Source organism: Sphaerodactylus townsendi, linkage group LG14 (assembly GCF_021028975.2).
Source record: "Sphaerodactylus townsendi isolate TG3544 linkage group LG14, MPM_Stown_v2.3, whole genome shotgun sequence".
NCBI lineage: Eukaryota > Metazoa > Chordata > Lepidosauria > Squamata > Sphaerodactylidae > Sphaerodactylus > Sphaerodactylus townsendi.
Genome location: NC_059438.1, coordinates 12,206,307 through 12,278,395, shown reverse-complemented (window position 1 = coordinate 12,278,395; position 72,089 = coordinate 12,206,307). Strand labels below are relative to the sequence as shown.

General features: G+C 45.1%; 1 protein-coding gene across 1 annotated transcript; it reads left to right on the top strand.

Moving 5' to 3' along the window:
* Positions 1-44,133: 44,133 nt before the first annotated feature.
* MMP2 (matrix metallopeptidase 2) lies at positions 44,134-71,729 on the top strand. Its single transcript, XM_048515886.1, has 13 exons — positions 44,134-44,543; positions 46,852-47,078; positions 51,455-51,603; positions 53,958-54,086; positions 55,051-55,224; positions 56,134-56,307; positions 57,438-57,611; positions 59,248-59,403; positions 60,209-60,338; positions 64,343-64,479; positions 68,210-68,369; positions 69,518-69,627; positions 71,280-71,729. Exons 1-13 carry the CDS (start codon positions 44,346-44,348, stop codon positions 71,381-71,383), a joined length of 2,022 nt encoding a protein of 673 aa, XP_048371843.1. The 5' UTR covers positions 44,134-44,345; the 3' UTR covers positions 71,384-71,729.
* The last annotated feature ends 360 nt before the right edge of the window (positions 71,730-72,089 follow it).

The window sequence follows — 72,089 nt, the reverse complement described above, 5'->3', positions numbered from 1 at the left end:
AAGCAGCAGACTGGAAAACAAAGAACGAGGCCTCTGTCCTCCCCCCCGCCCACGCCCGGCTCAAGGTGTTCATTTTCTAATAAATGGCAGACACGAAGAATCATTTATTGGTGTTTTGCCCCCCAGTCCAAGGCTCGGGGCGACCTGCGTGGCGCGAGGCGATGCTGTTGGCCGGATGCCAACATTAACTGTACTCTACCCTCATCCCATGCAGAGCGCATCCATCTCGAGCTCCGTCTCTGACACCCCATTTATTCTGAGATTCATTTGTTATATCCCCAGTCACTAAAATGAATAGAAACTTCCCTGCATGATGAATTGTGGTCCTAATTGGGAGTAAAGACAAGATCTACACTCAAGCCGGTCTCTTCCCCCGCCCCGCATCCTGTTCTATTACAATGGGGGGGCCCCAGACAGCTTCGTGTCCTTCCGAAGAGCTTGGATGCTCTAGGTCAACCGGTCATGACAAAATTGGCACCTTCCCATGCGCCAAAAGTTGTTTTTTTGTATTCCCTTAAGCATTGACCCGCATCAGACACCTACACAAATAATCAAGAAATTCAGCCCAGCCTTATCACTTGCACTGTGAACATAGCAAAGTGTCCCCCTCCCTGAGAAATATTGCTCACGTACTGCAAACGCTCTCAAACTGCTATGAATCCTTGTCCCGAATAGGAATCTCCCATCCGATTTGTCTAGAATTTTTTAATGTAGGCTTTAAAATAGTAGCAACTTCAGCTTGATAATATTTTAGGCCCCTTTCGCACACGCAAAATAATGCGTTTTCAAACCACTTTCACAACTGTTTGCAAGTGGATTTTGCCATTCCGCACAGCTTCAAAGAGCACTGAAAGCAGTTTGAAAGTGCATTATTCTGCATGCGCGGAATGAGCCTTAGTAACTTCACCCATTGCTTAGAGGCCGATTCTCTCTGGCTGATTCCGCATGGGCCAAAAACAGTGGTGTGAAAACGGTGTGAAAACGGCATGGGCCAAAACAGTGGTGTGAAAACGGTACCTTTTACACCACTTTAAACCCTTTTACACCCTTTTCACACCATTTTCACACCGCTGTTTTTTGGCCCATGCGGAATCAGCCTCTGATTCACAGTGGGATATTGCTGAAGAAAGTCAAGTGTGACCTACAAGACCGTTCAAATGCTCTTTTGCCTGGCAGGGAAGGAACACAGCACTTCTGGGCCACCAGTACCACCACCGTCACCCAGACACATTCGCTCACATGGTCACGTGAAGATGTCTTCTACTGAACCAGATGCTTGCCCCCAGAAATAAGTCTTTCACATCACCTGCTAATTTCAATCAATCAATCAATCAATATTTTATTTCGGTCAAAGACCAGAAAATATCAGATATAAAATATAAAATCCAGATAGTACATTTCCAGACCAGATACAAAATAAAATTGAGGTAACCAGTTTCCAAAGACTGTTTGTCCAAATCATAATATAAGTTCAAGTTAAAAACTGGAATAAAATTTGAATAAAAGATAAAATCATTGATCCAAAAATTCCTATTTTTATTGCCCTACTTGTCCACGTCTTTTAACCACATAAGCACTGAATTTTGGTGTTCATTTCAACTAGAGATCCCAAAGGCTAATTCCGCACATGCAGAATAATGCACTTTCAAACTGCTTTCAGTGCTCTTTGAAGCTGTGCAGAATGACAAAATCCACTTGCAAACAGTTGTGAAAGCGGTTTGAAAACACATTATTTTGCATGTGCGGAAGGGGCCAAAGATGGAACTTGGGGCCGTCCCATGCTAAGCAGTTACTCTTCCACTGAGTCATCAACCCCTCCTGAGCTCAGTTCTCGTGTTTGGTGGTACCCAGTGTCTTGGGATACCCAGAAGTATAATGGTATAATTTTGAACCATCAGATCAGATACATGGGTGTATTTCCCCCCACCCCCACCCCAAAAAATCTGAATGGTTTACCCAAGAATGAACATCCAGTGGCTACAAACACAGAACATGCATCTATATCTGAATTGATCCCTAGATGCTATTTCTCTTTTTTCCTTTTACTTAGGGCTCCAAGTGACATCGAAAAGTGTCATAAACCTTGGCATGACAGCTAAGAGCTTTTTAAAACATGAAAACTGAAGGAGAGACCTCCAAGGACACATCATATTTTATAGCTTCGTTTATGGGGATAAAGACTCTTGTCATTAACATGATCATAAAATGGCACCCCCCCCTCTCCTTTTGGAAAGTTCTGCTTATTTTATTATTGTTGTTATTAGTTCCCTCTCAAATCGTTTGGCTCCCGGACAGTTTTCGGTAATGGTGCTATAAATAATCAGAACTCAGATGAGAGAAACTGCAAAGGGAAATACCCCCAGCAGGACCAAACCAGCTCTTCCCCCAAACCACTGGATTGCTGCTAATAATCGAGAGCCAGAAATCTGTTTATGAACCCAAGGATTGAGAAGTGTTTTCTCCAGCTTCAGTTTTTGCCAGCTCTTCAGCATCGTCCTTCATGCACATAATAGTCTGTTCCTTTCCTTCTTTCCAGCTGCTGTAATCTAAAGATCTTGAGCAGTAAATTAGGTGCTTTTATTTATTTATGTTTTAAGAAAAATGTGGCAAAGAGGTGCTTGGCCACTGCAAGTGTGATCCTTGGATCTCTATCCACCAAAAAGTAGGTGACTATGTTATCTTTTAAATGGTGCAACGTAACGATATAACAATGAAATAAACGCGTTGCAACCACCGCCTTTCAGTGCTCAGTTTAGTGTATTAAATCATAAAGTGCATGTGTGTATTCGACATACAATACAATTACAATATTATAGACTATATACTCTAATATTGAGAATCGTAGCCTTCCGCTACAACCGTAGCAATAAAGTATCCGTTCAATTACGTCGTGTCATCAGTTCTTTGTAGATTTGGTTTCACTTTCCCATGCCGATACAATAGTCTCTTGGTTCGGTCTCTGAAGATTCCAAAATTCAAGCAACTCCGTAAATACCAATAAACGGACTGCGCTATTCCTTAGCCTTTTTCGAGAGTTCTTCATCAGATTATTTATACATCATAGCAGCCATAATCGGGGTAAATATCTACTGGTGAAGTTTTCACATACATCAATTTCCCCATCTGGCTTTCTAGAGTATTGTGGATTCTTATGATATTGTAATTGTATTGTATGTCGAATACACACATGCACTTTATGATTTAATACACTAAACTGAGCACTGAAAGGTGGTGGTTGCAACGCGTTTATTTCATTGTTATATATGTTCTCTTTTAGCCAGGGGCAATCCATATAATCACAATAAAAATTATACTGAAGGCATTCCAAAATCCTATGGGATAAAGAATCAACCTTTTTTTCAGATCGTACTGACATTTTTATCCTGTACGTAGGCAGCCAGCGTGGTGTACTACAGGGATCCCCACCCTTTTTGAGCCAGTGGGTACCTTTGGAAGCCTAGCACAGTATGGTGGCCACAGCCACAAAGTGGATCCAATGAAACAACTTCCACAAAAGACAAAGCCAGCCACAAAATGGCCACCAAAGCTTACCTCAGTCACACAGAGAAGATTCTAGCGCTGTGGTGGCAGCTGCTGCGAAAACGACATTTGTAAAAATCTGCAGAGCCAATCAGGAGCCTCGCTGGGTGAAACCCCACAAGTGTCAGCAGGCACTGTGGAGCCCACAACCACTACTTTGGGAGCACCTGGAATAGTGGTTAGAGTGTCAAGAAACACCAGGTTTGAATCCCCTTCCCATAATGAAAGCTTACTCATTGACCTTGGGCCAGTGATACTCAGGGCTGCTATGAATATAAAATGGAGACAGGGAGGATATTGTAAGCCTCTTGGGGCTCCCATTGGGGAGAACAATGGGATATAGATGAAGTAATCAGTTAATTAATTATCCCATCTGTGGGCCTGAATGTTCACCAAAATTCTTCAGCGAGAAGGTCAGAAATCTGCTGTTCCTTGAAAAAAATAACTCGACCCACCCTAGGTACCAATCAATCATCTGTAATTCTACATCGATTTGGAAGAACTTAAAGAATGAGTAGAATGAACTGATCCAAAATGGATATACTCCATTTCGAGCAGAAAAGTAAAATCTCCCCCCCCACCCTCCACAAAAAAAAACGCTTTTCAAAGCAATCCCTCTGCTTCTACAAAGATGGATAATTTAATCTTCACCACTGGCCTGTCTCTGTCAAAGAGAACAATGAATAGTCTATTCACAATTGATGACTATATAGAAATTAATATTAGTAAAAGGTGTCCATTTAGTGTCTCACCTTCTGTGCTAAAGGTGACAGGTGTGATAGATGCCTCCCCAGACAATGGATTTATCTTTAAAATGGGGTAATTACACAGTGGACGCATGGGTGACATCATGACATTGTGGCTCTATATCAATATGAGAAAGAAATATTCCTCCTTGGAGCAGACTGCAATATGGTCACGTTCTTGATTGGAAGGGAAGCGGGAAGGAAACCCTGTAGCTATTGTAATGACCTACATTCCTTGTTGACATTATATGGGTCAGAGATCTTGAGCTTTGTCTTTGCAAGGCATCCAAGGTGGAGGTGGGGGGGGGGGGAAGTTGTCAACCAAAGCTGGACTACACCCTTCCAAGCCCACGGAAGCTTAGAAATGTTTACACAAGCACCGTAAACCTCCCTGAAGCAGAAGTATATCATTTATGGGGGGGGATTGTGGCTCAGTTGTAGAGCATCTTCTTGGTTATAGGGGGCCAGTGACCTGGGACAAAAGATAGAAACTCTGATCATAGAGTTCCTGGGAATTGATAGAGCTAAGGTTCCCTGTGGCATCTGTCTAGCCACTATCCCGTGTTTCCCCGAAAATAAGACAGTGTCTTATATTAATTTTTGCTCCCCAAGATGCGCTATGTCTTATTTTCAGGGGATGTCTTATTTTTCCACTCCACAGCTGCATGCTCTGGTGTTCTGTTCGACGGGCATACTTCCAAACAAAAACTTTGCTACGTCTTACTTTCGGGGGATGCTTTATATTTAGCAATTCAGCAAAACCTCTACTACGTCTTATTTTCAGGGGATGTCTTATTTTCGGGGAAACAGGGTAGGAAACAGGCTGGTGGTCTACTCTTTCTGTCTTCGTATGGTTCCCAAAGTCCATTCTGGAAATATGATTAGAGGAAACAGTAAGGCCGTTTCCGCACGGCCTTTTTATGGCGCCCTGGGGACGGGAAAAACGCCGTCCCCAGGGAGCCATTTGCACAGGCGGCGCTGCTGCAACGCAGCAGCGCCGACCTGACTGCGCTCCCCCTCCCCCTTTAAAGGGTTGTTTTTGCCACAACAGCGTGTTCCCGGCGGCGCGGTGCGAACTGCACCACCGGGAACACTCTGTTTCCCCTTCCCTCTCCCTCTTACCTCGTCCCTGTCGTCGTCCTGCTGGCCTCCTAAGTCCCTCCCTCGCTGTCCTCCGACCCCTGGAGGTCGGAGGGCAGCGTGGGCGGGGCTTAGGAGGCCAGCAGGACGACAACAGGGACGAGGGAAGTGGGAGAGGGAAGGGGGAAGAGGCGGCTCCGCACGGAGCCGCCTCTCTGCAGCGGCCTTTGCTGGGCCCGCTCGCACGCTTGCATGCGAACGGGCCTCCACCCCCACGCCGGCAGAATTCTTGCCGGCGTGGGGGCGCTTAGAGGCCATGCGGAAACGGCCTCATTCTCTCGAGCCATGATTTTAAAATTAAGGAAGATGGCCGACCAGCCTGATAAATGTGTGCATGGTTTTCCTACCTTTCCAAAGCTTTGCTGTAAGTCATCTAACAGATATTTCTACAAAGAGGTGTACAGAGGGGTAAATATAATGAATGCATACATTCATTGCAACTTCTCAAAAACATTTCGAATGGAATGGGAATCAAAATGCCAAAGGCTTTAGTATGTAGGAAGAATATTGGGAGACTTGATGCCACTCAATAGACTTTGAACTCATAAAGACAATTTGGCATTCCAGTGTCTGTCAAATGCTGTGAAATTGCAGCCGACTTACTGTCTCAGCAAGGGGTTTTCAAGGAAAGTGACAGAGGTGGTTTGCCATTGCCTTCTTCTGCAAAGCCTTCCTTCATGGTCTCCTATCCAAGTACTGATCCTATTTAGCTTCTGAGATCTGACAAGACTGGGCTAAACTATACCATTCCATATGCCTGATATTCCAATAGGAAATTAAAAATAATACACCTTAAGGGAAAATACACCTATCATTGGAGCTATCAGCAAGCTCATCTTGATTTAGTTCCATCTTCAGTCGTCTTAGAAGAAACACCTGCTAATTAGGTGCCCCCAGGTGTCCTGTTGGGAAAAAAAACTGTCAAAAAATCAGCCTCATCACAAAAGTCTTATAAAAAGCTGTTGGTTTTTTACAGACAGGCAATTCTTCGAAAGCAGAAATCCACCCCCTCCTCAAATTTCCTGTGAGACTTTGAATGCCAACAGGAAAGGGAACTGGATCACGTTGGGAAGGAAGGAAAGGTAGAAGGGAGATTGCAATCTTGCAAGCAAGATTAAAGATGTTATAATAATATTCCTTTGTTCCACATCTGCGAGCTGGAGAGATTACACAATCTTTTCTCGGTCTCCCCCAAGAGGATTTGAAAAGACTCGTGTAAACTCTTCAGATCGGACGAAAGGAGCACCAAGTCCTGGCCTGAGCCACCCGTGTGGACCTGTCTGGGCTCAGAAGAAGAGCGATTTGTCATTAGCTGCTTCGACCACTTTGTTTTCCTAAGAATCAAAACACACGAAGGATAACATTCTGTTGCTGTTCGTGTTTGACAGGCTCGAAACCGTGAAGAAAGCGTTTGATACCTTGTGTGCCTTAAAACAGTGGAACGGCAAATAGCAAAACTCAAAGCCGAGTGTGAATTTAGACTCTCTGCGAGGGGATACTTATGCGAAGCCAGCTTGCCTAAAAACCCATTTCATCCTCCTGGAACATTTGTCAACAGCGGAAAATGGAATGCACCATTCTTATGCATCACACAAGAGAGTGAAATCTGAAACACCCTAGAAAGCCTTGTGTTTGTATGCATGTGTAGCAAAAGTGGGAAAGCAAGCAACCCCCTACCACACAGCCCGGAAAACCCACCACAACCAACCCCCTATCATTCGTAAGACTACTGTTCAACACATCAATGCAAACGCTGCAGAACTCTATAGAAGTAAGAACTCCATGTGTTGACGCAGGAAAAAATGCTGAATGTGGTAGGAACTGGATACAAACAGCTTTCTTATTCAAGAAGTGTAATCAAGGATTCATTATGGTTTTCTAGAAGTTTGAGATGCATGCCTCCCAATTTTTCAGGCCGGACCAGCTCTCTTAAACACACAGGATTGAATCCTATGATTCCATTTCCATTTGCTCCTGAAAAAAGGAGTTTTGCTTCTTCTACAGCAGGGGTCTTCAAACTATGGCCCTCCAGATGTTCATGGACTACAATTCCCATCAGCCCCTGCCAGCATGGCCAAGTGGTAGGGCTCATGGGAGTTGTAGTTTATGAACATCTGGAGGGCCATAGTTTGAAGACCCCTGTTTTACAGCAAGATCCAATGGCTATTCACACACAGTCTGGGCAGCAGCACCTTAAATTTGAGTCCAGTACCAGCACCGTACCAACAAGATTTTCAGTGTATGTGTTTTTGAGGTAGTTAAGGGGCTCTGGGTCTCAAATCTGACTCTTCCACCTCCTAGTCATCATGGCTACCCTTCTGAAAACATCCTCCAGAAGGGTATAATGCTCTCAGCTTCCAAGTATGATTTGTGCTCTGCACCCAAGTTTGGCTCCTGGACAAAGCCCCCAGTGGCGGAATATTGTGCCACTATAGTGCGGCCACGCTGCCTCCAAAAGGGCTTCTCAGTGGCACGGGGAGGCAAAACAAACAAACAAACAAGTCTCCCTGCCCCCCAAAAGCCTTCCATTATGCTTTATGGCAGGGCTCTTCAAACTACGGCCCTCCAGATGTTCATAGACTACAATTCCCATGAGCCCTACCACTTGGCCATGCTGGCAGGGGCTGATGGGAATTGTAGTCTATGAACATCTGGAGGGCCGTAGTTTGAAGACCCCTGCTTTATGGCCTTATGCAACCTAAAAAGGGTGGCGTCCACCCAAGCCCTGGGCATCCATGTTCCAGCAGGTAGAGACTTGGTGGAAGCTGATTGATGTTGGCTCCATCCCAGGCCATGCCTACAGAATGCCCCCACTATGCCAGTGGAGATGGTAGGGATAGACACTGGCAGATTTGATGACACTGGCTACCCATTGGCAGATTTGCCCCTCTGTCGAGGTAAATGCCCCAGGGAGGGCAAATCTGCCAGTGCAACCCTGCACCCCTCCCCAGGCAGATTCACCTTCCCTTTTGGATTGGGCCACTAGTGCAATGGTGGCAAACCTATGCCACGGGTGCCAGAGGTGGCACTCAGAGCCCTCTCTGTGGGCACGTGCAAACAGAGTCCCCCCCCCCCCGCTCATTTAGGCTGCCCTGGCCCGTTGGGCTCGATTATTAGCATTAAACCTAAGACCTACTTTTGGGGAAGCAGTATAGGTAACCCTGTTAAGCGCTTTTAAACCCCACTGATTTTCATGCAAAGAACTAAAGCACGATCCTTTACCTGGGAGTAAGCTCGGTTGCTGGCAATGGGGCTTGCTTCTGAGTGAACCCTCCTAGGGTCGTGATTCACCTGTTGGAAGAGTTGCACGGTTGCTTCAAAGCAAAGCCACCAACGACCACCAAGCTTACTCCTGAGTAATGCACGCCTCAGAGCCAACTGTTTTTTTTCTAAACTAAAACCTCAGTATTCAGGTTAAATTGCCATGTTGGCACCTTGCGATAAATAAGTGGGTTTTTGGTTGCAATTTGGGCACTCGGTCTCGAGAAGGTTCGCCACCACTGCACTAGTGTAACGGAGCCATCAACAAAGTCACATGGATTACTGCAGCCAGTCAGATTAAACAGACGTGTAGTCAGAGGGATTTGGGAGCAAAGAAATAAAAATGACAACGAGATAAGTTCAGGACCCCAATATAAAACGAGTCAAGCTGTTCCCAAAAGCAGCACTAAATTGGGGGATGTCTGCTCTTAATACTTAAAGAAATCACATATTTTTTTCTGAAATGTAAACCTTTTCATCTTAATACTTAAAGAAATCAACGTATTTTTTAATGAAATGTGAACCTCTTCATCTGTGACGCCCCCTCTTCAAAAGAAAGTCACGTCATTGTCCCAGGGGGAAGAAGAGAGAAATCACTTTAACAGAAAGAGAGGGGGGAAAGTGGATGGTAGAGACAATGCATTGCAAACGAATTGGATCAAAATCACCTCATGAGGAGAAATCTTTTCTCCTTTTGTGACTGTGGTTGTCCAATGGCAAACAACACCCTTGTTACGGCTTCCTCAAATTGGATTGTCCTCACTTGGAGAAGCGCCACTCCATTGGATGCTGGCATCGATTAGCATTTCCGCTCACAGAAGGCTGACGCCAAGACACATATGCAGGCGAGTGTGAAGAGTTTCAGCAGCAGGAAAGTTATCATTTGATTTCCTTGCCGCCTTTGGTGGAAAAGATAATAAACCATTTGAGTCCATCAACATATGCTCCCAATAAGTGGGCCTTAATTAATGGCAGAGCTGCTGAGCAAAACCAAGGAGTGGGATTCTTCGGTGCCGAAACGAAGCGGGAGAAGCCGTCTCATGTTCAAAGTCCCTGGAAGGAAACTACCTAGACACGCTGAGTTGTGAACCTGGCCTGTCTTCTGGAGAGGCAAAAGAGAACACAGATTCTGTTTCAACTGATGTCAGGATGCATAAGGAGGGATACGGAGCACATTTGTAGAAGAGCAGCATGACATTTCCACCACATCGATGTTATGTTTTCATCGTCATGCTGGTAACTGATAGGAGGCTCAGGCAAGGAGGCAGCAACGGAAAACAGAATGCTGGGTAAAATGTTGAGGTGACAACCTGAATCAACAACTCAGCAAGAGAAAAAACAATTGGTTGAGGCAGACACGTCGACCGGGCTCCAGATCTGGAAAAGTGATCCATTTAGATTATTCTGTGAATCAAAACATATTTTTATGGATGTTGGTTACAGTCTTCGGTCCTTTCCCAACTGCATTGCCTAACAGTCTTTTCCCCAGGGACTGTAAGACTCAAGTGATCTAATGCCCATGTGGTCTAGGACTGTGGTGGCGAACCTTTGGCACTCCAGATGTTCTGGACTACAATTCCCATCAACCCCTGCCAGCATAGTCAATTGGGAATTGTAGTCCATAACATCTGGAGGGGCTGATGGGAATTGTAGTCCATAACATCTGGAGTGCCAAAGGTTTTCCACCACTGGTCTAGGAGGCTTCCTGGTTATCAACATCCACATGGAGCTTCACTGGAGGAGAGGCAGTGTAGTGTTGTGGTTAGAGTGTCGGACTAGGACCTGAGAAACACAGGTCCAAATCCTCCCTCTGCCAAAACCTTAAACCCATATATTTCTTCCTGATTTGTTTGTTCGGCAACAACAAACAAAGCTCCAGTATGGTGGACCTGGGTGTGAACATGGCAATCTGATAGCTGAAATGTACTATGATACACTGTACATGAGAAGGCCGATGCAATATTTTGTGGCCGTGATAGAGTTAAGTCATGCTATTAAGGCTTTTCCCAGCAGTGTCCACACGTCAAGTGTGGCTCTAAGAAGACACAGAAAATGCATGTGGCTGTTGTCATACCCCAGTGTACCTTAAAATTATTTTCTTTCCAACCCCCCCAACCCCCGGCCCTTGTTTGGCCCCAGTGAGGGACAGCAGTGATTCTGGGGTCCAGAATTGCTAAGACCACCCCAGACTGTCTGTAATGAAACATCTCACACACCAGACTTTCCATTTTCAGTGATGCTTCACAAACAAGAATATGGTTCATAAATCCCCCCTCCTAACTCACCACTGCTTTTCCGTATCCCCCCAGAGTCTATACTCACTTCTCCCAAGGTAATGAATGAACATGGAATGGGGTAAGCGCTCCCCTTTCCATGTCTATTTGTTTTGCTCTGAGTACAGAAATAACCCACCGCAGGAACCCCGGCCTAACTGGCAAGCTTGGAAACCATGATAATGCAAATTCCGTTCAAAAGGCAAACATCTGGTACGCTCATTATCCAGAGCTTACTCTTTCTAAAGGGTGGCAGAAACATATCTCCATATGCGGGGAAAAAAGGATATTGTGTGACACTCTGGTTTTGTGAGGATTTTTTTTAAGCAACAGCACAACTTCAATCATTATAGTAAGAGCATAAATGCTTAAGTGTACATCCATAGTGAGAAATTTTCTTCTTTTGTCAACTCCGGCAGAAATCTTTTGGTGGATAATGGGAAAACAGCCCACTGATATGACTTGGCTTTGTACTGGATATACTAAATTGAGGAGGAGGAGGAGGAGGAGGAGGAGGAGGAGGAAGAGGAAGAGGAGGAGGAAGAGGAAGAGGAAGAGGAAGAGGAAGAAGAAGAAGAAGAAGAAGAAGAGGAGGAGGAGGAGGAGGAGGAGGAGTTTGGATTTATTCCCCACTCCTCCCCCTGAGTGGTAGTGGCTTATCTAGTGAACCAGATGCATTCCCGCACTCCTACATTCCTGCTGGGTGACCTTGGGCTAGTCACAGTTCTCTCAGAACTCTCTCAGCCCCACCTACCTCACAAGGTGCCTGTTGTGGGGAGAGGAAGGGAAAGGAGTTTGTAGGCCACCTTGAGTCTCCTTACAGGACAAAAGGGTGGGATATAAATCCAAACTCTTCTTCTTCATGTCCTTCTTCCTGTCAGTATGGGACAATGGCCATTTCAAGAAAAGGAGAAAGAAAATAAAGAGAGCCGCTTATGGGAGTGTGGAGGAGGCCAGAGGTTTTCCCACAAAACGTTCCTGGTTAATAATGCCTCCCAAAGCACATAGCCAAATATTCACTGGCACACATGTGAATGTGGATAAAATCTATTGGCTTCTTGGAAAAATAATCACTTCAGCCTTGTAACCAGAGGGCTCAATCTGGGTCAACAGATGCATTTTGGATACACACCAGTTCCTAAATGATCTAGCAATCAGATCTGCAGTTATGAAAAAAAAAGTCTTGATGTCAGAAATACCCTCTGGCCAATGCCCGGATACCTCGTCGTCCACATCTCTGTAATCATTAAGCATTATAAATGAGATCTCCTATAAACAGGGAAAGGGATTCTGCTATCTAATGTAAACCAATGCTCTGGATTATAACTTGATACATGTTCCAAGTTATTTATATGTGTTTCAATTCAAAACATCCATCTGGATTTCCAATATCACAAGATTAATCTTGCTGAGACATATACATACAGATGGTCAGACAAGAAAAATTAGACAAATATGAAAAAAATTAATATACTTGTACAGTGGAAAATATGATTTGTCTTCTGAAGAGATTATAACTGGAGCTTGCAGAACCAAGGAAATCTGATTTTACAGCCATGTTTGCTTCATTCCTGTTCTAAGTTTTCTTGACTTTCCTAAACAAAGACTTTCCTCCAGCCAAGAGAAATCAGGAAATCTACAGCTGCAAAATGAACACCAGTGCTGCCGAATTTTTCACCCCTTCTGGTTTGATTCAAAAATCCCCCTTTCAATGTTGCCTCTCCCTTGCTCACAAGGAGTTCTCCAACCACTTTCAAATTTTTTTGCAGCATTTTCTCACTGGCAAAATAAACTTTTTTCCATGTTTTTTTTTTCATGTGTCAATTATGTAAAGGTGGCATAAAAGAAAGAAATCAATTAGGAGTGCAGGTGATGGTAAATAGGAGGGACAAAAACCAGTGGTGGGATTCAAATAATTTAACATCATTTGGGTGCTGTGTGGTTTCCGGGCTGTATGGCCGTGTTCTAGCAGCATTCTCTCCTGATGTTTCGCCTGAATCTGTGGCTGGCATCTTCAGAGGATCCTCTGAAGATGCCAGCCACAGATGCAGGCGAAACGTCAGGAGAGAATGCTGCTAGAACACGGCCATACAGCCCGGAAACCACACAGCACCCAAGTGATTCCAGCCGTAAAAGCCTTTGACAATAAATTTAGCATCATGTTGTTTACAAGCACCATTTTCACAACCGGTTCTGCTGAAGTGGTGCAAACTGGCTGAATCCCACTACTGGACAAAATGCCTTTAAAATGAAAACAAACAGTAGAAACCAAGAACAGCCTGTTCAAACACTATTGACAATGATGTTTTCAGAAAGGATGTTCGCCCACTTTAACATTTTCATATGTCCAACTACTTTCGATTCACACCTGGCAAATAGAACTGCCAAGGCTGAACATTTCCCGGAAGCGTGAATGATCTCCAGGTTTTGTGTCCGCCATGTTTGATTAAACACTCACCTTTCAATGTTGTTTTTGTTTTTTCATATAAAAAGATGACACCCAAAACACATAAATATACAGAAAGAATCAAGAAACAAAACACAACCCATTACACATCATCATAGAGTGACTTCCAGATATCTCATCTTTGACTACAGGGTAACTCTAACTTCATTGCATATAGTTAACGTGTTGATTATGTAACCCCCATGCTCAGAATGGGTTGACCCAGTAAGGGGTGGAGACTCAAAGCAGCAAGAGGCTGCAGCAGACCTCATGTAGTTGGAGGAGACAAGGCTACCAGACTTGGACCTTGATTTGTATAAGCCCTTAACACCTTGTTAAGGGTTTCTTTTTGTGGTTGTAATGGGTGAGAGTTCTCCTGGAAACCTTCATCATGTTGAATCCTGTTCATCAAGCCCTTGGAGTCTTCAGCAGCCAACTCTCTTGCAAAGAAGAATTGGACTTGGCAATATCAGAAGACTGTAAATAGAAGGACTTGAAATTAAACCTGAACAGGACCTTGAGTGTGATGTTAAATGTTGATGTTTGATGTTATATGTTAAGAAAGTAAACCATTTTGTTTTTTAAAAATTGTTGTTGCAAACTCATTCCAAGTTCTGCCCCACAGAACCCACAGATAGAGGTTACAATTACATAATTCTTTCTTGCATATCTTCAGGTAATTACAGCCTACTGTTGTCTTTAGATGGCAAACCTTGATGCTACTTCTCTATTTGAATAGTTTTTTGAAAAGTTTTCCATGAAGGGTTTCCAGTTTTGTGAAAAATTGTCCAAACTGTTATTTCTCAATAATGCTATTAGCTTTGCCATTTCTGAATATTCTGTCACTGGATATTCTGTCACTTTCAGAATCCAGTCCTCTTTTCTTGGTGTCTTATTGTCTCTCCATTTTTGTGCTGGTGTTGTCTCATACATAAGCAGAGTTCTGAACTGCTTAGGAAAGTCCTCTCAGGCCTTTCCCAACAGAAAGGCCTCAGGGTTTGTTTGTTTTTTCAAAATCGTTATTTTCAAAAAAGAAATAGTTATTCCTTGAGTATCATATCACAAAAAGTCATAGCCTCTTTACATGTCCACCAAATATGAAAAAGACCCCCCCTTGCAGCACCTATTCGACACACCTTTATACGTCTTTGCAGCAGTGGCATAGGAGGTTAAGAGCTCGTTTATTTAATCTGGCGGAACCAGGTTTGATTCCCAGCTCTGCCGCCTGAGCTGTGGAGGCTTATCTGGGGAATTCAGATTAGCCTGTACACTCCCACACACGCCAGCTGAGTGACCTTGGGCTAGTCACAGCTACTCGGAGCTCTCTCAGCCCCACCTACCTCACAGGGTGTTTGTTGTGAGGGGGGAAGGGCAAGGAGATTGTAAGCCCCTTTGAGTCTCCTACAGGAGAGAAAGGGGGGAATATAAATCCAAACTCTTCTTCTTCTTCTTCTTCTTTGCTAATTTTTTTGGGCGTCCAATACCATCCGTACATCATTTTGCAACATTTGATTGAATACTCGCTTGGGTAGATATTGCATTGTTATTTAGGACGTAAGAAATATATTGGGATTGTTATGTTATTAATCACAGGTTTAAGAACATTTTGGTTTCTAGTTGAACTTCACAGTATATTGACCGCGGGACCCCGAGTTTTCCAAATCAACCCAAGTTGTTCATGATTACCCATGAACCTATGGTAATCACAGCGACCACCATTCCCTGAGTCAGGAGACTTGAACACTGCAGAAGCTGGAGTAAACCTTCCAACTTGCAACAAAGCACTGGAACTCCACGGACTGAAGGATGCCAGATCGAAGACGGTTGGCAAGAAATTCATTGCTTCAAATATAGCCAGAAAAGCACAGGGGGGGGGGGGGGCAAAGTTCCCACATCAAAATTTTGGCGACATCCTCCATGGTATCTTTGCTTCCAAATCAACTGGGCAAATGGCAAGCCAGCCCTTTTCGTTCCAACTTCTATTCCCCGGCGATCAACGTTCTGTAGCTGTAATTACAGCTTCACATTTGTGTATCCACAGACTAATATACTGGGCACAGGCAACTGCATTGGGAACATGTTTGTAGAAAGATTAGGATCTGTAAGGGGAAAAAAGACCATTGTCATAGAGCGTACTAACGCCAATCCAGTATCTCCTATCTATACCAGCCAACTGCAGATCTTTATGGTCTACTCACAAGGGGCTACGACATATATACATATTTGCAGAAGGAAACTTTATTTCATTTTTTTTCCCTCCCTTCCTACTAATAACCTTTACTAATAACTGTTTTTCTTAGTCGATTAGCTGTTTCCTCTGGTGATGAATTAGCAAAGTTTCCCTGTCAAAGCTCTCCTGAGTAACAACTGAGTCAGGAGGTGGATTTGTTTGTTTTGTTTGTTTATTGTTTGCTTCGGTATAGTTTGGTCTCCATAAGAGTTATTAGCCGTGCTTGAACTAATGTTGTGGAACTAGAGTTGGTACCTTTGTGCTTGCCGACGCACCCCTATAATAGCTGGGGAAAGTCCTCTGTGCCTAAAGAAACAGATTATTGTAGCTCTGTAGTGCATTACGATAAATACACTTGGATGTAATTAAACACACCCAGCCATGGACATAATTAAACATCCCCAGCCATGATTCAACTTCCCAGAGGGACTATAGGCAAAACACTTTCACAAGAGATTAATCTCACTAGGGCCTGTTTGGAGTGGTATTACCAGTATCTAACACAATCTTACAGTTCAAAAGAGAATTGGGGGCTGGGGTTAGCCTTATTGGGTTTTGGTGGGGACATTTTCATAGCATATTATCAAAGGATTCTTCCAATGTCACATTGCTGTAACCCAGATGAATCCCAACTTAATTAAACAGTCATCCACCAAGTGCCTGTGTCAATATAATATTTGGGTAAGGGAGAAACCCGCTCGATTTACATGGGTGTCATGGCTCACTGGCCGCCGTTTGGTTGGGCATCTGGCTCCGGCGCTGCATCTCATTCAGAGGAACAAGCAACTTCTTTTGCATTTTGGAATTCAACAAAGATAGCCCAGCTGCCGGCGCACCAGCAAAGCCTAAAGACCGAATAAGTGCTTGGATTCCTTCCAAAAGCCCTTCCATGGGCCTTATTATTACTGACAATGGAGTCAGAGGCACAAAAGCGGCAAGACTGCAAATGTAACCATGTGCCAGAGCTTTGTACGCCATCCGCAGCTGCTGCAACAGGAGTTCTTTCGATGGGGTGGGGTGGGGTGGGGTGGGGGGAGGGAGGGAGAAAAAGAGAAAAAAACCCTCCAACAATAGTGAACTTTTTCAAACAGACGCCTGCAAAAATCAGACCCCCTCAACAGCCGTAGGACAAATTGCTTATATTTGGAGAGGGCTAGCAGAGATGTGTTAATGTGTCTCCCTAAAGAAAAAAAAGAGACAGGGGTGGATTCCGCACAGCAGAAATATAATGTCCTGAGAACGTTATAAAAAGTGTTTGGGGAAGTCCTTGGCACAGCTCTCTTCCCCAGACAACTTCAGCCCATTGGAGCAGCAGTGGCGTAGGAGGTTAACAGCTCGTGTATCTAATCTGGAGGAACCGGGTTTGATTCCCAGCTCTGCCGCTTGAGTTGTGGAGGCTTATCTGGGGAATTCAGATTAGCCTGTGCACTCCCACACATGCCAGCTGGGTGACCTTGGACTAGTCACAGCTTTGCAGAGCTCTCTCAGCCCCACCCACCTCACAGGGTGTTTGTTGTGAGGGGGGGAGGGAAAGGTGATTGTAAGCCCCTTTGATTCTCCTACAGGAGAGAAAGGGGGGATATAAATCCAAACTCCTCCTCCTCCTCCTCCTCCTCCTCCTCTTCTTCTTCTTCTTCTTCTTCTTCTTCTTCTTCTTCTTCCCCAGACAACTTTGGCCCATTGTATTTTTCTCAACTGGAGTTTTTTTCAATCACCGGGTTGAAGATGTTTCCTGCCTGCTGAGCAAACGCAAGCGGGCGGGAAGCGCTTCATTTCTCCCGCCCAAATTGCCCAAACACCACAAGTTACGTTTACATTTTAGCTTTAAAATTTTGGCCTGCCACTCATTTCCTCCTGAAAGCTGTTGTTAAGAAAACAAAAGTAGCTAGGTTGGAGGTGATCTTAGGAAAAAAACACATCGGCTAATAAAAATCGCACCCTGGGTTCTTTAGAAACAATAATTTCAGATAAGATTTAGTTGAAGTGTTTACCTCGAATAGCATCCTCCAGGGGGCGCCGTAAGACACAGTGGGCTAAATCTTCAGGCTGACCAAAGACTTGAGGGCAAAGACGCTGATCACTTGGAAGCTTCCGGTATATACCATAGAGATATGCAGTGGGAAAGGATGAAAGCGAAGGCTAACGAATGTCTTTTGTAAGGTGGCATTGAAGAAATCAGTTACAGTAGGTATCAGGAATAAATTTTATTTTTCTTGACTTTAGAATGCCAGATGGAAAATTTCGAGCCAGCAGCTCTCACAAGACTGAGGTGCTGTACCTCAGTGATGAAGCTGCTTAAGGACTTGGGAGTCAACCTGGTGGGGGTTGCATTCTCCTGAAATGTACACATTCATAATTTAAGGATCCTGCTCAATCCAGGCTGCTCCAGTTGAAGCTGGAGGCTCTGGTCTTCTCTGTGGTATGGACCACCTCTTGTCAGCTTTGACCGATAAGCCATAAGTGGCCATTCCTCAAAAAAATGTGACTTGGCCGTTGTCACCCATGCCCTGGTCACATTGGGGAGACCCTACAACTCGGTGGTAGAACATCTGCTTAGCATTCAGAAGGTCTCAGGTTCAATCCCTGCCATCTCCAACTAGGACCATATGTCTGAGACATTTGCCTGGGATCATGGAAAGCTGCGGCTGGTCTGAGTAGACCAAACTGACCAGTGGTTGGATTTAGTAGGAGACAGCTTCATATGTTCATCCAGGTTAACTGATTGTAATGTGCTCTACCGGGGAGTGCTTCAGAAAACATTCTGGAAATGATGCTGGCAGGGAATGATGGGAACTGTAGTCCATAACATCTGGAGGGCTGTGGCAACCAGGGTATTCTCAGGCTTTGGTTACAGATGTCCCACCAACTTTTTTGGCTGCTCTCCTGCCCATCTGATTCCAGAAACAATTCCAATGTTGGTTTGAGCTTTAAGGCCATCAATGGCTTCAGGCTGGTGTGTTTGAAGGACAACTTCCTTTTATAATCCTGTTTCCCATCCCTTGTTCTTTAGCCAGTTGTTTCCGACCCATCAACTGAAATTTACCATCTGTTCGACTTGCCTGCATGCAAAACATTATCTATATCCTATAATTTCTTTTCTTCAGAAAGGGAAACAGAGTTCTCGTGAACCAAACACATTTCGGGAAGTCTTTTTTTCAAAATGTCCACACGAGGTGGTGAAAATTGCAAGCACAAATAAGACATTTTAACATCTGGGCCTTTGACCCAAGAAATATGCGTGTTGGAATATTTTCCCCATCTTGATCTTCCTGTAATATATTCTTTTCTTTGGAGTTTGTGGTATCTGTGTACATTTTCAACTGGGGATTAGAGAGGATTAAGTCATTGCTAGACAGGGTTTCCCAGGGAGCGTTGGCAAAAATGTTTTTTTTTTTTTCCCCCAGTATGAATAAAGGCTTTAGATTGGTCTCGGTTGAGGTTATTTTGTATGAAATAAGATAGAGGAGGGTTCCCAGATTGTAAATCAAGTTTCAAAGTTATCCTATAGGTGATTGTTTGTGGGGTGAGGGGAGGCTATTTTTTTTTTATTGAAAATTGTTTTGATACCAAAACACAAGTTGACAAGGGCAAATATTAGAAACATAAAACCATATAGTGACGGGGGCTCATTCAACATCTGCTTTGTCAAAACACCCACTACTCACAAAACAACGGATGTGTTGAGTGTTTCCTTCGGACCTATTTAGTCTCTTAAATTCAGATAGAATTTTCCAGCCAGAGATCTGCTGATATTCCAGCTGGTCTCCAGAGATCACTTCCCTTGGAGGAAGTGACTGCTTCAGAGGGCGGGCTCTATGGTGTCATACCTCATTGGATGCCTTCCTATCCCCAAACCCCACCATTCCAAGACTACCCACAAATCTCCAGGAATTTTCCAAGTCAGTGCTGGCAACCCTACATTCAGAAGAGACTCCTTGGAGAAAACATTTTATTTCCTGCCTCAAAACGTTTTCGATAAGTTGTGCAGAAGGGCCAACTTATGACAGGTGGTTTGCCATTGCCTGCCTCTTCATAGCAACCCATGATATATACTGTCGAAGGCTTTCACGGCCGGAATCACTGAGGTGCTGTGTGGTTTCCGGGCTGTACGGCCATGTTCTAGCAGCATTCTCTCCTGACGTTTCGCCTGCATCTGTGGCTGGCATCTTCAGAGGATCTGATTTTCAGATCCTCTGAAGATGCCAGCCACAGATGCAGGCGAAACGTCAGGAGAGAATGCTGCTAGAACATGGCCATACAGCCCGGAAACCACATAGCACCTCAACCCATGATATACCTTGGTGACCTTTCATCCAAATACTAACCAGGGCTGATCTTGCTTAGCTTCCAGTATCTGACAGGATCAGCCAAGCCTGGGCCATCCAGTTCAAGGCAATATGGAATTACTCGCTGGTTTAACCACTACAAATATATCCAGCATTTTGCTGTAACTCTATAGTTTTCTCACTCTGTCCCAGCCCAGTACAAAAGATCATTGAATAGTCTGGTCTCCAACCCATTAATCTAATTCCTCTCTTCATTTTCCATATTTCAACTGCCCAGTCCAAATTGTCCAACTGTACCTGACTCTGTTTCCCACCACTTATCCTTTGTTGGTCATTGGTACCCCACTCTCATTGGCATGGTGCAGTGGTTAAGAGCAGGTGGATTCTAATCTGGAGAACCAGGTTTGATTCCCCACTCCTGCACCTGAGTGGCAGAGGCTTATCTGGTGAACCAGATGTGTTTCTGCACTCCTACATTCTTGCTGGGTGACCTTGGGCTAGTCACAATTCTTGGGAACTCTCTCAGCCCCACCTACCTCACCCTGGTGTCTGTTGTGGGGAGAGGAAGGGAAAGGAGTTTGTAAGCCACCGTGAGTCTCCTTACAGGAGAGAAAGTTGGGATATAAATCCAAATTCCTCCTCCTACTCCTCCTTCTTGGGTTACTAGAATGTACTCTTCTCCTCTGTCTGTTGCATATATCTGGTTCTCTCTCCCCTGTCCAGCGTGAACAGTACATTCTAGCTGCATCGGTCATTCCCAGCCCGGTCCACCGTGAAGTCAGCATTTTTGCTAATGCATGCCTATTACAGATATTGGTTGGCAGCCACCAGTCAATTCAATCCATTTCAATGTTTCCCCTTCCCCATGGCTGAATGCATCATCATTGTGACAAACCAATAACTTGTTTCATTAATGCAGTGCGTCTTGGGAAATTACAGCGATTCAAATCTATGTCAAATACTTCAACCCCTCCCCACTCCACTTAACATTCCCACCCCCTTTTTGATGCTAAAGTGGGACTTGGCTCTTGGAAGGCATTAAGGAGAGATAATGTTTCATTCAGGTGAGCGTTGCTTTTCTGCTTAAAAGGGAGGGGGGGACACCATTGTGAGCTTAGTAAAGAATTTAATTTGATGCATATCTGCAGGAAGTAAGTCTAGCATCAAGAGCAAAGTAAGACCTAGCAGCTGGATTCAATATGGGATTTGACACTCTGTTCTCTAAGCTCTTTACCAAATGTGTGCTGTTTCTGAAGCAGGCAAATGCCCCTGTTATTATGACCTGTTCCTGAGAATAAAAGAGGAAAAGAGGAAGGCTTGAAATCCAAAATGCAACATTTGCAATGCTTATTTTTCAAGAGAGTTGATTTAGCAAGGGCGGCTTTTATGTATTGTGCACATTTGCATTATGGCTTCTCGAAACACTGCTGTTAAGTAAGACACTCCTGGCACACCCTGTTCTTCATTAAAGCAGGCAGGCTGTATCAAAGCGAAGCCCGCAAGAAGCAGAAACGGCGAGGAATTTCGGGACTGAGCTGTAATCGACACCGTGCCAGCAACTTAATGAGGATCATCGGCGATAAAGGAATTCGTATCTGGACCACATAACCAGAAGTTGGAACCAGCGTTTGTTGGCAGAGGGTCCAGTCTCTGAAAGAGTTGCTTCCAGTAAATTGTCCCAAACCGGCGAGGGAGATTCGTGCATGAAAGCAGCTCTCTGCAGATGCGGAGCAGATGCCGATGAGCAACTGCATCAGAATCGCAGCACTCGTCCAAGCTCTGCTAGATGATATCTGGAGACATCTCTCTGGATATATCTTTCAATGCATGTGGATCAGCATGGCAAATCTCCATCCAGTGCTACCTGTTGGCGCCTGGATTTTCACCTACTGCAGCTAGATTGGAACCACTGTAGCAAATGTTGAGTAGGATGTTTGTTATCAGCTCTGCAAACAGTATGATCGGGAAAAATACTAACCCTAAGTAGAATCGTAGAATTGGAAGAGACCCCAAGGGCCATCAGGTCCAACCCCCTGCAATCAGTGGTGGGATCCAAAAATTTTAGTGACAGTTTCCCATGGTGGTGGGATTCAAACTGTGGCGTAGCGCCAATGGGGTTGGGCGGGGCACAACGGGGGCGTGGCCAAGCATTCCGGGGTGGGGAATTCCTGGGCGGGGCTGTGGCAAGGACGCAGCCACTGCGCTGGTCCTTGGGTGGGAAATGAATGCACGCAGGCGCAGGCTGCCACGCACGCCGGTGCACCTCCTGCTAGACTGCTTCAAGTTCTGCGCACTACTGCTGAGAGGAGGGGCATAACTAAGGCAAAAATCACGTGGCAAAATCACCAATTAGTAACCCCCTCTCGGCACACACAAATAATTAGTAGCCTACTCTCGGGAACCTGTGAGAACCTGCTGGATCCCACCTTTTCCTTCATTATGAACCCATTACTCTGTGTCCTAGTCTCTGGAGCAGCAGAAAACAAGCTTGCTCCCTCACCAACATGACATCCCTTCAAATATCTAAACATGACTATCATGTCACCTCTTAACCTTCTCTGGAGCAGCAGTGGCGCAGGAGGTTAAGAGCTCATGTCTCTAATCTGGAGGAACCGGGTTTGATTCCCCGCTCTGCTGCCTGAGCTGTGGAGGCTTATCTGGGGAATTCAGATTAGCCTGTGCACTCCCACATGTGCCAGCTGGGTGACCTTGGGCTAGTCACAGCTTCTCGGAGCTCTCTCAGCCCCACCTACCTCACAGGGTGTTTGTTGTGAGGGGGGAAGGGTCAGGAGATTGTAAGCCCCTTTGAGTCTCCTAGAGAAAAGGGGGATATAAATCCAAACTCCTCCTCCTCCTCCTCCTCCTCCTCCTCTTCTTCTTCTTCTTCTTCTTCTTCTTCTTCTTCTTCTTCTTCTTCTTCTTCTTCTTCTTCTTCTTCTTCTTCTTCTTCTTCTTCTTCACCAAACTAAACATACCCAGCTCCCTAAGGCCCCTTCCGCACATGCAGAATAATGCTCTTTCAATTCACTTTCAATGCACTTTGCAGCTGTGCAGAATAGCAAAATCCTCTTGCAAACAGTTGTGGAAGTGGATTGAAAGTGCTTTATTCTGCATGTGCGGAAGGGGCCTCAGTTTCTCCTAATAGAGCATGGATTCCAGACCTTTTACCATGTTAGTTGCCCTCCTCTGGACCCGTTCCAGCTTGTCAATATCCTTCTTGAATTGTGGTGCCCAGAACTGTACACAATATTCCAGGTGAGATCTAAACAATGCAGGATAGAGAGGTGCAATTACACCCCTCGATCTTGACACTATACTCCTATACATGCAGTCCAGAATCGCATTGTTTCCTGGGCAACAGTATGACTCTCATTCTGAGCTATGGTAACTGGAAGCTGTCAGGGTATTTAACACCCTATAGCATGCAAAGCAAATTATGCAGGAAGACCTGTAGAAGATCAGTGGTGGGATCCAAAAATTATAGTAACAGGTTCCCATGGTGGTGGGATTCAAACTGTGGCATAGTGCCAATGGGGCTGGGCGGGGCACGACAGGGGCGTGGCCGGGCGTTCCAGGGGCGGGGCATTTCTGGGCGGGGCTGTGGCAAAGACGCAGCCGCTGTGCCGGTCCTTGGGCTGGAAACGAATGCACACAGGCGCAGGCTGCCACGCACGCCGGTGCACCTCCTGCTAGACTGCTTCAAGGTCTGTGCGCTACTGCTGAGAGGAGGGGCGTACCTAAGGCAAAAATCACGTGGCAAAATCACCAATTAGTAACCCCCTCTCGGCACACACAAATAATTAGTAGCCTACTTTCGGGAACCTGTGAGAACCTGCTGGATCCCACCTCTGGTAGAAGATGTCACTGCATAGCTGCAAAGCAGGTGGGCATCATATCAGATTTGAACTGCAGGCAAAACATGGGCTTCAATGTATGTGTAACAGACAATCACTCACACTAAGCTGGAATGGTGATCATGTTCATGTTGAAGCTCTTGGCATCACTGACCAGAAGACATGGCGGCCAAAGGATTTGTCAGGCTACAGCTGCTGGACTAAGTGGACTTTTGACCTGTTCCAGCTGGCCGGACCTTTATATGGTGGCTAGCAGCTGTCTGTGGTATCCCTTGAGGTATGTTTCAGGATCCCTGTTTGCCACACCCCTTCTGTTTTTATCAGAGAAAGCTCCCAGTCTTGTCTTGGCTACCCAGAACTCACGTTATTGTCCCAAGCAAAGGAGATCCACACAAAAAGCACAATGTCTATGAGATCATAGTATGATCTCCCGACCGTTCCTTGAAGCCCACAAGTATGTAATCTTCCCCTAGAGAAATGACAGTTACCCCAGACTTCAGCCACATGAAGTGTGTGTTCCTGCTTAGTCTTAGACCTAAGAAGTCATCCCACACATATCTGGCTGTTCTCTCCTGGGTCGTTTCCACAGAGTTCTTTATCCACCCCTTATCCCCTTCAAACAGCCGGTCCTTTAGCCCTACCAGAGCTCAAACGTTTCACTTCCCAACGGGCTTCTTGCCTTGGTTATTTCCGTGCCAGAGCTGTGAACATCTTGAAGTGTCCAAAGGGACGTGAGCCAAAACACCAGCCAGCTCCTTCCAGAGGTGACTCCCATCCAGCTTCCCCTATTGTCGCCGAAATTTGGAAGGGCCTTTCTCCAAGCAAGCCCCCTAATCCTATAACGTGTCTTTCTGATGGACACTTGCCATTCATGTACATAGAGGGAGAAAGCATGACTTGCGGCTGCGTGCTCCTCCAAGTGGTATAGAAAGCGGCTTCTTAGCCAGAACTCTGTCGGGCAACTCTGGATGCTTTTTGGATGGGCTGTGCCAGGAAAGGGAAGCTGCAGGAACAAGATTCCCAGGGAAAAATGCTCCAGATTGTAAGAGAAGGGCCAAAGCACAACACAAAAGAGAGGAAAAGCAGCTAGGATAGTGTTTCTACATTCAGAGACAGAGCTGACCCTTTAAGTCCCATGATGACGGTGTGCATCGTAAGAGGCAGAAATCTGCAGGATTGAGCGGAGTGTTCAAGACATGATACTGTGAGAAAGTGATGAAGACCTCTCAGGACCCATTTCGGTTTAGGCTTGAAACAGTACATTTTGCAATCATTGATATGGTACTTGGTATGGTATGGTATGGGAGCAGCAGTGGCATAGGAGGTTAAGAGCTCGTCAGAGGTGGGATCCAGCAGGTTCTCACAGGTTCCCGAGAGTAGGTTACTAATTATTTGTGTGTGCCGAGAGGGGGTTACTAATTGGTGATTTTGTCATGTGATTTTTGCCTTAATTACACCCCTTCTTGAAGCAGTCTAGCAGGAGGTGCTCCGGTGTGCGTGGCAGCCTGCGCCTGCGTGCATTCGTTTCCCACCCAAGGACTGGCGCAGTGGCTGCGTCCTTGCCACAGCCCCGCCCAGGAATGCCCCACCCCTGGAATGCCTGGCCACGCCCCCGTCATGCCCTGCCCAGCCCCATTGGTGCTACGCCACAGTTTGAATCCCACCACCATGGGAACCTGTTACTAAAAATTTTGGATCCCACCACTGGAGCTCGTGTATCTAATCTGGTGTAACCGGGTTTGATTCTCCGCTCCGCCGCCTGAGCTGTGGAGGCTTATCTGGGGAATTCAGATTAGCCTGTATACTCCCACACACGCCAGCTGGGTGACTTTGGGCTAGTCACAGCTTCTCGGAGCTCTCTCAGCCCCACCTACCTCACAGGGTGTTTGTTGTGAGGGGGGAAGGGCAAGGAGATTGTAAGCCCCTTTGAGTCTCCTACAGGAGAGAAAGGGGGGATATAAATCCAAACTCTTCTTCTTCTACTACTTCATGAATTTAATTAATACAGTAACCTTTATTGGGCATAAGACATCAGGATAAATAAAACATAAATGGAGTGTTGTGGGTTTTCCGGGTTGTATATCCATAAAATAAATGGGTATTAAAACAAGATCAAGTTCTCCTCTGTTGTTCTTGAGTGCTTTTCACCATCACTTGCAGAAGAAATTGTGCAGTCTTTTCCAATATGTGTTTTTTATTCTTATTATTTAGAAGTATTTTTTTTACTATTTACTTTCATGATACTGTAATCTGGTTCTCAAGGTTGATACGGCTTTAAAAAAATATTGCACGCAGTTGAACAAACACATCTGCACGTTTCTGAAGCTACACTCTCACCTTGGCTGCTGGCGCATGCTTGCGAGAAGAGCCGACTTGAGTCCCCTCCTTTCTGGTGGAGGGAAAGGGCATTATGGGAAGGGATAAAAGTGGGGAGGGCGGGAGATGTAAAACAAACCTCATTCTGGTTCGGATTCTTGGCAAATTGGGGGGAAATGTCACACTTTGTGTTGTGTGGACAAATACTTATTTAGCAGAGTTAATGCAATAATGAGGCAGAGACCAGTTGCTTTACTGAAATAAAGTTTACTTACTACAGGGAAGGGAAACTTGGAAGAAAAACAATAAACATCTTTCTTACTAGCTAGCACCAACAGCCAGCTTGCTGCTTAGACTATCACATGGCTACTCAGCTACAGACTGAACTCAACTGAGCTGAGCAGACTGACTGACTGAGCTGAGTGAGCGAGTGAGCGCGTGCAGAGTGCAACACAAAGAAGATATATCTAAAGCCTACGTGCAGACCTGCATGTAGCCCACCCAACCAATAGGTATCAATTACCTGGTCACTGACTTCTGACCTCACTAACTAATTAGCATGCAACAATTAACTCCTTCATTACTGGATTGTGTGACTGGCACTTGCCAAATCCCATCACTTTGCCTGAATCAGGAAGATCCTTGCTTTCGCCCATTAAAAGCACAGTGGCATTGGGACCATTGCATAAGTGAAAATCACACCCGGATAATGTAGCAAAGATGTTGTATATCTGAAAATCTGCCCCTGCAAGAAGGTAAGCTTCCTATACGGAGAAGCCCTGTTCATAAATGGCCTCTAACAAGTACTTTTTATATATTGTATTATGTTTTGTTATTATTTAAGCTGTTATCCACCTCTAGTTCCTATAACAGTGATAGCGAACCTTTTCGAGACCGAGTGCCCAAATTGCAACCCAAAACCCACATTTATCGCAAAGTGCCAACACGGCAATTTAACCTGAATACTGAGATTTCAGTTTAGAAAAAAAGGGTTGGCTCCAAGGCGTGTGTTACTCGGGAGTAAGGTTGGTGGTAGTTGATGGCTTTGCTTTGAAGCATCCGGCAACTCTTCCAACGGGTGAATCACGACCCTAGGAGGGTTTACTTAGAAGCAAGCCTCATTGCCAGCAACCGAGCTCACTCCCAGGTAAAGGATCGCACTTTAGTTCTTCGCATGAAAATCAGTGGGGTTTAACAGCGCTTAACAGGATTACCTACACTGCTTCCCCCAAACTAGGTCTTAGGTTTAATGCTAATAGAGCCCAGTGGCCCAGGCCAGCCTGGAGGGGGGGCAACTCTGTGCGTGCCCACAGAGAGGGCTCTGAGTGCCACCTCTGGCACCCGTGCCATAGGTTCGCCACCACTGTCCTATAAGGTAGAAAGGAGGCTAATGAATGTTTTTAATAAATAAAACAAAAATGAAAATTGAATATTTCCAAGGCTTTAAGGGAGAGGATATGATAAGTGCTTTAGAGTATGGCTAAGTATACTGTCCTCCATTAAAAAAAATCGATAACTGTCTTGGTTTCTCCCCCCAAACACAGACCCTTGCAAAACTGATATCATGAAATTTCTGAAAGGATGTTTTAAGAGAGGAGCAGAAAAAAACTTTCGCTTCAATGCTGCACTACGTGTGTCCACTAGATGGTGCAAACGAAATTATAATAGTTTTCAAGATTTAATAGTGTTTTCCTTCACGTGTTGAAGGCAAGACAGAAGCAAATTCATTAATCCTTTGTTGTTGTTTTTTACTCTAGAAAAACCTTGCTGGATCAGACTCTGTTTATCACCTTTCCCGTGAGATGCTTCTTAGAAACTCATTAGCAGGATTTGAATGTCATTTGAATGACAGGACATCTCTGACTTGTCGTTTGTCTCCACAAACTGGTGCTCCCTTCTGCACATGCAGAATAATGCACTTTTAATCCACTTCCACAATCGTTTGCAAGTGGATTTTGCTATTCTGTGCAGTAAAAGCCAGCTGCAAAGTGCGTTGAAAGTGGATTGAAAGTACATTATTCTGCAAGTGTGGAAGGGGCCAAAAATATACAACTTCTGAGCATAGCCAATTAGATATTGTGACTAACAGCTGATGACAAACCTGTCCCCTCGACTGTAGATCATTAACAAATGATAACTAGCACCAGCCCGCTTCCCAGTAAAGATTCTGAAGGCCATTTTTAGCAAATGTTAAGGAGCACCCTGTAATGATAACAAGGAAATTTATTTCCACATAAGAAATCTCAGTGTCCACCAGAGGGCATTTCATACTAAGCTGTCTCTTCAAATTAAAACAGTAAAGGGAAATAAGGAAGAGAGGATGCACGGGGGAACGGATGCAAGAATGATTACCTATTCTGCTACGAGTGTGTAGCCTTTCTGTCTTCACTCAGATTATTTCTCCTTCTCAATCTACTTTAGGACCTACCCAGTCTACATTGTGGGTGGATGCTAACCACAGCAAAACCTTGTGCATGGAGAATAAGACCATAATTTTGGGTTGCCAACTCTGGGTCGGGAAATTCCTGGAGATTTGGGGGTACAACCCCACAAGGGCAAAGTTTGAGGAGGGAAGGATTCTCAGCAGGTTATAATACCGCGGAGTTGACCTTCCAAAGCAGACATTCACTCCAGAGGAATGGTGATTTAAATCTTGGGCAGATTCCGCACTGGCCAAAAACAGCAGTGTGAAAATGGTGTGAAACTGGTATAAAATAGTGTAAAATGGTGTAAAAAGGTTTACACTGTTTTCACACTGTTTTCACACCACTGTTTTTGGCCCGTGCGGAATCTGCCTTGGTTTTCCATTTTTAATGTATGTTCTTTCACATGCTTTGCCATCATTGAAAACTGCTCTGTGCTCTGTGAGGAAGAAAGGTGGCTAGTAAATGTTTTTGATAAAATAAAATAAAATATTTGTTGCCTGAAGACTTGTTCTAATTACAGGAAGTTTCCAAGCCTCATTTTGGAAGAAGAAGTTTGGATTTATATCCCCCCCTTTCTCTCCTGTAAAAAGACTCAAGGGGGCTTACAATCTCCTTTCCCTACCCCCCCCACAACAAATACCCTGTGAGGTGGGTGGAGCTGAGAGAGCTCCAAAGAGCTGTGACTAGCCCAAGGTCACCCAGCTGCCATGTGTTGGAGTGCACAAGCTAATCTGGTTCCCCAGATAAGCCTCTACAGCTCAAGTGGCAGAGCAGGGAATCAAACCCTGTTTTCCAGATTAGAGTGCACCCGCTCTTAGCCACCACACCACGCTGACTTAACCACTACACCACTTGGCAGCTGGCTACCCTTTTTACTGCCGCTTTCCCCTTTCTGGAAAAAGCCCTTCCACAAGACAAGTGTTGTAATTCATGTTTGAAATAACAAAGGAAAGAATCCATTTTTCTCATGCCCAATTTCCTGTCCATTTACTAGTCTCTCTACACTTGCTCATAGAAGAGGTCTCTTTTACCTAGAAGTGAAGGCATTTTTATTATTCCTTTCAGACCAAGATGTGGTTCATTGTTCCAAAATGTTTATTAGCACATGCTAACTCAGCCCAGAGCTTGGTTGTTTTTCATGTTTCTTTAGTATCAAACTCTAAGCTTCATCGATACAACCAGAAGGCTTCAAGGCAAGTGAGTTGTGGACGTTGATACTCCAATAAGGAAAACCGGGCTGGCAGAATGCCTACGATAATATGTTCATGGAGAGTGGTGTACAATGTCATTCGAACGTGACCGGAGAGAGACTTAAAACAGCAATAACAACACCGTTCCCTGAAAAACCTTTAGAGACCAGTCTGGCTTTTTTAAAAAAAACCCCAACTAGAGTGAACAAAAACATTTTTGCACATGTTCAAGACTTTGTAACACCTCCGTTTCTTGGAACATATCCCAGCATTCCATTCGCAGGAAAGAGGGATTTTCGTCCTGGAGCAAAACATCCCCCGCTTCCTCTTTTGGCGCTTGCCCCAACATTGCTGGAACGGTGGTACAAATCCGAACGGAATGAAACCACAAAATGTCAGGTGACTTGCCTGCGACTCTCTCTGGTGATGGATGTCTTGGTGAGAGGTCGCCACCACCTCTTATGCTCTTGACTAAACAGTTCTCTAATCTGCCGTCGTTCTCATTTCCACCTGACACCATAAAACATGATAATTGGAAACCCCTTGATACCCAGTGCTGTGTCTCTTGCTAAATGCTCATAACCAGCTCAGACTCAGTTTTGTAAAACTAATGGTTGGTTTGTAACCACCGGCTTCTCCAGGCGCTCTAAAATCCCGTTAACTCCATCTGTTCCAGGAACTTCCAAGACAGCTTGCTCACAAATCAAGAGACACAACACTTGTAAAAACTCACAAAAAGTACTACCCAAGAACCGGGCTGAAAGCACAAACATATCTATAATATAGCTATGCAGCCAAATGATTGAAGATATAAAGACTATACCATGAAGAAGACCGTAGATCAGGGGTGGGCAATTATTTTTTCCATGGGGCCGCATAAGAAACAGAAAATATTGTGGAAGGCCGGGCAAAAAGGCAGGGGGGCGAGGCGCTTTTGAAAGCCCCGCAGAAGCCGGCAGCCAAGGCAGCCGGATTCTGCAGGGCTTTCAAAGACGCCTCGCTCCCCAGCACGGCAGGGGAGCCAGTCAGGGTCATCCGGCTGGCCGGATGTGGCCCGCGGGCCGTATAATGCCCAGGTCTGCCGTAGATGGACACTGCCAGTCTGAGACGATACAGAGCTTGATGGACCATACAGAGCTTGAAGAGTCTGCTTCAGTGTGAGTCATGTCCATGTGCGTTCAAATTACAGTAGATCCAATCTATTTTCCTTCAGTGGAGGAAATCTTCTTCCAATGGACAAAAAATAACTTTTCTGTCAGAGGCAGCCTTTTAGCATTGGAGGAAATCTTTCCCTGTTGATTGGACTTTTTCTGTCAGAGAATGATCCAGAATAAGAGAGGCCCTGGATGGATCCATACCATAAACTGTTTCCCTGCCCCAGCTATAACAAACTTGCATTGGGAAGAAAATTAAAAGGCTGTTTTAGATGGGTGAGGAGTTAAAATTTCCTCTCCTTCCTCACTCCTACTATCCTGTTTCCCTGAAAATAAGACATAGTAGAGGTTTTGCTGAAGTTCTAATATAAAGCATCCCCTGAAAGTAAGACGTAGCAAAGTTTTTGTTTGGAAGCATGCCCGTCAACCAGAGCATGCAGCTGTGGAGCGGAAAAATAAGACATAGTGCATCTTTGGGAGCAAAAATTAATATAAGACACTGTCTTATTTTCGGGGAAACCGGGTATAATATATTCCTCTCCTGTTTTTTTTAGATATTTGGTAAAGACTCAAGTTTTTGGTGTTCCACCAAACTAATTTTTCGCTGAGTTGGTCTGTTATGGGATGGAGGGAGAATGGAAAATAAGAAGACGGTTTGTATCATATTTAAAATAGGATCTGATTTTTCCATGTTCTCGAACCCACCTCAAATTTTGTTCTATGGATTAACATAGCTACCCACTTGAAACTATGGCACATAACTTCTATTCACAAATGAGTGACTAATGTATACAGGTTAGGGTAGAACCTCTGGGTATAATCCCAAATACTCATCTCCATATGCTGGTTATATAACCCACAGTCAAAACATCTCAATAGAGCATTTGCATTGTCCTCCCATCTCCACCAATTTCTAATGACAATGGATTTCCTCTTTTTTTTAGAACCCATCACAATCTAGATACCAGTCTAGGGAATGGACTATGGACATGCAATAAGACACAGACAGACAGACAGACAGACAGACAGACAGACAGATGGTCATTCCGCACATGCAGAATAATGCACTTTCAAACTGCGGTCAGGTCTCTTTGAAGCTGTGCGGAATAGCAAAATCCACTTGCAAACAGTTGTGAAAGTGGTTTGAAAATGCATTATTTTGTGTGTGCGGAAGGGGCCAGACAGACAGACAGACAGACAGACAGACAGACAGACAGATAGCTCCAGTTATTATCAAAGCACATTAGTATAATGCAAGTGGGCATCCAACTTGTTATACAGTGCTACAGAAAATTCCAGAAGTGTTAGAATGAAGAACTGAGTTTTGGCAGGTCTTTAAAAAAAAAGAAAGAAAGAAAAGAAAACTTTCTTTGCCCTCTTCAGAGATGAAAGAAAGCAAGGTCATCTAAATGAATTCAGAGAACTTATTATAACAAAGAGATAGATCAAAGCATAACAGAACTTTGTCTTCATGGCATTTGTAAAATTCAGCATTAGAGTCATTCAACTTAGGGAATAAAAATTGATGAACATTCATGTCAAGGACAGTAATTTGTCAAACAAAATTGGGCAACTCGGTTTTCGCATCCTTTGATCACACATTAAGTGCACATATTTCTTCGTGTTTTTTTGATTAAGAGGAGCTTTTTTAATATTCAGAACATACCGTCTGGCGCTTCTGAGTTTTAAGCCCCCAGTATAACAACTGGTCTCAAGATGACAAATCTAGTCATTTTTTAACGCTCCTCACGTAAACCTTCTGAATACCCTCATTTTCATGTACATCCTATAAAATGAAACAAAACTCCTGAAAGATTATGGGCGGACAAATCTTCCTTATTTTATAACAGTTCCATGGATCCGCTCTCTCCTGGGCTCCTCTCCTCCTGAATTTAATTAAAAGAAACCTCTAATAAATTCCAGAATCTGAGCATGCACAGTTTGTCACACCGCTTGGTTCCTTTGGTTCATTTTCATATTTGAAGCATGGATATTCTTCTACGCATCAACTGAGCATTGAAACTTCCCAGTCTGTAGGCGATCTTCACTCTCATTGTATTGTCAAAGGCTTTCATGGCCAGAATCACTGGGCGTTTCCCCACTTTAAAAATAACGTGGAGACTTACCGGTTTCGTCTGGTGCGGGACCTTTTCAGCACGGGGTCATGTTCCCCACCGCAACTTCCGCCCCTTCCTAAATGAACGCTGGCAGCCGCGCAGCATCCAGGCAGGACTCCCCACGATCTGTTCAGGGGGTGTCCTGATTGGCTGCTGCGTTCGCGATTTTCCCACCACCTGATGACGTGGACCCTCCCGTCCAATCAGAGCATGGCAGGGCACTCACGATGCGGCGGGAATTTTTTAAAAAAATTCAACTGGACGAACCCATGACTAATTGTGGACACATCTTGTCGACATCTTGTGTCCACAAATAGTCGAGGATTCGTCCAGTTGAAAATTTTAAAAAAATTCTTGCCGCATCGTGAATGCCCCGCCATGCCCTGATTGGACCGGAGGGTCCACATCATCAGGCGGTGGGAAAATGGAAACCCGGGTTAACCACCCGGGCTTCCCCACTGCCACGCATTCCGTGCGGGGTCATTCAAAAGGCGGTGTTCCAAACAGGGGACACGTGGTGTTTCAAAACAACGGACATGCCCACCTGGCCTGCAACTCTAGAGCTGAGGAGAGCGTGAGAGCGGCAGAGTCGGGGCTGCTGCGTTGTTGCCGCCCCTGTCGTGGGGAGTGCTGCTAGACCCCGCGTCATTCAGCACGAGTAGTGTGCAACAATAGGTAAGTGGAGAAAGGGCCACTGATACGTTGTGTGGTTTTCAGGCTGTATGGCCATAGACCAGCAGCATTCTCTCCTGATGTTTCGCCTGCATCTGTGGCTGGCATCTTCAGAGGATCTGATGGCAGTAAAGCAAGTGGAGTATATATATAACTGTGGATTGTCCAGGGTGGGGAAAAGAACCTGTTTTTGCCTCTTTTTACAAGAGTAAAGGGTGCAATTGCATCTGTGGATCTCATTGAATCTGAACGAATGTTGTGTGATGGTATAAATCCAACCTCTTCTTTTATAAATCCAACCTCTTCTTCTACCAGTGAGCCACATCTGCTTTCCCAGTTTCGTTGGGGGACATTATGGTATCCAACCCATTATTGTGAGATCCAGTTCTGCACCACCAAACATTTACTTTAGCCTTCACCTTCCTGTCCCTGTTGCACATCTTTATTTTCAAGAGCAGAAGGACCACAAATGTTTGGTTTCCAAACAGTGAGAAAGATTATTTTCTTCCCCTTGCCTGAAGGTGCATACTTATGTCTGACACGATTAAGTGGGATTTATGCTCTCGGATCTGGCCGCTGTGTTGTGAAAGTCTGTTTCTTTTAGGTGTAGGATTTATGTAAGGGACATGCATAGTTGGTTAATTAAAAACACATGTCTAAATGCAAGCCAAGGAAAGACAAGGGAGGAGGGGCAACGGACGAGCCCTGGTAATATACAAATGTCTGAAGCTAATCAGCTCTGCTTGTATTTACATTCACAAAGGTAATGACTATATTTAATGATTCAGGGAATGCAGAGGTAACCATAGAAGAGTTCAGGCTAAGACTAGCATCTCAAAGGCCCCTTCCGCACATGCCGAATAATGCATTTTCAATTCACTTACAATGCACTCTGAAGCTGGATTTTACTGTGCGGAATAGTAACATTCACTTGCAAATGATTGTGGAAGTGGATTGAAAGTGCATTATTCTGCATGTGCAGAAGGGGGCAAACACACTCCAGGTTTTTTTTTAAAGCACTGCAAACATACAAAATACCAAAAACAAGCCACGGGTGGGACTACAGGATGGGGCTCCAGAAAATGTTCCATTGGTTCTGGGTTTCCCCGGTTGGAATGTATAAATAAATTAAATTAGCGTCGATCGAGTAAATGCATCGATAAATGCGTTGCGATGAATGCGTCGTCAGTGCATTAAATTAAATTAAATTCGATAAAATTAAATTAAATTAATTAAAGTACCAAATAGTCGTCGTCGTCGTGGTAGTGGTCTTGACTATGCTTCCTTCTTCTTGTATCTTTATTTCTTCTTCTTCTTCTTCTTCTTCTTCTTCTTCTTCTTCTTCTTCTTCTTCTTCTTCTTCTTCTTCTTCTTCTTCTTCTTCTTCTTCTTCTGGCACTATAAAATGTAGCTATTCAACCAGGCCTATGGTTGAAGGCAGCAATGCTATTTCCAACAGAGTTGACTTCCCACTTCTTTGACCCCTTCCCTTCTCCTTCCCTTCCTTCCTTCCCTTAATTTTCCCCATCCCCTCAGTTAGTTTGGATTTGCTGCCATTGGAGTGATAGGGATGCTTTAACCTACCAGGTTTTGTAAGATGTACTGAGCTTGCCATGTGTGGTGTAGTGGTTAAGAGCAGTGGACTCTGATCTGGAGAACTGGGTTTGATTCCTCACACTTCCACATAAACAACAGGTTCTCGTCTGGAGAATCTGGTTTGTTTCCCTGCTTCTATGCATGAGGAGCAGACTCTTATCTGGTGAACTGGATTTGTTTCCCCGCTCCTCCACATGAAGACTGCTGGGTGACCTTCAGCCAGTCACGATTCTCTCAGAACTCTCTCAGCTCTACCTGCCTCAACAGGTATCTATTGTGGGGAGAGGAAAGGAAAGAAATGTGTAAGCCACCTTGAGACTCCTTACAGGAGAGAAAGGTGGGGGTATAAATCCAAACTCTTCTTCATGCAGATGGGCAGCCTATAAATAAAAAATTAATTAATTAAATAAAAATAGGGTCACTATTATTCAGAAGTGACTCATTGGCACTTAGCACACACCCACACATTGGGCCAAAAAATATGGCGGAATTTTGAAGGAATTTTGAAGAATTTCAGAGGGTAAGGAGTAAAGAACAAACAAAATTTGTCTCAGATTAACAAGCGACAAGTCTTTCCGTTTGGTATAATAATTAAATCCAAAGAATGCGCACAGTCCAAGCTTTCTGTATGTCATAGCTCATAAGCAATAAAGCCAATTCGAAAGAACCAAAGCGACAAATGACAAAGCTTCGTGCATCATTAATGAATGATCAGGGGAAGGAGGCAGGGGGAGGATAATCTTCCATGCATACAATAATGACGGCTGTAGTGGTGGTTCCGCAAGTCTCCATGTTTAATAAGACACCTTGGAATTAAATATTTAAAGCCCTAGTGTTTGTGCTCCATAAAATATGAGGAAGACCAGTTACTCTTGCCAAAGTTAAGACATCAACAGCACATACTGGATTAAAAAGTCAACCCGGATTGAATGGTACAATGGCCCTCAAGGAAGATGAAGAGTTTGGATTTATACCCCACCTTTCACTTCTGTAAGGCGTCTCCAAGAGGCTTACACGCGAATTTCCCTTCCCCTCACCACAACTGACACTTTGTGAGGCAGGTGGTGCTGAGAGAGTTTGGAGGGAACTGTGACTGGCCAACGGTCACTCAGCAAACCTCATGTGGAGGAGTGGGGGACATAAACCTGTTTCTCTGAATTAAAGGCTCATTCTGCACATGCAGAATAATGCACTTTCAAACTGCTTTCAATGCTCTTTGAAGCTGTGGGGAATAGCAAAATCCACTTGCAAACAGTTGTGAAAGTGGTTTGAAAACGCATTATTCTGCGTGTGCGGAAGGGGCCAAAGTCTGCCACTCATGTGGAGGAATGGGGCATCAAACCCGGTTCTCCAGATTAGAGTCCACTGCTCTTAACCACTACACCACGCAGGCTCAGTAGTGTGCAGCTACACATTATGTTTTCAACAGCATGAATTTTATGAGCAGCGGCATGGGGGAAAAGTGTGAGGGCGTGTGTACATACACCCAACACCTTGCAGTCTAATTTAGGGTCGATCTGAATTCTGCATAACAAGAATACAGGGTGTTGAAAAAAGCAGGGTATAAATCCAAACCCTCCTTCTTCTAAGCACATTTGCTGGGAAGCTGGTGGTGGCTCTGTCAAGCACAGGTGTTGATTCTTTGATTCTTTTAAATGGTTTCTTTGATTCTTTTAAATGGAGCACAGGTGTTGATTCTTTTAAATGGAGAAGGCAGGGATTGAACCTCCTAGGACAGTGATGGCGAACCTTTTCGAGACCGAGTGCCCAAATTGCAACCCAAAACCCACTTATTTATCGCAAAGTGCCAACACGGCAATTTAACCTTAATACTGAGGTTCTAGTTTAGAAAAAAACAGTTTGGTCTGAGGCACGTGTTACTTGGGAGTAAGCTTGGTGAAGCAACCGTGTAACGCTTCTAACGGGTGAATCACGATCCTAAGAGGGTTTACTCAGAAGCAAGACCAGCCTAGATGTGTGTGTGTGTGATTTTCCGCTCCCCCAACATGATGAACTCTGTGCGCACGTGCCCACAGAGAGGGCTCTGAGTGCCACCTCTGGCACACGTGCCATAGGTTCGCCACCACTGTCCTAGGACAATCTGCATTCAAAACAGATTCTCTAGCAGCTGCCATAACCCCTGCAGTCAAGATAGAGAATACTGAGCTAGGTGGACGGACTGTGTGATTCAAAATAAATCAGCTTCCTACGTTCACCTTCATTAAGTCCAACAACAACAAAAATATCCAGTTTGGGGATTAAATTCAGTCACAGCCTTAAGAAAAACATTTATCTAGCAGTCAGGCAAGCCAAATACCCATTGTTTTCCCTTAATTTTTTTTAGTCATGTCTGGGATGTCCCGGAAAAACCCTCCAATATTACCCTTGGTGGTTTAGACTGTTATTCTCGTGACTCACTCCAAAGCCACGAAGCCTCTGTTCATTTCATAAGCACTTTGTGTCAGACTTTATATACACAGCTGGGGACAATGCCGACATTCCCATTTGGTGCTATAGCTTTCTAGTGTATCTTCTGGGCCTTCCTGATTCTAACTACTTCCATGTTAGAGATATAGTATCTGTTGCAATCCTTTAACTCTTGGCCTTTGTGCTTTCTCTTGATGGGTCCACCACTATGTTTGTTGTGTTCTAGCACAGAGAAAGGGGCCCTTTCTAACTACAGACAATTTTTGAAGGAGTGGATCTTTCAGAGGGAGGGGGAGCTTACATTTGAGCTTACATTTGAAAGGCCAGGGAACTCAGGTCCAAAAGGAGGAGGACACTCCCCCGGGAGATAGAGAGAGAAATTACAACTGACATCTAGGCTCCAGAGATAGTTCTCCTGAATAAAATGGATAGACTTAATAGCCTGCTGATCTCCCTTCTCTCATCAAACTCTACTCTCCCTAGACTCTGCCCCCAAATCTCCAAAAGTTTCATAACCCAGGGGTGGCTACCTTACCTGGTCTTATGGGAATCATTGGCTAGAAAGATCCCAGCTAACGTTATGCAACATAACGGCCTTTTCCGCACAAGTCACTGAAAACATTTGCAAAATGTTTTCAATCCCTCACTGGCTTGTGCTCACCGCCTTGAAACGATTCCTGGCCGCCATTTTATTATCGTTCTGGGATTTGCTTGTTTTTTATTCTCCATGGATTTGATGTCCTGATGCTCGAAAGCTTCTTGCTATGATTCTCTATGGGTCATGCACTCATAGCTCTGAAGGTTCACTCCTCCAAAATAAAAACAGAAATGACAAAAATAAACTGGCGAGACAATGGAGTGAGGTTAGAAAATGGCGCCAAGGCAGAAATCGGGGGACGATAGAGAGGCATGGGAAACCTCTTGGAGAGACTGCACAGCAAGTGAAAACTTTTTGAAAACATTTCCCCAAAAAAGAATCACTTAAATTGAGGCTGCATTTAAAACGTTTTCCGGCTGGAAATAAAACGTTTTGGGCTCAAAATGTTGCGGAACTCCTTGGAGGAAACATTTTATTTCCTGCCTCAAAATGTTTTAAAGCATCTGTGCATGTTTCTGCTGTAAATAAGAGCTCTATTCAGACTGTTGACAGTGTTAGGACCGAATATGAACAAACAGAATGGGTCAGAATCGACTTGACAGCATCTAACACGGACACCCAGTAGCTCCCTAATAAACGCACCTTCCTTGATGTAAAACAGATCTTTACTGAACCTCCACTCATTATTTCAGTATATTAAAATATATATTGACAGAGAGACTGCATAGACTTATTCGGTTGAAAATGTTAAATAAATCTGTGCCCATCTCCTTATGATTAGATTTTTTTTTTCAATCCAACAGTGAACTCTTTAAATAGATGGCGATGATTAGGAGCTCTTGGAAGGATTTGCTCCTGTGGAGCCCACGACAATCGGGACTTGTTCGCCAGATGAAAAGCGTATTCTCCTCTCCTGGCTGGCCCCAATGCAGAAAGAATTTGCATGCTGCCGGTAACACCAGTAGTCAGAGGGAATTGCTTTTCCCCTCCAAGACCCAGCACTCTGAAATCCTTTGCTATTTCAACTGCTCTCCATTTGATTTTAATTAAAGCCCTGTCATGAATTATAAAAGAGGAGATCTTCAAAAGTCATTAATTAAAGCCCTCTTGGTGTCTTTGTGCTAACATTTATAATGACAAGAGAGCTCTGCAGAGGCCGTCTCAACGTTGAGAGGCCGTCTCAACGCACGGCCGTCTCAACGCACGGCGGGACGGCTGCTACCTCAACGCAGGCAGAGCCATTCTTCTGACAGACTTGGCTTGGCGCTTCCAACTGTCAGAGAAAACACATCTTTCATTTGACTTGAGCCAAGGCCTCTGGCTGAGGCATTCCAGGCTCAGACGTGGCAGGTATGGCCCACCCATCTGGGGACAGCATATCTCTTCACTGGCAGAAATAGGTGCATTAAGCTGAACAACTTCTCCGGCAGGCACATCTCTTCAAGTTAGGCCAGATTGCGCTTGGGCTTAGTGGGTGTTGGTCCCTACCATTCCATCCTACCATTTCCCATTCCATCTCAACCAATGTCACTCATTCCATTCTTGCTGGAGGCTTATCTCACAAAATCTTTGTATGCAACGAACCCTCAATCTTTGGCATGTCTTTCTTTCATTGACAAAAAGAGGCCATTCCTAATGACCCAAAATAAAAATTATGGAATTTGGCTCCCCTCTGTCATTGGCTTGTTCCAGAAGGTGAAGACGTGTGTTTTATCTGGAATTCCTTCCCTCCTTCCTGTGTATATGTTTTGGCTTCTTCTCTTCTATATGCATTTAGATAATTGGTAAAAATGCACCTATTTCCCCTGCTTTCCCACCATCTTTGGCCCCTGAAGGTGATGAGTAAACAAAAACATCACCATAAGCTTTTTATAGAATATAGAATATGCATATATAGCAAAGCAAAGCAAAGCCTTTATTGGCATACATAGAACAACAGCAACAAAACACAACAAACATAAAAATTTTAAAAGGCAAAAGGGATAACCTCAGATAAATACATATTATTACTGGCTCTGAATTATTTCCGTAACAAAGCTTGCAACCTCTTCACAAAAAACAGAATCAGAATTGTTCAACAAGAGAAATAATCTAATCGAATCTGTTAACTCAGATTGGAAGAGACGGTGTAGATTGACATATTTAGATCTAATTTTAGCAAATTTAGTGCAATGTAATAGCTGGTGAGTAGACCAGTGTTTCGACTACCTTAGAGTTACAGCTACCCACAACCTTTTAGATTTTTCCAGGTTATTAAACCTGCCATGTGAGAAATAAAAGGAGCAGATGGTATAACATTGGGAATCTACGACAGAATTGGCGAGGAAGGAGGCTCTCCTTGCCAGGCAGGGGTTAGTTAGATTGGGAATATAAGTAGTGGATGTGCATACGACCCTTTTCTTTCAAATGGAATTAAAATTGTGTGTAGGAGAGCAACAGTTCTTTTATGCATGCTCATAGCATATATAAACAAAAAAATTATATATATGTATATATAAACAAAAACATATATATATATAAGTGAAATATATATATATAAGTGAAATATCCCAATTAAATAGAGTAAATAGAGTATATATATAAGTGATATATATATATATATATATATATATATATATATATATATATATATATATGTATATATATATATATATATATATGTATATAAATAAATGTATATATATATATATGTATATATATATATATATATATATATATATATATATATATATATATGTATATATATATATATATGTATATATATATATATATAAGTGAAATATCCCAATTAAATAGAGTTTCTTCCCCTCGCCTCCCCTCCCCCCGACATTTGATCTACTCTACATTGCTTTTTCTGGGGCCAGTCAGTCCTACTGTTGTTGAATATCTCAGTATTCTAACATCCAAATTCTTCACATGAAGGGGTTTGGGAAACACTTGAATTGCCAGGAAATAAATAGACTGCTGCAAATGATCGGAAAACAGCCCCCCCCCCCCCCCCCACACACACCCAAGAATGATTCTGCCAGTTTGCAAAGAGAAGAAATTGCCCAGGCCTGTGGATTTATGTTGTCAGCTTATCGGTGAGTTACATTTGAGCTTTTGGCATGCCGGTTCAATGAATTGGGTCAGCCATTTTTTACAGCCTCCTATATGACTTCCATCTGAAACTATCCAGATCCCGCAGCTGAAGTAAGTTGGCCTGGCTGCAAAGAGCCCTGACCTTTTGAGAGCTTTGCGCCTTTGTGGAGTAGGTTTGGAACATCGCTGTTTAAGGATGCAAGAGCAACCAACCGAGACTCCTCAGAGGGAGGGAATTCTAAAGTGACGAGTAATTTTTTTGTTTCCCTCAAACATATCACCCTTTTCTGTTTGCTGTAATGTGCCCTTCCTTTGTTTGCTCTGGCACTCTTTCGACTGCTTTTTTATTATTACTTATAAATATTGTTTATTATTCTTTGCAATTTGGACACTAGCATGGAATCACAGAAGGAGAACAGGGTCAGGTCCCAGATGTAGGGTTTTCTTTCTTTCTTTCTTTCTTTCTTTCTTTCTTTCTTTCTTTCTTTCTTTCTTTCTTTCTTTCTTTCTTTCTTTCTTTCTTTCTTTCTTTCTTTCTTTCTTTTTTCTTTCATCCTACTCTCTCCTTCAAAATCAGGTACAACAGATTCGATCCTCTCCTTTTCCATTTTGTCCTCTATTGTCGCCAACTTAGAGGTGAGAGCTGAGAGCTGAGGTGCTTCTGGAATTACGTCTGATGTCCAGACTACAGAGGTCAGTTCTGCTGGAGCAGATGACAGATTCAGGGCACAATATCTTGTCCTGAGCACCCACTTCTCCCCAATCTACTGACCCCAAGTACTACCCCCAACATCTCCAGAGGTTCTGGGGCTCTATTTCCTCACAACCTCTCTGCAATGATGAAGAAGAGTTGGATTTATATCCCACTTTCTCTCCTATAGGAGACTCAAAGGGGCTTATATTCTCCTTGCCCTTCCCCCCCTCACAACAAACACCCTGTGAGGCAGGTGGGGCTGAGATTGCTCAGAAGAACTGTGACTAGCCCAAGGTCACCCAGCTGGCGTGTATGGGAGTGCACAGGCTAATCTGAATTCCCCAGATAAGCCTCCACAGCTCAGGTGGCAGAGCGGGGAATCAAACCAGGTTCCTCCAGATTAGAGTACACCTGCTCTTAACCACTATGCCACTGCTGCTTGATGCAGGTAAACCTGAGAGAAATCTACTAACCCAACACCACTGAATGTAGGATCATCTCTCTCCCTGTGCTCTGTCACAATAACTTTGTTTACATCAATAGGGGTGTCTGTAGGTGTCAACCTGCAAATGGGTAATATCAAGAACTGCCTGTACGAGTGCTTTCTGCAGCATGGGGTAGTGGTTATGAGCAGTGGACTCTAATCTGGAACACAGGTTTATTTCCTCACTCCTCACATGATCAGGAGACTCTAATCTGGAGAACCGGGTTTGATTCCCCACTCCTCCACCTGAGTGGCAGAGACTTATCTGGTGAACCAGATGTGTTTCCACACTCCTACATTCCTGGTGGGTGACCTTGGGCCAGTCACAGTTCTCTCTGAACTCTCTCAGTCCCACCTACCTCACAAGGTGTCTGTTGTGGGGAGGGAAAAGGGAAGGTGATTGAAAACTGCTTGGAAACTCCTAACAGGAGAGAAAAGCAAAAAAATATATATAAGTCAAAAACTCTTCTTCTTCTTCTTCTTCTTCTTCTTCTTCTTCTTCTTCTTCTTCTTCTTCTTCTTCTTCTTCTTCTTCTTCTTCTTCTTCTTCTTCTTCTTCTTCTTCAACATCAACGTGGGCCTACTTTGTGGAATGACCTGACCAAGGAGGTCAGGAAAGCTCCCATTCTTCCGGCCTTCCATAAACTATGCAAACCTGAACTGATCTAGTGGGCTTTTCTCTACTTGGTTAAGTGGATCTGTGTATATAATGTTGTTATGCCAATAAAGGTTGTTTGTTTGTTTGTTTAGTGGGCTTTTTTGCCCAGGAAATAGGGTGGCACTGTACAAAATGGTTCAGAAGAGAAGAAAAAGAAGAGTTTGAATTTATACCCCACCTTTCTCTCCTATAAGGAGGAGACTCAAGGTGGCTTACAAGCTTCTTCCCCCTTCCTCTCCCCACAACAGACAACTTGTGAAGCAGGTGGAGCTGAGAGAGCTTTGAGAGAACAAGTCGAAACCTCACCCGTCCCTCTTTTATCTTTAATGTCTGCCGGAAGAGCTGTCAAATAGATCTACTCAGCTCCAGCCCTGGTACTCCAAGGTCTTTTAATTGCCCCCTAGAATAAAAGATGGGTATCCCGTCATTCACAGTTCGCAATGCCATCATTTCCCTCTGCCCAATTCCACGTTTATCCTGTAAAGCAACCTTCCCATCGCCTTGGTGTGTAGCATAAAGCATTTGGAGATTTAAGGAGACCCAGGATATGCTTGACATGGATGTTTTGAGTTTGTGGTGTTCACCTTTGAAGAGCCATGAAAGAAGAAAAGCCTTGTCTACCTCACTGTACTGCATCTAGTTCTTCTTGAGCTGATGATAAAATCCAAAGAAAGTCTTGTTCAGGCAGTGTTGGTTGGCTTTATCACACGGTCCTCAAAATGTAACCAAATTGCCTCACTTTCCTTTTGTACATTTGCGTCTGGTTGAATTAGCTTTTGAACCGTTGCCCTCCCTGCGTTTTCATCAAAATTAAAGTCTCGAAGGGCCATTGTTTGGTCTCCGGCTCTGCTAAACCAGCTATCTGTCTGTTGCTACCTTAAAATTCCAGCAAAACACACATCTGGCAACTGCCCTTTCTCCCCCTAATGTTTCCACTGGTTTTCCAACTTCCTCTTGCAGTGGTTTGGAGGCTGCGCATCTGGATGTTTGAAACATACAAAGGAATTGCTAGAGCAAGCAAAAGGAGGAGAACCACGGAAAGAGTTACGATGTGCTGATAAGCAACTGGTGGGACGTTACGGCTCAAGAAACAGAGCGGAGCAGAGCTCTGCTTTCTGGGGAAAGGCTGTAGGGGACCCTTAAGACTTTCAGCAGAATGGAGATCCAGATTTGCCTGACCCTCGTTGGCTGTGTCTTGAAAATCCTCCTCATCCAGCTCTCGCTTTTCCAACCAACTTCTGCTCCTCCACCACCCACCCTCAGACAACCAGAATCCAGCAGAGATCTGATACCATCTCCCATCATCCGTTTCCCAGGGGACATTTCTCCCAAATCAGATAAAGAACTGGCATTGGTAAGTGCTGTTTTTTGTGGTGGGGGAGCCCCTCTTCTTCAAAAAACTTTTCCTCTTCTCTTAGGATATCCGTTCAGCCAGGTCTGCTAACCCACAGTATCTAGGGCAAGTATAACTTTCTGTCTCCACAGTTCCTGGATGGAAAAAATGTGCCTGGCGAGCTATTCAGCTTTCAAACGTTAAAGTAAACTCTGTTTCTTATTGTCAAAACTGGGAAAGCTGGTCCAGAAAATGGTACTTTTGCCCAGTTCCTAAGCAAACAATTTTGTGAAATTGCGGAGGCTTTAATGGAAACAGAAAAAGTAAACATTGGTGATAGTATGGGGCGGGATAAATGCTGTTAATAAAAGAAAAATTCAGCCTTTTCCTTCTCAAGATATCATTTTCCCATTGCTCACAACGTGTTGTTTAAAGTCTAGCTTGAAGGAGCAATTACAGCTTAAAGTTGCCTCAGGTTTTTTTTTTCTCAGAGCGTATAATGACTAGTCTGAACACCGAATGGCTTGCTCCAATAATACGCCTGAAAGCCACAACTGAGAGCACACAGTAACCCGATCCAACGCATAATGCAAAGAGCTGGGATGAATTCCGCACATCACCCTTTTATATCTGGCTGAAGGTTTTCATCCTTGGTCTTCCACGACCATGACCTTAAGAAATGGGATTGCAAAAGAAAACAGAAATCATTTTTGAAGTTTGGAAGTGGAAAAAAATGTTTATTCTTCAAGGGTAATGGGATGGGATGGAGTGCAAAGGTGGGGGGAGAATTTGACATAATATGACAGTGATGGTGAACCTTTTCGAGACCGAGTGCCCAAATTGCAACCCAAAACCCACTTATTTATCGCAAAGTGCCAACACGGCAATTTAATCTGAATACTGAGGTTTTAGTTTAGAAAAAATGGTTGGCTCTGAGACGTGCGTTACTCGGGAGTAAGCTTGGTGGAAGTTGGTGGCTTTGCTTTGAAGCAACCGGGCAACTCTTCCAATGGGTGAATCACGACCCTAGGAGGGTTTGTTCAGAAGCAAGCCCCATTGCCAGCAACCGAGCTTACTCCCAGGTAAAGGATCGCGCTTTAGTTCTTTGCATGAAAATCAGTGGGGTTTAAAAGCGCTTAACAGGTTTACGTACACTGCTTCCCCAAAACTAGGTCTTAGGTTTAATGCTAATAATCGAGCCCAGTGGCCCAGGCCAGCCTAGATGTGTGTGTGGGGGGGGGGCACTCTGTTTGCGTGTGCCCACAGAGCGGGCTCTGAGTGCCACCTCTGGCACCCATGCCATAGGTTCGCCACCACTGTAATAGAGGGGGCAATTAAAAGGAGCTTGCCATCAGTACCTGAGTTTGTCATCAAGGGAGCTGCGGCCATGCATGGTACCCTATCAAGTATCTCAACCACCGTACGTCCTCAACTGACTATACTAACATCTTTATCTAAGATGGTGTATACTCTAATAAATATGCTGTAGTGTTCATAGGATCATAGAATCATAGAGTTGGAAGAGACCCCACGGGCCGTCAAGTCCAACCCCCTGCAATGCAGGAACACACAGTCAAAGTGCTCCTGACAGATGGCCCTCCAGCCTCTGTTTAAAAACCTCCAAAGAGGGGCCCCCACCATGCTCTGAGGTAGTGAATTCCACTGTCGAACAGCCCTGAAGTTCCTCCTAGTGTTTAGGTGGAATCTCTTTTCCTGCACCTTTAATTCATTACTCCATGTCCTAGTCTCCAAGGCAGCAGAAAACAAGCTTGCTCTCTCTTCGACATGACATCCCTAAACATAGCTATCATGTCCCCCCCTTAACCTTCACTTCTCCAGACTAAACATCCCCAGCTCCCTAAGCCTCTTTTCATAGGGCATGGACTCTAGACCTTTTACCATTTTGGTTGCCCTCCTCTGGACCTGTTCCAGCTTGTCAATATCCTTCTTGAATTGCGGTGCCGTACACAATATTCCAGGTGAGGTCTAATCAGTTCAAAATACAGAGATACAATTACATCCCTTGATCTTGACACTATACTCCGATTGATACAGCCCAAAATCGCATTGGCTTTCTTGGCCGCCGCATCACACTGCTGACTCATGTTTAGTTTATGGTCTACTAAGACTCCCAGATCCCTTTCACATGTACTTTGGAAAGCCAGGTTTTCCAAGAAATTCATTGGGTTTCATTTATCTTGTTCTGTCACCTGCAAAGGTTGACTACAGCCAATTCCTGCCCATTGTAATAAATCTGTTTTGTTTTGTTTCACAAACTTGGGTTAAAGCTGATTGGATGGTGACTGTGTTGCATTTCTCTCTTTTCAAGCAATACCTGAACAAGTACTATGGATGCCCAAAAGACAACTGCAATTTATTTGTGCTGAAAGACACACTGAAAAAAATGCAGAAATTCTTCGGGCTGCCTGAAACCGGGGAACTGGATCAGAACACGATAGGAACAATGAAGAAGCCTCGGTGTGGAAACCCGGATGTGGCCAATTATAATTTCTTCCCAAGGAAACCGAAATGGGAAAAAGCCCCTGTCACATACAGGTACTGTCTGGCAATGCCTCCTTTCTCAACTGATGTCCCCAAGATTAAAGCTGTTGAATTGTAGGCCTTGAGCTGTATGCTGTTGTTATGCAGATCTTGAGCAAAATGGTCAGCATTTCAGGGTGACCAGAGGTGGGGATTGTAGGTTGTCCGCGGTTTCCCCGTGGAACACTAATTATTTGTGTGTGCCGAGAGGGTGATTTTGCCCCGTGATTTTTGCCTTAGTTACACCCTCCTCTCAGCAGTAGCGTGCAGAACTTGAAGTAGTCTAGCAGGAGGTGCACCGGTGTGCGTGGCAGCCTGTGCCTGGATTCATTTGTTTCAGCCCAAGGACCGGTATGGCGGCTGCATCCTTGCCGCAAACCCCCGTAAGAATGCCCCGCTTGAATGCTTGTACACCCCCGTCGTGCCCCACCCAGCCCCATTGCACTACGCCACAGTTTGAATCCCACCGCCATGGGAACCTGTTACTAAAATTTGTGGATCCCACCGCTGATGGTGACCTTTCTGCCTCAAAAATATTGTCCTTTTCACCTTTCCAACGCCTGTTTTTGTCCTCGGGACAGCCCAATGAGAGTGAAGCTGGCGAAGAATGAAAAGAAAGAAAAGAAGCAATAAAGCTCACCCCACAAGGTTCCCAGAAGTGTTGGAGTTTCAACTCAGGATTCGTAGATGCTAGCAAACACATTGTTGTGCTACATATTTTTTTTCCTGAACATAACTCGGTGACAAAGCCCAAAGCGGAGATGCCTCCAGTTCAGCAGGATCCATTCAGGTTCAACAGCTGCAGGGAGAGCTGAAGTTCAACAGGTGCTGCTGTTCTGGGGCATGCAGAGTCAGTGGTTGGAGCAAGTGAATTTGTTGAATTATTGACTTTCATTCCATACACACAGAAAGAGATCAGCTCCCTTGGAGAACATGGATGCTTTGGAGGCGGGATTCCTTGCCATTGTGGCCGGCTAAGATTCCCAGAATCCACCCTCCTCCAAATCTTCAGGAGCCTCCCTTCCCACCCCCACCCCCCACACACAAAATTCTCCAGGAATGTACCAATCTGGAGCTGGCAACCCTACTCACTCAGTGGCTGGTGGGACCTAGCAACCTTACTCACTATCCTTTTTTGAACACACTGAATGAGATCAGAGAGGAGAAAGAAACAAATGGACTAACCATTAGTAAAAATACAACTGTCCGCATACATTATCTTATGTTAATTCTTACAAGCCATGTATGGTGGACCAGTTTTAGTATTTCTCATGTTGCAGCTGTGGGGAGATAAGCAAGTAGCTTGTTGGAGACCACCAAATGAGTCCACCAGAATAATTCTGTATTCTATAAAGGTAAAGTTTCCCCTTCAGTCGTGTTTGACCCTGGGGTACCACTGCAAGCTGTTTTTGCGGGGCAGTTTGCCAATTCTTTCCCCGGCTATTCTTTACCCCCTAGCTGTGTGCTAGGTACTCATTTACCGACCAAGGAATGGATGGATGGCTGAGTTGACCATGAGCCAGCTGCCAGGATATCTGACCCAAAGGGGGCTCGAACTCCTGACTGTGTGAGTGGTAGTGCAAGCACTTAACCACTACGCCACGCAGCTCCTTCTGTATTCTATACCAGGTGATAATCCTTAGCAGAGTTGCATGCTGCTAAGCATTGAAGTCAGTGGGCTGAAGAGAATGTTGCTCAGTTTTAGGACTGTCTCCTTCTGTGAATGCCATGTGAGCATTGGATGTGACATCTGGGTTGCCAACTTAACGCTGGAAAATTCCTGGAGATCTGGAGGTGGAACCCAGAGCGGGCTGGGATTTGGAGCAGAGGGACCTCTTCATGGAATAATGTCAGACTATCCTCCATTTGCTCCAAGGGAACTGATCTCTATATGATGAATTTCAGTTGTAAATAGGGTTGCTAGTCTACCACCAGCAATCCCAGGGAGTAGTTAGAAGTTGGGGACCGGAGTGACAGTATCACCTTGGCAAGCAGAAGTCACTTCCGGTAAAAACTGGATATGATATCATGGGACATTGTAGGAATTGCAAAAAACTCTAGGGTAAAACAACAAAAAATTGCATAGTTGAAGACCTGCATGGAGTTGTAATTCTGGAGAGTTGTAATTCCAGGAGTTGTAATTCCAGGATATCTCCAGGCCCCACCTAGAAGTTGGCAGCCCAAGCTTCCCAGAGTAACATTTCAACCCCAAGAGCACACAGCTGGATAAACTCGGAGACTTAACGTTTCCTATTAAAACTGCTGTTCTCTTGGCAAAAGGATTGCCCTGGTTATTCCGGAACACCACGACTCCGAAGAGGATAATGGCTATTCCTTTCTTCAGCCTACTGCAACTCTGCAGCACTCCCTGGAACAAAACACCGCTGGCTCCATAGGGTCTCGGTCTCTCCCTCTCTCCCTCTTTTTGATCCGGCACTTCTAGCTGGAGAAGATATTAACCCGGCAGCCGGGCTTTCAGCGACAAAACAGACTAGAAATTACAGAGAGAGCTGAGCAGGACGTTTTATGTAGAATGCTCTTCGGGGGCTGTTAAAAGCAACAGAGAAGTGCAGCAAAAGCAGGACAGCAGGGCTCTCTTTAATTGTTTCCAAATCTATTTAGGGCCCGAGGTTCAGCATGTAGTGTTAGCATCTCTCTCTCTCTTTTTCTTTCTTTGCTCTGTTTACGGATAATGTCTAATTAATCCATAATGTTTATGGATAATGGCTGGAAGGCCAAAGCTCAAAAGCCAAAGAGGAAACCTGATGGCTGTGCAGCACACACTTTCCTGGGAATGACTGACAGCCTCGAACTCACCCCCGAATAAAAATGCATGGGATCGGGCTACGTGCTTTTAGAGATCTTTCGTTTGAAAGATGCAGTGCCAGGCTTGCCAGCCCTCAAGCGGGGCCCGGAGAGCAGTTGTAATTTCAGGAAGTCTCCATCCACCACCTGGAATTTGGCAACCCTGCCTTGGGTCAGTCACTTTCAGTTCAGCCTGGTTCAAATGGTTCTTGTTGAGAGGATAAAATGAGGAAGGAAGGAAGGAAGGAAGGAAGGGAGGGAGGGAGGGAGGGAGGGAGGGAGGGAGGGAGGGAGGAAGGGAGGGAGGAAGGAAGGAAGGAAGGACGAATGGAGGGAAGGAAGAAGGAAGGAAGGAAGGAAGGAAGGAGGGAGGAAGGAGGGAGGAAGGAGGGAGGAAGGAAGGAAGGAAGGAAGAGAGGAAGGGAGGGGGGGAGGGAGGGAGGGAGGGGGGAGGGAAGCAAGGAAGCAAGGAAGCAAAAAAGAGGAAGCAAAGAAGGAAGCCCGAGGGAGGGAGGGAGGGAGAGGAAGGAAGGTGGGAGGGAGGAGGGGGGAGGAGGAGGGAGGAGGAGGAGGAGGGGGAGGGAGGGAGGGGGAGGGACGGAAGGAAGGAGGGAAGGGAGGGGGAGGGAGGGAGGGAAAAGGAAAAAAAAACAGAAGGAGGGAGGGAGGGAGGGAGGGAGGATGGAAGGCTTAAAGGAAGGAAGGAAGGAAGGAAGAAGGGAAGGAAGGAAGGAAGGAAGGAAGGGGGGAGGAAGGGAAGGAAGGAAGGAAGGAAGGAAGGAAGGAAGGAAGGAAGGAAGGAAGGAAGGAAGGAAGGGAGGGAGGGAGGGAGGGAGGGAGGGAGGGAGGGAGGGAAGCAAGGAAGCAAGGAAGCAAGGAAGCAAGGAAGCGAGGAAGGGAGGGAGGGAGGGAGGGAAGGAGGGAAGCAAGGGGGGAGGGAGGGAGGGAGGAGGGAGGGAGGGAGGGAAGCAAGGAAGGAAGGGAGGGAGGGAGGGAAGCAAGGAAGCAAGGGAGGGAGGGAGGGAGGGAGGATGGGAAGCAAGGAAGGAAGCAAGGGAGGGAGGGAGGAGGGAAGCAAGGAAGGAAGGAAGGAAGGAAGGAAGGAAGGAAGGAAGGAAGGAAGGAAGGAAGGAAGGAAGGAAGGAAGGAAGGAAGGAAGGAAGGAAGGAAGGAAGGAAGGAAGGAAGGAAGGAAGGAAGGAAGGAAGGGAAGAATTGTATGCCAGTGGTGAAAGAAAGAAATGGAACATGAGTGGTTGTACTGTGATGTAGATGTGATGTGATCCGTGCGGCCACCTCTATGAAGTAATCTGTTTATCACCAACTAGAATCAGCTTAATGTTTTTTGAAAGAACTTTCCCGTAGAGTTCATTACTTGCCGGTACCACGACCGGGCTCCGATCCAAAAAGCTGCAGCTGGTGAACCTCTTTAAATTGTGGAAAGGCACCGTTGACCTCCATTGTTCTCCTGAAGTCAGGGGCTTTTAATAAGAAGAAGTTCCAGTGAACCAAATAATCTCTTGCTGTCTTAACCGCACTTAAGTAACTTTTGTGTCTTCCATTTTCCCCTCTCTTGTTCTTATTAAGGATTTTAGGCTACACACCAGATTTGGACTCTGAAACAGTGGATGATGCTTTTGCCCGAGCCTTTAAAGTCTGGAGTGATGTCACGCCCCTGAAATTTTCTCGCATCAGTGACGGGGAAGCAGATATCATGATCAATTTTGGAAGATGGGGTATATATCTTGAGATAAGAGATTTTTTTGCATATGTCAAGACAAAAAATACCAAGGGGTGATGCAGTCCCCAGTTCTACCCTTCCTTCTTCCGCCCACGTACTTTACCCTTTTGAGAGAGTCAGCGTGGTGCAGTGGTTAAGAGTAGATGGATTCTAATCTGGAGAACCGGGTTTGATTCCCCACTCTTCCACCTGAGTGGCAGAGGCTTATCTGGTGAACCAGATGTGTTTCCCCATTCTTAGGTTCCTGCTGGGTGACCTTGGACTAGTCAACAACACAAGCCTTTATTGGCATATAAAACAGGACAAAATTCTAAAACAAAACAAGGTAAAGAAATACAGTTAAAATTACTAATTTCCAGTATAAAATTTGCAACAGTTTCACAAAAGAGCACATCAGAGCTGTTCAGGAGATTGGGTATCTTATAACACTCATGCCACTGAGAACATTGCAAGAAAATGGAATTCATGTATTTCATGCGTGTCTTATTGTATTTAGGGCACAGAAACAAAGAATGGTCAAGTGTTTCAACCGTAGTCCTATCACATGAACAAACTCTTTTAGAACGTTCCATATTCTTAAATCTTCCCTCCAGCAGAGCTGATGGCAGCACATTACATCTTGCAGTAGCCAAGGCTCTCCTCTGGGTGGGATTAATCAGCAGATGAAGATATGCTGCCATAATTCCTCGCTCGCATGGGATTAATAATGTAGTCGGAGAACAGGTTGTCTTGGCAGCACGAGTCAAATTATGAAAATACCTTGGACTAGTCACAGAACTCTCTCGGCCCCACCTACCTCACAAGGTACCTGTTGTGGAGAGAGAAAGGGAAAGGAGCTTGTAAACCTCCTTGAGTCTCCTTACAGGAGAGAAAAGCAGGTTATAAAAAACCACAGCTCCTTGACACTATTAAACTTTCATGAGAGAAAGATGCTCTCCTTGACTTTTGGAGTCCTCTTGGAGTTCTGCTTGCCTAGCAGGCGTGGACTGTCTTTCTCTTGCATCCCTCTGACAGAAGATGCTCGTAGCCAAGCTGTGGACGAGCTTTTGCTTAACCAGCAGTTATTTCAAATGGCAGCATCCCAAACCCAGCAGCCTCCGAGTGAGGCAAAAAAGTCTCGATGGCCACTCCAGTGGTGAGAAAGGGATGAATAAGAAGGTTCCGTCCTTGCCAGGTAGAAGGATTGCCAGGAAAAATAAAACGGGTGATGTAACAGGAGAAGCCAAAAAGTGGCTGTCATCCTCTGAGAAGGCAACAACGTGGTGGAAGGCAGGCATGAAGTTCATTCGGAGACACCCCAGTGGAGGGGATGCCCTCAGGGGGGGTTGGCATGGCTGGGAAGTTGGCAAGACCCTCTCCAGGTGGGAATGATTGGATACTCATTTATTTCCCAGGTTGTGGTTCAGTGAAGTGCTGAGAATTCCTGGTGAAGAAAGACATGGTTATTGAATCAGTGAAATTATGTTGTTGTTGTTGTTGTTGTTTGTTGTTGTTGTTGTTATGTAAGAAGAAGAAGAAGAAGAAGAAGAAGAAGAAGAAGAAGAAGAAGAAGAAGAAGAAGAAGAAGAAGAAGAAGAAGAAGAAGAAGAAGAAGAAGAAGAAGAAGAAGAAGAAGAAGAAGAGAAGAGTTTGGATTTATATCCCCTTTTCTCTCTCCTGCAGGAGACTCAAAGGGGCTGACAATCTCCTTGCCCTTCCCCCCTCACAACAAACACCCTGTGAGGTAGGTGGGAGCTGAGAGGAGCTCTCGAGAACCCTTGTGACTAGCCCATAAGGTCACCCAGCTGGCGTGTGTGGGAGTGTACAGGCTAATCTGAATTCCCCAGATAAGCCTCCACAGCTCAGGCGGCAGAGCGGGGAATCAAACCCGGTTCCTCCAGATCAGAGTGCACCTGCTCTTGGCCACTGCTCTTAGCCACTACGCCACTGCTGCTCCCACACACTGGCTATTGCTAAGGAGACTTCCCCAACACTTTTTTTATAAATGGGTTCTCCAGGACATTATAATATTTCTGCATGCAAAGCGGAATCCACCCCTGTCTCTTTTTTTTTTTTTCTTCTTCAGGGAGACACATTAACACATCTCTGCTAGCCCTCTCCAAATATAAGCAATTTGTCCTATGGCGGTTGAGGGGGTCTGATTTTTGCAGGCGTCTGTTTGAAAAAGTTCACTATTGTTGGAGGGTTTACTTACTTACTTACTTACTTACTTACTTACTTACTTACTTACTCTACTTACTTACTTACTTACTTACTTACTTACTTATTTGATTTAATATACCGCCCTATCCCCGAGGGGCTCAGATCTGATTTCCCATTGGTACTGACTGTTTGTGTTTTCTCGCGCAGATCACGGAGATGGGTATCCATTTGATGGCAAGGACGGGCTCTTGGCTCACGCTTTCGCCCCCGGGCCAGGCGTCGGTGGTGACTCCCATTTTGATGATGATGAGCTTTGGACTTTGGGTGAAGGACAAGGTATGGCTCTGGTTGATTGCTTCGACACAAAGGGTGGGTACAACATGCTCAGAAATCGGCTAGGAGAAAGAAATAGGTGACGTACAATTCTGGAATATCTCAAAAATCCCTGGCCTGATTTGGAGAACCAGCTTTGGTTTCAAGCTTGTGTTGAACCTCCTCAGGCACAGAATCCAGGCCTGGCCAAGCCAAGAAACTGGGCATTGCCCCCAAACCCTCCTACAATTTTGGCTTTATTCAAGACTTCATTATATGGTCAACTGATCTCTTTCAATATTACAAAGCAGGCATCAAAATGAACAATTTATAGTGTTTACAGAAGAACATGGGTTCCTTTATAATTACTGCAACCCATTATACATTTTCTACGTGGAATCAAACAGAATCAAACAGACAAGACCGGCACTATCTGTTCTCGTGGCCAAATCCTGATCTGGAAGTTCTATACTGGACGCACTGTACTAAATAATTCAGTGTTACTTAGAAAAAATGTATTGTCAAAAGCTTTCACAGACGTTGTGGGTTTTCCAGGCTGTGTAGGTGTGATGTGGTAGTAATCCGCCTTTAGTCCAAGTGAAAAAGATGGACTATAAATAATGTAAATGAAATAAATGAAATGAAATACATAATTATAGACCAGACTGGGGTCGAATCCCCACTACCGTCTTAGCCAGGTTTCAGAACACAAACTAACCAGGTTTGAGGGACGACCTCCCCGGTCGAATCCCCACTGCCGTCTTAGCCAGGTTTCAGAACACAAACGACCTCAAACCTGGTTAGTTTGTGTTCTGAAACTTGGCTAAGACGGTAGTGGGGATTCGGCCTGGGTCATGGTTGCCTGGAAATATAAGCTTGAGGAAATACTTTCTCTTTGCTTTTTGTTCTGTTGCCAAAGAGCTGTTAAATAGTATGCCCATTATAGTTGGGGACCCTGCTGATGAGTCCTCTCTTCTTTCCTTCCAAGTCGTTAGAGCAAAATATGGAAATGCAGATGGTGAATTCTGCAAGTTTCCGTTCCTTTTCAACGATAAGGAATATAACAGCTGCACGGACGCAGGGCGCAGTGATGGATTCCTTTGGTGCTCCACAACGTACAACTTCGACTCTGACGGCAAATATGGGTTCTGCCCTCATGAATGTAAGTGGAACTGTATGGTTTTCAAAACATGAGATATTCAAAGGTGGCTTGCCATTATCTGTCTCTGAGTAGCAACCCAGATTCTGCCCTTATGAATGTAAGAGGAACTGTATTGTTTTCAAAACATGAGATATTCAAAGGTGGTTTGCCATTATCTGTCTCTAAGTAGCAACCCAGATTCTGCCCTTATGAATGTAAGAGGAACTGTATTGTTTTCAAAACATGAGATATTCAAAGGTGGTTTGCCATTATCTGTCTCTGAGTAGCAACCCAGATTCTGCCCTTATGAATGTAAGAGGAACTGTATTGTTTTCAAAACATGAGATATTCAAAGGTGGTTTGCCATTATCTGTCTCTGAGTAGCAACCCAGATTCTGCCCTTATGAATGTGAGTGGAACTGTATTGTTTTCAAAACATGAGATATTCAAAGGTGGTTTGCCATTGTCTGTCTCTGAGTAGCAACCCGAATTCTGCCCTCATGAATGTAAGTGGAATTGTATGGTCGGCATGTTTTCAGTGCAGTCTGCAAATTTTAAGTCAGGATGCAAAATATGGTGATGCCATCCAGTCCACCTTCCTGCCGTGCAAGAACACACAGTCAAAGCATTCCCGACAGATGGCCATCCAGCTTCTGTTTAAAAACCTCCGAAGGAGGAGACTTCTTTACAGTATTCCACTGTTGAACAGTCCTTACCATCAGGAAGTTCTTCCTAATGTTTAGATAGAATCTCTTTTCCTGCAATTGGAATCTACTGACAGACAGAAGGACCAAAGGTCAGGTTCACAATAGCAGCTTCATGTGTTCCTATATGTTGCCCCAGATCCAGCATTTAGATCCAGAACAGCAGACAATAGCAAAAAGCATGTTTTTTCAACCTTTCCATTTCTTCCCCTCTCTGCTCCTTTAGCACTTTTCACAATGGGTGGCAATTCCGATGGGAAGCCCTGCACGTTCCCGTTCAAATTTCAAAGTACCTCCTACGATGCCTGCACAACGGAAGGAAGGACAGACGGATACAGGTGGTGTGGTACCACTGAAGATTATGACCGTGATAAGAAATTTGGGTTTTGTCCTGAAACAGGTAGCACACATTTCCTACTGTATTCAGGTTTTATTCCATGGAAAACAATCTCTTTGCTGTGACTATTTTGTATAATTTCATAGGGAGCAAGTAACCGGTCAGTTATGTCTTGCTGTATCCTGTCTCCAAGGTGGCAAATTAGCAATCATCTTCTCACAAAAGGCAAGGAGCCCCATCCGAAGGAAGGGAGGGGCAAAACTGTTACTGGGAGCGGCACACAGTTGCACCAGCAGATTTTCCCTCCCTGCGGCATTTACCCTGGCAGAGGGGCGATCCCGCAGATGTGCAGCTGCTGCCCTATTCCCACCCCCAGGGCTGGAATGCAGCGCTAAATGGTGCACCAGCATCCCAGGTCATGGACAGTTTTAAAGGCGGTTAGATGGACTCATGGAGAACAGGTCTACCAGTTGCTACTAGCCATGGTGGCTAAAGGGAACCTCCATGTGTAAAGGCAGTAAACATCTGAATCCTTGTGACGAGGCAACTTCAGGGGAAGGCTTCAGTCTCTGTGCCATGTTGTTGGCCCTCCAGAAGAACTGGTCGGCTACTGTGTGAGGCAGGATGCTTACCTGGATGGACCTCTGGGCCGATCCAGCAGGGCTCTTATGTTCTAATGAAGGGTTTGGCCTCTGTGCCCTGTTGTTGGATCACCACCAGAGGAACTGATTGGCCACTGTGTGAGATGGGATGCTGGGCTAGATAGACCACTGGGCTGATCCAGCAGGACTCTTCTTATGTTCTGATGAAGACCTTCTTGTTGGACCTCCAGAGAAGCTAGTCAGCCACTGTGGGAGGCAGGATACGGGACTGAATGGGCCACTGGGCTGACCCCAATGGGGCTTTTCTTACATTCTAATGAAAACCTCAGCCCCCATGCCCTCTCTTGACTCTCCAGAGGAACTGGTCAGCCACTGCGTGAGAAGGATGCTGGACTAGATAGGCTACCGGTCTGATCCGGCAGGGATCTGAAGTTCTTTTGGGTCATTCCCAGTTGCTGTCATTAAGCTTGCTAAAGAGATTGGCTGTTTTGTCAGCCGTATAGTTCCTATGAGAGAGCTGACGGGGGTTGATCTCAGATGTGAAAACAGATCTGTTTTCTGAGGGTGACTCTTCTCTGGTCTTCTTCACAGCAATGTCCACAGTGGGTGGAAATTCTGAAGGAGAGCCCTGCACGTTTCCATTCACGTTCCTCGGGAACACATATGATGCTTGTACCAGTTCAGGACGTCAAGATGGGAAAATGTGGTGTTCCACAACTAGCAACTACGATGACGACCGCAAGTGGGGATTTTGTCCCGATCAAGGTAGTTCATTTTCTCATAAATGTGTTTATAATGGTACGGGGGTTGGGTTCTTTGTCTTCAAATGAGATCCTTCCCCATTTTTACCTTGTTTTTTGCTACGTTCCTAGGCAGTGACGTAGTGACAAGGGAGCAAGGGGTACGCGATGCACCGGGCACATACCCCTGCAGGGGCATGGAATGGTTGTTCCAGGGCGTTCCAGGGGCAGATGGGGGTGTGGCAGAAATGCAGGCCGCACATGTACCCCGGGTGCAGTTCCCCCTTGCTACGTCCCTGTTCCCAGGCAATTAATTATCCCACACCCCCCACACACAACCTTCTTTCAAGACTCTATAGACAATGTTATCCAAGGGCCTTTCCCCACTCTCCAGGATCCCCTCTATGCCGCACACTGCTCTCAGCGCACGGCATCCCTGGCGTGCGTCCGGGCATCCCCACGACCCTGCGCTCTGCGCGGGGTCATCAAAAGGCGCCCTTTACAAGAGCGTCAGGGATGCCGCGCGCTGAGGGGGAGCGTCAGCGTCAGCGTCGGGGCAGCTGTGCTGTCACCGCCCCTGTCATGGGGAGTGCCGGGGGACCCCACGCTACTTGAGGAGATTACCGCGGGGCTTAAGGTAAGTGGGGAAAGGGCCCAAGAGCATTAATATCCTACTCATGCGGTGCAAGAGAAACAGCTTAAAAAACATTTCAAACAAAAAAAATATAAAAGGGTTTTTTTGTTTTCAGGCTGGAAATAAAGTGTTGCAAATCTCATGACATGGCCAGGGTGTAATTGCATTTGTCCTGGCTTAAACCAAAACATTCCCCTTAGCCGTTACTTCCATTCTCAGCTTGAAACGTTGAAATCGGTTGCAAAGATTGCAAACGAGTCGGGGACTGTGCAAGAATTAATCTTCCCGTTTCAAGAAACGTCCTCAGATTTGGCAATCCGTGCATTCAACAAAAGTGAACGTTCTTGAAACAGAACTTCTACAGAACCACGCCCGCCTCCTGAGAGAACATCAATGTTTGAGACGAGAATTAGGACTGAGATCTGGGTCGATTTGCAGATGTGTTTTACTGTAATAGTTTCTAGAAACATGGGGTAGCTTAGTGGTTGAAAGCTTGCATTGCAGACAGAAATAAATTATGTGGCTTTTCTGGCTCCATAGGTGACCAGAACCCCCTGGAATATGGTCCAACCCTCCATAGCATCCTTGTTCAGAATTTTCTCTGACATCCGTTTATATTAAACACAAACAATATACACAAGCAGGTTACTCATTCCCCATTCTTCTTCCACACCCACATACACAATTCACAGACATAGTCCTTTACAGTTGACCAACACTGCTAGAAGTGTCTTTTCCTTGCTTTAATTAATCGGTTTGTAAAAACAACACACAGCCATCTGTTGCTATGCTTTCTTTCTCTCCTGAAATTATTACTGGTAAGTCCTTGAGCAGTTGGAATGTTTATAGTCATTCTTTAACCCCTCAGTAGCTTAGTCACTGATGAAAGAGGTCTGATTGCAGTGTTCTCGTGTTTTATCACCATCTGTGGCTATGTGGTAAGAAATTCTATAAATCTGTCTTCTTAGATGGTCATATGGACCATACAACCTTTGGGCAACCTAAAAACTGACTTGCTTTCTTTCAGGCTATAGCCTTTTCCTGGTTGCTGCCCATGAATTTGGCCACGCCTTGGGGCTAGAACATTCCGAAGACCCTGGGGCACTTATGGCTCCAATCTATACCTACACCAAGCACTTCCGTCTTTCCCAAGATGATGTTCAAGGAATCCAGGAACTTTATGGTAAAACTCAACATTTTTTGTCATTCTGTGACCTACCCCTCCTGTAGTGGTTAAGAGCAGGTGGATTCTATTCTGGAGAACTGGGTTTGATCCCCCACTCCTCCACCTGAGTGGCAGAGGCTTATCTAGTGAACCAGATGTGATTCTGCACTCCTACGTTCCTGCTGGGTGACCTTGGGCTAGTCACAGTTCTCTCAGAACTCTCTCAGCCGCACCAGCCTCACAGGGTGTCTGTTGTGGGGAGAGGAAGGGAAAGGAATGCGTAAGCAACCTTGAGTCTCCTTACCGGAGAGAAAGGTGAGGTGTAAATCCAAACTCTTCTTCTCTTCTTATACCATCATATCCCACACTGCTTACTGAAAAAACACTGAGCTAGGTGAGTTAACAAGTTGTTGGCATCCTTCCAATCTGGTTTCACACCTGGTTATGAGACTGAAACAGCCCTGATGGATGACCTGCTCCAGGAGATGGACAGGGGGAATGTGACCATGTAAATTCTCTGGGACCTCTTTCCAGATTTTGATACCATTAGTCCTGGTATCCTTCAGGACTGCCTTTTAAAGTTGGGCCTGGGAGGGAAGGAAAGGCATATCTCATGGAGGAGGGTAATCCACAGGCAAGCTGCTACCACCAAGAAGGCCCTGCTTCTGATCATCACCAATCTCACCCCTGCAGAAGAGATCAGAAAATAAACTAGAAAGAAAAGTGTTTTTTTCCACTGTTATTGGCACCTCCACTTTAAAGGCATGTCCACATTCTCCTCCCAAAGGCATCGTTCCATTCCTAACCTTTCTTTCCCTTGCAGGAGGGTCTACGGAGGTTGGACCAGGCCCAAGTCCTACACTTGGACCAGTCACACCCGAACTGTGCAAGCAAGATATAGTCTTTGATGCAATCGCTCAAATAAGAGGGGAAATATTCTTCTTCAAAGATCGGTAAGAAGAGAAATGGGTGATATTTGGTACATACAGCCCTGTATTAACGTGCTTCAGGCCTCAAGCAAAGTGGGCCCCATCAAGGATTTTTTTCGTCCTCATCTCAGGGCCTTTCCCCACTTACCTTAAGCCCCGCACTACTCTCCTCAAGTAGTGCGGGGTCCCCCGGCACTCCCCATGACAGGGGCGGCAACAGCGCGTGGCATAGGGGGGATCATGGTGAGTGGGGAAACGCCCTCAGATACCTAATGAAGAAGATTTGTTATGTCAGATTAATTTCAAGGATGCAATCAAAGACTTTGCAATTAAAAAATACAGTAGAAAACTTTGTAAAGTTATAAGCAAGCAATAGTAAACATCATTTTGCATCTTTGATTTGTGTAAGTTTAAACGCTATGTATCTTCAAGGCAAGAAAGCAGTGGAATAACAGGTATTTTGTTTCATACAAATAACGATGCTTATTCATTGGAATATATTTATTTTACGGTTTACTGTTGCTTTAATTTTGAACCGCATATAGAATGTATGGGGATATACCGTAATCTTTTCAGTGCTTTGAGCCTCTAAAGGTCTCAATCCGGCCTTGGGTATATAAGAACCATCTTGCTAGATCAGACCAAAGGCACCTGTTGCCCAGGCTAAGAGCCAGTGGACAGCCAGCATGGTGTAGTGGTTAAGAGCAGGTGGATTCTAATCCGGAGAACTGGGTTTGATTCCCCTCTCCTCCACCTGAGAGGCACAGGCTTATCTGGTGAACCAGATGTGTTTATGCACTCTTACATTCCTGCTGGGGGACCTTGGGCTAGTCACAGATCTCTCAGAACTCTCTCAGCTCCACCTACCTCACAAGGCTTCTGTTGTAAGGAGAGGAGGAAAAATGAGCTTGTAGCCCGCCTTTAGTCTCCTTACAGGAGAGAAAGGTGAGATATAAGTCCAAACTACTACTACTACTACTCCTTCCCTCTGGTGTTTTGTCTCATGTCTCTTTTTGGGGGATCATCTTCATTTCTACCAGTAGCAAGCGTGTTCGAAGTCCTGTCTGGCTCTCCTGTTTATCCAGTGATGGGAAATCAGCAGTGATAAAGATGTCATTGGTTATCGCGTTGTTGCAGTTGCTTAAAAAAAGGCGTACGTTTTCAAATGGCTAGATGTGTTCCAGTGGTTTTGGAAGCAGCCCTAGTTTATGTGCTGAAACATGAGCGCTTTGTATGCTTTGAGAAAACCAAACAGCTCATCCAGGCAGACGCAGAACAGGAACTTCCAAATATCCAGCCACTTAATAGTCATTGGAAGTGGCAGAATGCCCAGACTTCTCTCCCTTATTGAAGTTGCAGCTCTTGAATTTTCCCTGCAGGACGAAAATTCTGTTTTCTAGCTCATTAACTCTAGCGCAGAAAGTAAATGGATAGAAACTGCAAACCAGTTCATCTCCTGTGTCAATAGGGTTATGTTCGAAGAAGCAGGCCGCCACATGTAATGTGGGGAAGCCATGATTGGATTGGCAGATGTGTATTTTGGCGATAGGAGGAAACCATGGGGGACATTATTATTATTATTATTATTTATTTAATTTGTAAACATAAACATAGATCACGGTCGTAGAAGTTTGGTGGCTTGGGGTGGCTTGGTTGTGTACTTGGTCTTTTCATATATTGTTTTCCCAATAGAGAGGAAGAAGAAGAGTTTGGATTTATATCCCCCCTTTCTCTCCTGTAAGGAGACTCAAGGGGGCTTACAATCTCCTTCCCCCACACCCACAACAAACACCCTGTGAGGCGGGTGGGGGTGAGAGAGCTCAGAAGAACTGTGACTAGCCCAAGGTCACCCACTTCACCAGATAAGCCTCCACAGCTCAAGTGACTGAGCGGGGAATCAAACCTAAGGTGACCAGATGGTCACCTTTGTGAACCGGGACAGGTGGGTACTGCCTTCTGGGGCGCTGCTGTTTCCTGCCCTGTGACAGGGCAAGAAACGGCAGCGCCCCAGAAGGCCATGCTCCTGCGGCCGCGCACACAGGAGGCTGCCGCACTGCCTTGCACCCCAGAAGGCAGTGTGGCAGCCTTCCAAAAATCGGGACAATTGAAATAACCCGTGGGATGCGGGACAAATTGTTTGAAGGTGGGCCTGTCCCGCCAAAAGCGGGACGTCTGGTCAGCCTAATAAATCCCCGTTCTCCAAATTAGAGTGCACCAGCTTTAACCGCTACCCCATAATAAGAAATAGTTCTCTCAAGCAGCTTAGCAGCCCCATCCAACAGCCGGGTGTTCAGCTGCCGCACTGGCCGCCTTTCCCAAAGAGCCTTCCCAACAGTGTGCGGAGGTTTGAAAAATGCAAATGCCTCCCTGCTGTGTAGAGGCCTCTAAAAAATGAGTTAAGTCACAATTGTCAGCCGCCGGCATAATGCGCCAAATGGCTGGGAGGGAGACGGTGAACTTTGACCCCTCCCCCGCCCCGCCCCTAGCCCACATCTTCTAGACTGGCAGCGGTGGCAGGGGTTCAGTGTTCAGCTGTGTTCCCCACCCCCAAATTCAACATGGAGTTTGGGGAAAGGTGCAGTTCAAAGGCATTCAGGAGAGAGATTTATGTTTTAGACCTCTCCCCACAATGGTAGGAAATCCTATAGCAGTGGTGGCGAACCTTTGGCGCTCCAGATGTTATGGACTACATCATCTTAATAGCTCCCCCCTGCCAGCATGGCCTAATTGGACCTGGGGTAAGGTTGGCAGGGGGCTGGGATGGGAATTGTAGTCCATAACATCTGGAGTGCCAAAGGTTCGCCACTAATGTCCTATAGAATCCTACACATCCTATATACATAAAATACCAGAAGAAAAGATGGGGCCAACTGTGTGGCCTTAGGTTTCCTTCCAGCAATTCAGTGGAGATTGCCTTTGCCAGTGTGTTTTCAGTAGCTGTGTCAGAGGTGATAGATGCAGCAGATTTTGCCCACAAAGCCACGTTATGCCCATAATGTGCTAGAAACTCCCATGGGGGTCATGTTCCTGTCAGGGGCTATGGCGTTCTCCCCCCACCCCTACCCCTCTTGAGATCCAGCTGCCATTTCATTGAGTCTAAAATTGGACAGCGCTTGTAAAAAAACTTTAATGGGGGCCGTCAATTTGCTCGACATCTTCCAAATGGGAGCCTCATCTTATTACAGGGGATCCCGCAAAACTTGTTGATTGTGAAACTGCTCAGCTGGTATGAGGCTCATTGTCCTTTGAACAAAATGCTCATCGTTATGCTCCTGTTCATCAAAGAGGACTCAGGAAAAGGGAGAAGCCACACTCCAATCCACAATAGCTCCCTTGTTACTATCTGGTGCCGCCTGCCCTTGAGTACCGCTACAGAAATCAAACTGTGGGGTTTTATATTTTTTTAAATGCTCGTAAATTGGAAGAGGATACTTCCCATACAGAAAACAGCTAGTAAATGAACCCTTTTTTATTCCTCTGATGAATGGTTTGAATGCTCTGGGTTTCGTTTACAGCCAAGCTGTTTGATAGATGGTCATTAGATTTGATCTTTTGAGTTGCTATAATCATAATTGTCCAGGGTAATGGACACCGTACAAACGTTGGCGGTTGCCAAATGCATATCCATCTGTTCAACCGGCAGCGACGGGGATGGCTGGAAGAATTTAAGTGCCTTGTAAATGGGTTTATTTGCTGGGATAATTGAAGCACCAAATACATTTTTTGGGTACTATGCTCGGAATTAATGTGAGCGCTAAAGCAACGGTAATAAACGGTTAACACCACACACGGCACGTGAGCAGGTCTGTTGGAGGGAAACGGTGCTCGGAGTAAAATAAGGCTGCTGAGTTATCGTGCGTTTTTTTTCAAACGCCTTCCCCCCGTAATTATATGTTTGTGTCGCTGATGGATTTTATGCGCGTGTATGTACACATTCAACGCACGCATGCGCTTTCGCCAGCAATAATGAGAAACAGATGTGCTGATGAATCGGCTCTTTGTAAGCCCTCTGTGATCTTTCTGCCTAGGTTCATCTGGAGGACTGCGAACCAGCGGGGAAGACCCACCGGACCTTTGCTGGTTGCAACGTTCTGGGCTGATGTACCAGAAAAAGTTGACGCCGTTTATGAGGCCCCTCAGGAAGAGAAAACTGTCTTCTTTTCAGGTAGCACCAACTTGAAGGTGGAAATGCAAGGAGCGTGTGTACTGTGTTGTGTTAAGCCCTCTTAAATAGCAACCTGAAAGGGTATCACCTTAGGGCAGTGATGGCAAACCTTTTCGAGACCGAGTGCCCAAACTGCAACCCAAAACCCACTTATTTATCGCAAAGTGCCAACACGGCAATTTAACCTGAATACTGAGGTTTTAGTTGAGAAAAAATGGTTGGCTCCGAGGCGCACGTTACTCAGGAGTAAGCTTGGTGAAGCAACCGTGCAACACTTCAAATGGGTGAATCACGACCCTAGGAGGGTTTACTCAGAAGCAAACCCCATTGCCAGCAACGAACTTACTCCCAGGTAAAAGATCGTGCCCAGGCTAGCCTATATGTGAGTATGGGGGGGGGTGATTTTCCACCCCCCCACATGATGAACTCTGTGCACATGTGCCCACAGAAAGGGCTCTGAGTGCCACCTCTGGCACCCGTGCCATAGGTTCGCCATCACTGCCTTAGGGGGATATGTGGTTAATATAGGAAGGTCCTATATAGGTCCAGTCCAAGAAGTATGATTTTGATTGCAGTAAATAAATCTCCCAAGTAGTATATTGCAAAAAAAAGTTACATTTATTCAAATTCAAATTCAGTTTGCAGACAAAAGGGGAAAGAGAAGGTTAACCTCCAAAGTACCTTCCCTAACACGAGTATCTGGCTGATCTAGAATTGTGTGGATAGAAGTATGAGGCGTTATATCTACAGGAGAGACCTGTAGGGACTCCATGAAAAGCTATGGGGAGAGTGAGAAGAATAAAAGACACACAGGGAGGAGAGGTCAGAGGACAGGTCCCAGGTCAAGACAAAGGCCCCTTCCACACATGCAGAATAATGCACTTTCAGTCCACTCTCAATGCACTTTGCAGCTGGATTTTATTGTGCGAAATAGAAAAATCCACTTGCAAGCAATTGTGAAAGTGGGTTGAACGTGCATTATTCCGCATGTGCGGAAGGGGCCAAAGAGAGGCATGTAGAAGGCAATGCAATTTTTTGTATCTCAGAATGATGTGAGCATCCCTGAGTCATGTAGGAGGAGCTTGTGGTATGCCTCCTTTCAAACATGGGTGGGGGAAAGAGATGAGGGCACAAAGAGACAACACAGTCTGGGCTCCTACTTGTGGTCTTAGTTTTCCATGTTATTCTAAGAATACTGGAAAGAGCAGTGGCGTAGCGCCCATGGGGAAAGGGGGGGAGTGACGCCCCAAGCGAAGCAGCGGTGGAGGCATGACCAGGCTGTCAAGGGGGCATTGGAAAGAGTCACGATACTTGGAATTTCCATGCTGCCAAGAAGATTTTAGAAGGATGCTGAGTTCTGGTCGAGACCTCTCCTCCCTTGGAAGTTGTCCTCTACTGTATATATCTTCTGCTTTTGTGAGTAACCTCACTCCATCTTAGCAACCTTTCTGCTTCAATGGTGTTTGTTAAGAAAGTGTGGAACATATCAGAGTGGCCACCATGACTGGAAGTGGTTCAGCATTAGCAACAGATAGAAACAGATGTTCAGTGGATAAGTGAGAAGATCGAGAACAAGAATGCAATGGGAAGCAGTGGGGGACATTGTTCCATTTGGGCTGCAGGAATGCCACCTTTCCTGATGAGCATGATGCGAATTTAATTATATTGCAGATAAGATACATGCAATAAATACCAGGATGGTCTGGATCTGCTTTATGGAAGCGGGGCAGACCTGCCTTTGCAGATAAGTTCCAAAACATATGGCTCCCACTGTGAGAAATCAGAAATCTCCATGTTGCGAAACATAGTGCTGAGTTTTGCCCACATCTCGTCAGGGTTCTTTGACGTGGGCCACCTACGGAGAATGAGAGTATTAAGAATGATACCCTTGTTATTTGCCAAATCCAAAACCATGTTGTCTCCAAGCATCTAATATAGCAGCTTTCCAGATTGAAAAAAACACACACAATGAAAACAGAAAGAAGAATCCTCAGCCCATTAAAGCACACACACACACTGCATGAATCTATTTACATGAATTTCTTGCAGCTGCGTTAGCCAAGTTGTTGGAGCAGGGAGGTTGTTGTCAATGTTTTAAACAACTGAGCTAGCAAAATCTGTCCTCTGCAACATGACTAAACATCTCCAGATATGCTGAAAAGAAAGTTACCAGGGCTGCATGCGGCTGCACGGTTTCTTTAAAGGGCGGAGAAGAGATAGATAATGAATCCCATATGTCTGAATGGCATTTGAGTTTGGATTACTAGATAGAGTGAATGTAGCCAAAACAACTCATTTGTCTGTCCAAGCATTACCTTCCTTTTCCTTTCCCAGCTGGGGACCGCTGGGAGAAAAAAAAAAGAGACTTAAATATTGTTTGCTGCAGAAATGCAATTAGTTCACTGTAACGAAAATCCCAAATGGTGCAAACTGCTAAAAAAGGTCAGGGGGTCAAGTGGTCTTGATGTTCCCTGACAAAAAGTCCTGCTGTTCAAATCTCAAGCAAATTCAAGCATTACCTTAAAAATGATCACTTAAAATAAAAAAAAAAACTATAGTCTTCTTTACATATGCATTGTTACATAGTCCAGTGGCAAAAAGCTTCACTCAGAAACAAACAAAAAAAAACAAAGTTCAGTCTCTCATGAATTAACTTGTGCTGCAAAACTTAAAAAAAAAGAGAAAGAGAAGAGTTTTGGATTTATACCCCACCTGTCTCTCCCATAAGGAGACTCAAGGTAGCTTACAAGCTCCTTTCCCTTCCTCTCCCCTCAACAGACACCTTGTGGGGTAGGTGGGGCTGAGAGAGTCCTGAGAGAACTGTGACTAGCCCAAAGCCACCCTGCAGGAATGTAGGAGTGCGAAAACACATCTGGTTCACCAGATAAGCCTCTGCCACTCAGGTGGAGGAGTGGGGAATCAAACCCAGATCTCCAAATGAGAATCCACCTGCTCTTATCCACTACACCATGCTGGGTGGTTATCCTTTTGCCAGGAAAGAGAGGGATGTTAAATCAGGCAGGCAGGCAGGCAGGCAGGCAGGCAGGCAGGCAGGCAGGCAGGCAGGCAGGCAGGCAGGCAAGATTGATAGATAGATAGATAGATAGATAGATAGATAGATAGATAGATAGATAGATAGATGGATGGATAGATGGATAGATAGATGGATGGATGGATGGATGGATGGATGGATGGATGGATGGATGGATGGATGGATAGATAGATACTCCCAGTAAATAAGATGGCTACACTATGAGATACAGCCCTAATGTGGATGGTGTGGGCTGATCTCATCAGATCTTGGAAGTAAGCAGGGTCATATGCAGAGGAACACAATGGCAAACCACCTCTGTTTGTCTCTTACCTCGAAAGCCCTCTTGAATTGCCATGAGACGGCTGTGACTTGAGGGCACCTCCCACCACCTCCTGAAAGGAAATTATCTTTCATTGGGAGGAGTCCCTTTCTCTAGGAGGTAATCAGCTCATAGTTCTCATCCCCACCCCTCGCCCTTCTTTTAACAGTGGTGGGATTCAAATAATTTAACAACTGACTGTGTTTACAAGCACCATTTTAACAACCAGTTCTGCCCGAAGCGGTGCAAACCGGCTGAATCCCACCACTGTGTTTTAAGTGCTGAAATGTAAGAACCTCTAATCTAGAACACCTTTCTTTCCAGTTGACTCATTTCTAACTGTGATATCGTTGTCACCCAATGCCTTGTTTTCATAGGGAATGAATACTGGGTCTATTCAGCGAGCACTTTGGAGAGAGGTTATCCAAAGAGCCTCACCAGCCTAGGACTGCCTCCTGATGTGACACAGGTCAACGCAGCTTTCAACTGGAGCAAAAACAAGAAGACTTACATTTTTGCAGGGGACAAATTTTGGAGGTAAGACATTGGGTGCTTTCCCCCTCTCCCCCACAGCCAGAGGTGGGATCCAGCAGGTTCTCACAGGTTCCCTAGAGTAGGTTACTAATTATTTGTGTGTGCCGAGAGGGGGTTACTAATTGGTGATTTTGCCACATGATTTTTGCCTTAGTTACACCCCTCCTCTCAGCAGTAGTGCACAGAACTTGAAGCAGTCTAGCAGGAGGTGCACTGGCATGCGTGGCAGCCTGCGCCTGCGTGCATTCGTTTCCCGCCCAAGGACTGGCGCAGAGGCTGCGTCCTTGCCACAACCCGTCCAGGAATGCCCCGCCCCCAGAATGCCCGGCCACGCCCCCGTCGTGCCCCGCCCAGCCCCATTGGCACTACGCTACAGTTTGAATCCCACCACCATGGGAACCTGTTACTAAAATTTTTGGATCCCACCACTGCCCACAGCTAATCTGTACCTGGATGGGCAGGTGCCATGGTCAAGCCAGATCTCCTCAGATCTCCGAAGCGAAGAAGTGTCCGTACCAGCAAGGAATTGTTACCACCAAGAACAGGAGAGACCAAGAAAGACTCTACTGAGGAAGTAGATATATGAAGGCCTGGGGAGGGGGAGGGGAGAGGAATATTTAGGCTTTACTGGTTTCTCTTTCTATGGCCATCTTTTCACATGACAGCCATTTTGTATTGTGTGTATTATAGTCTTGCACACTTCTTGGTGGATCTGGAGATCTCTCAGGGTAACAGTTGATCTCCAGATGATAGAGATCAGTTCTCATGGAGAAAGCAGCAGCTTTGGAGGGTGGACTTTGAAGCATTGATCCATCCTGAGGTGTCATCCTTCCTCAATTCCTACCTCCCCTGGGCTCCACTCCCAGATCTCCAGGAATTTCCCAACATGGAGTTGGTAACTTCATATTAGAAGGGAGCTTGAAGAACATCTGGCTGTCCTCCCCATGCAGGAGATATAAAGCTGGAGCATTCCTGATCGGTGGCCTCCGGAAAGAGAGAGCCCTTGTCCCCATAATTGTTTTCATCATTCATTTGTAGTTTTCTTTTTACTTGAATTTCTAGACATGACTTTGATGTGATAGTTATTTGGAAACCTCTGTTGCGAAATCCAAGCAACCATAACATTGGGATTTTTGAAACATCTTTTACAGGTACAATGAAGTAAAGAAGAAAATGGATCCCGGCTTCCCCAAATTAATTGCAGATGCTTGGAATGGTGTTCCGGACAACTTGGATGCTGTTCTGGATTTGAGTGGCACAGGTAAGCTGGTGGTTGCCACCTTATACAGAGACAGCTACCAGATCTGTTACTTCAATCTGCCACATAAAAGTTGAGAGGGTCACCTATTCTCACCTGGATGGGCCAAGGCAGCCTGATCTCAGCAGATCTCAGAAACTAAGCAGGGGTGGCCCTGGTTAGCACTTGGATGAGAGATAGCCAAGGAGGTCCAGGGTCGCTACACAGAGGCAGGCAATGGCAAACCACCTCTGTTTGTCTCTGGCCTTGAAAACCCAATGGGATAACCATACGTTGGCTGTGACTTGTCGGCACTTTCTACCAGTTGTCACCTAGGGCGTTTCCCCACTCAGCATGATCCCCCCTATGCCATGCGCTGCTCTCAGCGCGCGGCATCCCTGGCACGCGCCCGGGCGTCCCCACAACCCCGCGCTCTGCGCGGGGTCATCAAAAGGAGCCCTTTGCAAGAGCGCCAGGGATGCCGCGCACTGAGGGGGCTCGACAGCGGCAGCGTCGGGGCAGCTGCACTGTTGCCGCCCCTCTCATGGGGAGTGCCGGGGGACCCCACGCTACTCTCCTCAAGTAGCGCGGGGCTTAAGGTAAGTGGGGAAAGGCCCCTAGACAGTTTGCTTGGCATGCTGCTGGCAACCATGACAGGTTTTTCTCTTCAATTAAAACTTCTCATTGCTATAAGGAAATTTAGGAAGTGTGACCTTTCCTGAGCTTTTTTGGGCTGTCTCAATGATTTGTGTCCAGCAGATACCACTCAATACCACTCAATACAGAATACAGCACAGACTGCAGTGAGATCAAAATTCCTTGGGGGGGGGAAACGTTAAAGATATTTAGACATAACAGCCCGGAAAAACCCACAACAACCATATTTAGACATACTTTCCTGAGGGGGGAAAAAAGTTTAACTATCAAATTTAAGCTCTGCATATGCAGACATCTCTATTTCAAAGACGCATAAAATGGGGAAAGGGGAGATTTACTAGTAAAAAAAATGTACCGGTAATAACTTTTGGGAAATTTGCAATCATTTTGAATTTGAATTTTGGGATTTGGGTGGGGGATCGTTGGTGCCCTTAAGCCAGTGGTGGCGAACCTTTGGCACTCCAGATGTTATGGACTACAATTCCCATCAGCCCCTGCCAGCATGGGGTGATGGGAATTGTAGTCCATAACATCTGATGGGAATTGTAGGCTGATGGGAATTGTAGGGGCTGATGGGAATTGTAGTCCATAACATCTGGAGTGCCAAAGGTTCGCCACCACGGCCTTAAGCCTTCCCAGTGACTCGTGCCCTGAGGAGATTTTTCCCTCCAGAATTCTAACGGTAAATTATGCTCTGACTGAGCTGTCCTTTTGTTTGTCAATATGCAATGCAATAGCATGAATTTGGTCATTTAAACTTTGTGCATACACTTTGCATTTCCCCACTTTTATCAGTTGCATTAAACAGTAAAAATAGTCTTTAGTTGTTTAACAGGGACACTTCACAAACAGAAAGATTAGCAGCTCTGCAGGGTGGTTGGGTCATCAAACCTACTGACAGGCTAACAAAACAAAACCTTTGACCGACTCCATGACGAATAGCCGGCCTCCTTTTTCGGTAACATGCCCAAGCCAAAAGGATGTTCTGTAAACGGAAGATTTTATTTTTCTCCTTGCAGGTTTCAGCTACTTCTTCAAGGACTGGTATTATCTCAAACTGGAAGACCAGAGTCTGAAGATCGTTAAAGTCGGCAACGTGAAATCGGAATGGCTAGGCTGCTGAACAGAGTGACAACTTAATAACCAAAAATATGTACATTTTTTTTTGTACAAGTCCTATGTCTTACCTGCAATTAGAGATAGACCTGTATGTTAATTCATGAGCCAGTCTGGAACTGGCCTCAAGTTGCTCAATTACTATTTTACTTTTCACAACCATGTATTAGATCATATGACTAAGCCCACGTACTTGGAAGCAAGTTCCATCCGGACCGGGAAATTTACTTTTAAGTCCGCGCATTTAAGACGAGGGGTGCCAGACACATTTCTAGGACTTTGTGTTTTTTCCCCATTGTTTAATTTAAGACTTTTTGGAGCCTTTGGGCACACAATAAAAGATGTTTAGTTCAGTAGCCTGAAATATGGTACTATGTCCAGTTTTCCACCTTTGCAGTTTGGTGCTAATGGTAGAACAGTGGTGATTCTGTTTCCCTGGGATTTAATCACGTGGGATCACCTAAAACTTAATGAGGTTTCCCTGCAAATTTGAAATATGCCTATCAAGCAAGTTAGGTTAGGGTCATTTTTTCTCCACCTAACAGGGTTGTTTTGTACATGCAGGGAGATTATTTGTACATGCAGATGTATATTCAAACATTGTCTTCTCCCATCTTCCTGTCCTGTACCATATAGATGTGCTGATTATGCAATCTCTTGAAAAACAATGGAGCCTAAACAAATATTGCTTCCTAATGTGAACATTCCTAATT

Bases quoted from the DNA above. Each gene is read 5' to 3' on its own strand.
- MMP2 (XM_048515886.1), top strand. From the start codon at position 44,346: ATGGAGATCCAGATTTGCCTGACCCTCGTTGGCTGTGTCTTGAAAATC. The intron at 54,087-55,050 runs GTATGGCTCTGG...TTTCCTTCCAAG, and splicing joins GACTTTGGGTGAAGGACAAG to TCGTTAGAGCAAAATATGGA. The intron at 69,628-71,279 runs GTAAGCTGGTGG...TTCTCCTTGCAG, and splicing joins TCTGGATTTGAGTGGCACAG to GTTTCAGCTACTTCTTCAAG.